Below are 72,089 nucleotides of genomic sequence, written 5' to 3' on the forward strand. Positions count from 1 at the left end.
CCACCCATAAAGTTGACAACATTAATGTTAAATAAAGGAGCAGGTGGATTGGCGATTCCCCATCCAAAAAAGCTATATTTCTTGATCATACATCACGGGACACAGGAGCTTCATTACATAGTGGGTTATATAGGCACCTCTGGTGATTAGACACTGGTTGACCCTAATTAAGGAGAATTCCTCCCCTATATAACCCCTCCCATCCGGGAGGCACCTCAGTTTTTTCGCCAGTGTCTGGTCGATGGTCACGTAAAACTTAGCTCTATGCGGGTCCCGGCGAGGGCCGAAGGGCTACAACAAACCGGATCCATACCTCGGGCCGATATTTGACTCCCAAGATGGTATGGTACCCGGGCCTCGTCTGCCGAAGACACGAGGTTTTGCCTGTAAGTCCTCTCCATTGGAAGACTGGACTCTGGGACAACCAGACTTGGGGTACTGTTTACTCAGGGCGCCCGTAAGTTTCTGGCAGAGTTTTTTACAAGGCCCAGGTAGGAGGATCTTTTCGTAAGAACCCCAGATACGCCTGAAGGTTGGCTAACAATACCCGCCGTGATGGGTGAAGGCTGGAATTGGTCTGAACACAGCAATTCCTGCGGCAGGGAACAGGTATGAGAAGTCATCCTATATATTTATATATGAATGGATTGCTTCAATGTGAGTAGTTGTATGTCTTACCTGGTTTCCACCACTTGAGGGAGTAAGAGCAAGCCTGATGCATACTTACATGCCTTTCAAACAAACACGCTCAGTGAAATACCTGGTTCTCCCAGCACTCACCTCTCCTTACAGTCCCTGCCACAATAAAGGTAAAAGAGGGGTCCCACGCAGATCAGGGGGTCCCATGTCACTCCTTTTGGGTTCTCCTCCCCCCCCCGGATCCCGCGGTCCTCGTGCACGCGCGCGGGCGCGTGCACGCGTGCCGGGCGCGCTCCCGGCCTAATGGGGAAGGGGGGGGTGTGGTTGCCAGCTGTGCACATTCAGGTGCTCAATGCTGTAGTGCAGGCGCTAAAACGGCCGTTTTTAAAAAGCCCAGAGCGTCAGGGGACTGTAAGGTGAGACACAGGAGCTGTGGGCTGTAAGCATCCGTGGGATTGGATCCAGGCGAACCTTAAGACACCTACTCGGCATCATATTGTGCAGTTAAGCTTATATTGATTTATTGTGAGACTTTAAGCACAACAAAGTGATTGCATTTTACACTAGTAACTATGCTTTGTAGCTCAGTACTATGTCTCCTCGTAAGAGGATTTCAGGGGCAGGTAACAAAAGCACTGGCAAATCACCGCCTAGGTCCAGGGGTTCCAAAAGTGCATGCAGATTACCATCCCCCTCTGCAAAAGTGGAGCCTGCATCTCAAAACGAGTCAGTGCCCCTTTCAGGCTTTGCAACCTCTCCTAATGTCGCAGCCCCGGTCTATGTCTCTGAGGACTCCCTTAGGGCTTCATTGGAGAGTTTTGAAGGGAGGATAATGAATGATGAATTTTATTTCTGCTTCCCTAAAAGATAGCAGAAAAAGGGGTAAATCCCCTCCCTCTGCTGAAATCCCTCTCTCAGACAGTTGCTCTGAAAATGAGGAGAGATCCCTATCTTTAGGAAGGGATCATGAGCAGTTGGATCAGTCAGAGGATGAGGAGTTAGCCCCCTCCTCTCAGGCACTCAGAAGGCAGGCCCAGTATTACACTGAATTGGTGCGTACCACGTTCAGAATGCCGCCTGCTGAAGTCGCTACGTCCTCTGTCTTTTCCCTGGGAGTCAGGAAAGCCCCACAGACTGCTTGTCCTTCCCAATTCATCCTTTAATGGCTGACTTGATGTATGAGGACTGGGGACATCCCGATAAACTGTTTACTCCTCCCAAGAGGTTTTCTATGAATTATCCCGTGGAGGAAAGTTTCACCAAGAAATGGGGGGCCCCATCTGTTGATGCGGCTATCTCTTGTGTGAATAAGAACCTAACTTGTCCTTTGGATAATGCGCAGGTATTTAAGGATCCAGCTGACAGAAGGCTGGAAACCTTGTTAAAAGCCCCCTTTTCCATGGCCGGCGCTGTGGTGCAACCTACAGTCGCAGCCGTGGGATTATGCCAGTTCCTTAAGGAACAGGTCAAACAAATGTTTGAACTCCTCCCCAGCGAGGGAGTAGAGAAATATGCAGAAGATGCCTCACATCTTATGTTTCATAGTTGATGCGATTTTGGATTCTATCCAACAAGCGTCACGTTTGTCCCTCATGTGGTACACATGCGTAGGGCTCTATGGCTAAAAAAAAAAAAAAAAAAAAAAAAAAAAAAATTTTTTTGGGCCGCTGAGATGTCATGCAAGAAGCATTTGGCTGGGTTCCCATTTAAAGGGGAACGTTTGTTTGGAGAAGAATTAGATAAATTCGTCCAAAATATTTCAGGAGGTAAATCTACACTCCTTCCAGTCAAGAAGAGTAAACGTCCCTCATTCAGGCGTACTCTTTCTCCCGAAGCGTTAAGCTCTAAACAGTGGCGACGGCCTTCCCAGCCCTCCGCTACTAGAAAGCCTCAGGGCCGAGCCCAGGGACAGAAGAGGACTTGGGGGCGGAAGCCTGCCAAGCAAACCTCCAAGACCTCCCTGTGAAGGGGCGCCCCCGCTCGGCCGAGTGGGGGGAAGGCTCCTGCGGTTTGCAGGCGCCTGGCGGGAGGAGATTCAAGACAAATGGGTGATCTCTTCGGTATCTCTGGGCTACAGGCTAGAATTTCAGAAGATTCCACCCTCTCGTTTTCTAAGGCCAAGGATCCCCAAGGATCCGATAGAGCGGAAACCGCTACTCCTGGCCTTAGATCAGTTACTATCCCAAGGTGTGATAGTAGAGGTGAGCCCGAAAGATCAGGGTTCAGGTCTTTGTTCAAATCTCTTCACCGTTCCAAAACCAAACGGAGGTGTCAGACCTATCTTGGATCTGAGAGACTAAAACGGTTTCTACACATCCAGACCTTCCGGATGCAGTCTATACGCACTGTAGTCTCCTCCCTGCAAGGGGGAGAATTCATGGCATCAATAGATATCAAAAGTATCTCCATGTGCCAATATTTCCCGCACACCAGAAGTTTCTAAGGTTCGCGGTAGAGCAGCGCCATTTTCAATTTGTGGCCCTGCCGTTTGGCCTAGCTACGGCCCCCCGAGTCTTCACGAAGATTCTAGACCTTCTCTTAAGCAACTTTAAGAGTTCAGGGCATAGCCGTCATGGCTTACCTAGACGACTTGCTTCTCGTAGAGAGAACTACAACGTGCCTAAGTCGCAGCGTCACCAAAACGCTAGAACATCTGGGCAGCCTAGGTTGGATTATAAACCTAGAAAAGTCGTCTCTGCAACCGACCACCAGGTTGGATTACCTGAGTCTCATTATCAACACCGCTCAAGGCAGGGTGTTCCTTCCAAGGCCAAAGACCTTGGCCATTGGAGATCTGGTGCGCCTAGTTCTGGGCAGAAGATCTCCCTCTATTCGCCTATGTATGAGACTATTGGGAAAGATGGTCGCCTCATTTGAGGCTGTCCCATTTGCCCAGTTCCACTCAAGGCCCCTGCAAAGATGCATCCTTGCGATTTGGAACAGGAAGCCCCAATCTCTGGATCTTCCTATGCGTTTATCCCCCCGGGCACGCAAGAGTCTGGTTTGGTGTTATAAACCAGAAATTTGCTAAAAGGCAAAACTTTTCTTCCCCTCTCATGGAAGATTGTCACAACGGATGCCAGCCTGACAGGCTGGGGAGCCGTATTAGAGGGAACAGGCTCGCAGAGAAGATGGTCTGCGACCAAAAGTCTGCCGCCCATAAATATCCTAGAGATTCGGGCAGTTTACATGACACTCAGAGAGTGGTCTCACAGACTGCGAGGTTTCCCGGTTCGGATTCAGTCCGACAATGCCACCGCGGTGGCTTATATCAATCACCAGGGCGGTACCAGAAGTCTGGTGGCCCAAAAGGAGGTGAATCGCATACTTGTCTGGGCAGAAGAGCATGTTCCGTGCCTCTCTGCAGTCTTCATCCCAGGAGTGGAGAATTGGCAGGCGGTTTATCTCTGCCGCCAGCAGTTGTGCCCAGGAGAATGGGCTCTGCACCCCAATGTGTTTCAGAACATATGTTACAAATGGGGCACTCCAGACGTGGATCTTTTTGCGTCCAGATTCAACAGGAAACTGGACAACTTTATGTCAAGGACAAGAGATGCACTTGCTCAGGGGTCAGATGCTCTGACGGTTCCCTGGAATCAGTACAATCTGATCTATGCCTTCCCCCGAACCCGCTACTGTCACGGTTCCTGGGAAAGGTCAAGAGGGAGGCGAAGTCGGTCCTTCTAGTGGCCGCGGCTTGGCCCAGGCGACCATGGTTTTCAGTAATCATGAAGCTGGCAGTAGGCAGGCCATGGACCCTCCCTCTCCGGCCAGATCTGCTCTCGCAGGGCCCAATTTACCATCCTGCTTTATGCAGTTTGAATTTGACGGTCTGGCTGCTGAGACTCACATCTTAAAAGGCTGTGGTCTTTCGGGGCCAGTCCTTTCTACTCTGGTCAGTGCCAGAAAGCCGGCCTCCAGGCGTATCTATTATAAGATCTGGAGGGCATATGTTTCCTGGTGTGAATCCAGGAGATGGCATCCCAAAAGGTATGTCATTAGCAGAATCTTGGCCTTTCTCCAATCTGGCCTTGAATTGAATTTGGCCATAAGCACCATCAGGGTGCAGATTTCGGCCCTGTCGGTCTTTTTTGCATCACATTCCCTGGTACGGGCCTTTATCCAGGGGGCTATGCGGATAAGACCGCCAGTCAGACCCCCGGTATGCCCATGGGATCTGAGTTTGGTTCTCTCGGCCTTAGAAGCCCAACCATTTGAACCTTTGCATCCTGCTTCATTAGTCCTCTTGACAAAGAAGCTAGTCTTCCTAGTAGCCATATCCACGGCTAGAAGGCTATCAGAATTGGCAGCTCTTTCCTGTAAAGAGCCCTATTTAATTATCCATAAGGACCGGGTGGTTATGCGTCCCAACAGGTCCTTTCTACCTAAGGTGGTTTCAGGTTTTTTCATCTGAATCAAGATATAATCCTGCCATCCTTTTTTTCCAAATCCTCAGTCCATAAAGGAAGAATCCTTTACACACTTTAGATGTGGTTAGAGCAATCAGTCTTTATCTTCAAGCCACTGCTCAGATAAGAAAGACTGACTGCTTATTTATTCTGCCAGAAAGTCCCAGAAGGGGTCAGGCAGCGTCAAAGTCCACTCTCTCGAGGTGGATTAGACAGGTTATTTCTCAGGCCTATAGCTTAAAGAGGAAGATTCCTCCTTTTCAGGTGAAAACGCACTCTACTAGGGCTGTCAGTGCTTCTTGGGCAGTGCATCACCAGGCCTCCCTGGCTCAGATCTGTAAGGCTGCGACTTGGTCATCAATCCACACATTCACCAGATTCTATCAGGTGGATGTCAGAGGGCAAGAGGATATCGCCTTCGGGCGCAGTGTACTGCAGGCTGCAGTTTAGGTCCTCAGGTCCCTGGCAGTCTATGTTTATGATCTGTGTCTCCCTCCCCTCAACCTGAGCATTGCTATGGGACATCCCACTATGTAATGAAGCTCCTGTGTCCCGTGATGTATGATCAAGAAAATAGGATTTTTATATACAGCTTACCTGTAAAATCCTTTTCTTGAGAGTACATCACGGGACACAGAGCTCCCGCCCCTCTTGGGTTTTACGTGGTTCTTATTGCTTTGCTACAAAACTGAGGTGCCTCCCGGATGGGAGGGGTTATATAGGGGAGGAATTCTCCTTAATTAGGGTCAACCAGTGTCCAATCACCAGAGGTGCCTATATAACCCACTATGTAATGAAGCTCCTGTGTCCCGTGATGTACTCTCAAGAAAAGGATTTTACAGGTAAACTGTATATAAAAATCCTATTTTTAGCTTCGCAAATACAACGCTTTTTTGGATGGACAGTAATGGCCGACTCTGACTCTATGCAGACATAGAAAACAAAATATAATACGGCGCACTCTGATTATGACTAGTAAACAAACTCGTATAGTGCTGAATGCGAATGAACATAGAGTATAAATAGTATTAATGACCACAATGGGCTGTTACAGTCAGTAATGTCCATGAAGTATAAGGAAAAATAATTAAAATAGGTAAAAGAATTAAAAAGAATAAAAAAGAAACAAAAAAATCTGGATCTATGCAGAGCCTTCTATTATCAGTATATCCCGATTACCCATTGATCTCTTTATTGGAGATGAGAAACCAACGGTCTAACAAAGGCTTTATTACGGGAGAATTGTTTGACAAGGTATGGCAGGAAATGGAAAAAAAAAAATGACGGAAATAAAAGGTTATACGGCATATACCCCTATATGGAATAATAGCAGCTATGCGGAAATGATGGAACTGAAAGGGTTTGAGATATGGAGCCTCAAGGGACTCAGATATATGACACAGGTATTCCAGGATGAAGTGATAAAGACCTTTATTGAACTAAGAAATGAATAAAATATCCCAAACAAAAGATTTCTTCCTACAGTTTAAGCACGCATTACAAGCACAGGCGGAATTTAAATGTAATAATTCAGAGGTAATGGCCTTGTTGGAAAAGACAAAAAAAAAGAGGGTCTGATTTCACAAATCTATAATATACTATATGATAAATTTAAAGAATATACCAGCAAGAGCAGCGCGGTCATGTGATATAGGGCCAATGTCACGATTGGCAATCGGCACTGTCGGCAACATCCCTGTCATCTCTATCCCCAACAACAAAATTTAACACAAATATTCATATTACACAGGGCTCATTATACACCAGAGAAATTATTTAAATGGAAAGGTAGAGATACAGGCCAATGCCCCAGATGTAAAGGGAATCAGGTGAACTTAATCCATATGTTATGGAGATGCCCCAAGCTCCACCGCTATTGGCATGAAGTGATATCAATGATTAATAGTGCTTTTGGGACCAGGATGTCTCCTGAACCGGGAAGATGCCTCTTGGGTAGGCTTGTGCAATTCGTTTCGTAACGAATCGAAATTCGGCCGAATTTTGCATCTTTCGGACATTCGGATGCATCCGAATGTCCGAATAAAAAAATAACAAATTACAACGAATACGAAAGAAATATAACGAATGAATTCAAATGAATTCGAATCAATTCGACATGATTCGAAATTATTTCAACCGCATTCGAAATTATTTCAACATGATTTGACATTATTTCAACCACATTCGAAAATATTTTGTGACCCGATTTAGGGCCAAGTATCTCGGGGTCACTTGGAGCTAGAAACTCCAAATTTGGATATGTTGTAGTGCTAGTACTATTGTGTTTGCATACCAAATTTGGGGTTTCTATCTATAAGTGACCCCGAGATATGTGGCCCCAAATTTGGGTCGCAAAATGTTATTAGTTATTAGAGCAGAGAATGACATTTTGCGACCCGATTTTGGGGCCACATATCTCGGGGTCACATATAGTTAGAAACCCCAAATTTGGTATGCAAACACAATAGTACTAGCACTACAACATATCCAAATTTGGAGTTTCTAGCACCAAGTGACCCCGAGATACTTGGCCCTAAATCGGGTCATAAAATATTTTCGAATGCGGTTGAAATAATTTCGAATCATGTTTCTAGCACCAAGTGACCCCGAGATACATGGCCCTAAAGTTGGGTCACAAAATATTTTCGAATGTGGTTGAAATAATGTCGAATTATGTTGAAATCATTTCGAATCCGGTAGAAATATTTTCGAATTTGGTTGAAATATTTTCGAATGTGGCCGATTTTTCGAATTCGGTAGAAAACTAAACGAAATCCGAAAACGAATTTAAGGAAGTTAACGAATATAACTAAACTAAATTAATGAATTAACGAATAAAAACGAAACAAAACTAAACAAATTTTTTCCTTTTGCACATGTCTACTCTTGGGTATCCTAGATGAATGGGGTATCCGGTGGGGGAAGACAGGATATCATTAACTAGGATCTTATTTCAGGTGTGTAAGCTCATAACGCAAAAGTGGACATCATCAAGCCCACCTACAATAGCAGAATGGAAGATACAAATAAGGGAAACATTAGTTAAGGAAAAGTATATATTTTTACACAGAGGCTGCCCAGGGAACTTTGAAAAGATATGGAGAAGAGGGACGGACATTTTGGATATATAATGTGGCGGGAGAGGGGGGAGGGAGCACTTTTATGAGGGTTTTCTTGTTTTGTTTTGTTTTCCACCCCATCTTATTTCATGCCAAGGTTGTATGTTGGGTGTATGTTGTTTGCTATTTGTGATGTTTTTGTATAAGTAATAATAAAGAATGATCTGATTTAAAAAAAAGAGCCTTTTTACACAATACGGAGGATTAATCACTTAAGTTCCACACTGTGTATAACAAGCAATGCTATTCTGCATGTAGAGACTGATTTTACTGTTGTGGGTTTAGTAACACTTTAAGGAATAACAATAAAATTCCAAAATGGAGGAATCGGAGGAAGGACAGGTCACCGCTCAGATCATTCCGGAATAACGTTCAGTAGATATCAGTCAGTAGAATTATCATCTGTATGTGAAGAAAAGGAAAATGATGAATAATCGGTGTAATGATATCATTCCATTCTGGACATTCTCTTCATATCAGGATCCGTGTTTTACCTGCAGAGGAGGAGACGGCTTCTCCAAGACCATGTTCTACTCTTCTTCTGTCTATAGATACCTCCCATCCTACTTCCCTTCAATAAAGAATCAAATGAGAGTGTAAACCACTTTAAGACCGGACCTACTTTTCAAACTTGTTGTTTACAAATTAAAATCATTTTTTTTTGCTAGAAAATTACTTAGAACCCCCCAAACATTATATATTTTTTTTATAATACCCTAGAGAATAAAATGGCGGTCGTCACAATACTTACTGTCACACCGTATTTGCGCAGCGGTCTTACAAGTGCACTTTTTAAAAAAAAAAATACACTTTTTTTAATTAAAAAATAAGACAACAGTAAAGTTAGCCCAATTTTTTTTTATATTGTGAAAGATGATGTTATGCCGAGTAAATTGATACCCAACATGTCACGCTTCAAAATTGCGCCCACTCGTGGAATGGCGACAAACTTTTACCCTTAAAAATCTCCATAGGCGAGGTTTAAAAAATTCTGCAGGTTGCATGTTTTGAGTTACAGAGGAGTTCTAGGGCTAGAATTATTGCTCTCACTCTAACGATCGCGGTGATATCTCGCATGTGTGGTTTGAACACCATTTTCATATGCGGGCGCTACTCACGTATGCGTTCACTTCTGCACGCGAGCACGGCGGGACATGTTAAAACATTTTTTGTTTTGTTTTTTTCTTATTTCTTTTACCTTTTATTTTTACACTGTTCGTTGTCACTTCTATTCCTATTACAAGTAATATTATTCCTATTACAATGTAAACATCCCTTGTAATAGAAAAAAAGCATGGCACGACCTCTTAAATATGAGATCTGGGGGGTCAAAAAGACCTCACCTCTCATATTTACACTAAAATGCAATTAAAAAATTGTTGTTTGAAAAAAATTATTTAAAAAAATGTCTCTTTATAAACTATAGGCTGAAGTGTTGACGTCCCTTCCACCCTGCAGTGATATGGAGCCGGGTGGGGGCCATCTTCCTCCTCGCTCAGCTCCATCCCTAACACGGAAAAGGACCCAATCACCTCCACCGCTGATGGTGTCAGCGGTCTCATATGCTGGGAGTAGATCTGACATACGTTGTATGTACTGTAGATGGTGGGATGTGTGATCTCATCTCTTCATAACGGACCCCAGTATGCAGTGGTGGCTTTTTTTTTGGGGGGGGGGGGGGGGTGCGCAAACAAACTGATAAAAACATCCTGAAAAAAAATCAATTGCAGCCACTGTGCCCATCAAATGCAGTCACTTGTGCCAATCATATGCAGCCACGTGTGCCCATCATATGCAGCCACTTATGTCCCATCAAATGCCGCCATATGTGCCCCATCAAATGCCGCCACTTGTGCCCCATCAAATGCTGCCACTTGTGCCCCATCAAATACTGCCACTTTTGCCCCATCAAGCCTCAGGTGCTTCAAAAATAAAATACCCCCGCTACTGTAATTCAGATGCCTGGCATCCGAAAAGGGTCCAGACGCCTAAATAGGGGGTGGCAGTGGCGGCCATGGATAGATTCATGCAATGCATTAATCTATCCATTATTCATAGAGGGGAGTGGCTGGAGAGAGGGGGCGGCGCCCTGTGCCCTTAATGGACGGGCTCCCCCTACCAGTATGTAGTTACACCAAACAATCCCCTCTGGCCTCACACTTTAGGTATTTGAAAGGTGTCCTCCTTTTATAGCGCCCCCCACCACCTTGCAAATCACCCACCTAATACAAGACCCCTCCTGGCCATCCAACCATTGAGATAGTAGACTGTATGCTGGGTGTGCTGGGCTGTCATGTGTACAGGCTGAGAACACACATCTGATTGGCTCATTTATACTGCCGAATTGGGGTGGGGTGGGGTGGAAGATTGTAGGACCTCACTACGATTTTTAGTGGAAGATCTGATTTTCCTCATCCACCCTTCTGTATTGATAAAACTTGGGATGAGGAATAAATTCTCCATCATCTGGGAAATCTGTGACTGGCACAGGAAATGTAAATCATCTCTCTTGTTATCTGTATAACTACAGAGACCTCCAATGGGCTCTACAGAAATTGTATAGAATGTTTGTCACCCGTCCTTCCATTTTTTTTATATTACAGTGCAGCCCGGGTGTCAGAAGACCTCAAAACAATGTCCCACTTCCATCTTCTCGCCACCAGAATCTAAGACCCCATACACACTATTAGCTTTTCTGCAGATTTTTGTCTTCAGATTTACCAAATCATAGAATATGAGGTCACACTTTAGGAGTTTAAATTTGTATGCAATCAGGCAGGCCCTTGCACTACATGGTAGCCATGTAAAACCATGTAGTTCAAGGGTCCCCGCTGACAGCTGAAAGTAAAAAAAAAGAATTGCCGGCAAAAAAACCACAAAAAAACAACGTGGGGTCCCCCCTAGGTCCATACGGGTCTAGTATGGATTTAACAAGGGGGTCCCCAGATCCCAGCCTCCCCCCCTATGTGAATGAGTATGGGATACATTGTACCCCTACCCATTCACCAAAAAAAGTAGTGTAGTGTGAAAAAATACAGCAGACAGTTTTTGACAAGTCTTTTATTAAAAATATCTTCTTCTTCCTCCGGTTTTCCTGCATCTTCTCTTGCATCTTCCTCCTGCAGGCTTCTCCTTCTCCTGGTTCTTCTTCCGCTCTTTTTCTTTCTCTGGTCTTCTTTATCCGGTGTGCTTCTTACTCTGCCGCCTTTCCCGCCGACGACTCTCCACCAATGTTGCATCCCGCTGATCTGTCCGTGCCGATGTCAAGCATTTCTTAGATAATGATGGGGAAGTGGTCATAGGATGACATCACCCAGAGGCCCATCCCCCTTGTGACATCACCGTCTGGGGCATGAAGGGTCCATGACATCATAAGGGGGTGGGCCTCTGTATGACGTCATCCGATGGCCACGCCACCATTGTTATCCAAGAAATGCTTGACATCGGGGCAGACAGATCAGCGTGACACAGAATCGTAGGAAGGTCGGCGGCGGGAGCGGCGGCAGAGAAAGAAGCACACCAGACAAAGAAGACAGAAGAAGAGCGGAAGAAGCAGTGGGAGAAGGAGACACCCGGAGGAGGAGGATGCAGGAGAAGATGGAGGAAGAAGCGGGGGAAGAAGAAGAAGATAGTTTTAATAAAAGACTTGTCAAAAATTGTGTACTGTATTTTTTCACACTACACTACTTTTTTTTGGTGAATGGGTAGGGGTACCCCATACTCATTCACATAGGGGGAGGCTGGGATCTGGAGGCCCCCTTGTTAAAGGGGGCTTCCATATTCCAATAAGCCCCCCTGCCTGGAGACCCCAACAACCACAGGGCAAGGGAAAAGGTCATTGTCCCCATCAACATGGGAATAAGGTGCACCCACCCCCCCATGTTGAGAGCATGTGGCCTGGTACAGTTCAGAAGTGGGGGGCACTCACTCGTCCCCTCCCTTTCCTGACCTGCTGAGCTGCATGCTCTGATAAGGGTCTGGTATGGATTTTGGGGGGTTCCACACCATTTTTTTTACATTTTGGCATGGGGGGGTTCCCTCCGAAACCATACTAGGCCCAAAGGGCCTGGTATGGACCTGGGAGGAACCCCATAGCAATTTTTTTCACAATTTTTTTTTGCCGGCAATTCTTTTTTTTTCATTTAGCTGTCAGCGGAGAAGCCCACTGACAGCTTATGACTCATCGGTTGTTAAGGACACGGTGGCCGGCTTCCTGGCCCTCTCCTTAACAACCAATTTTATACAGTGTATGTACAGAAAAAAAATACACAAATCGCGGAGAAATCGAGGCAAAAACGTGGTACTTGCGTTTTGGATGTGGGTACATTGAAGTCTATTATATGCAAAATTCAGTATTTTGCAGGGAAAAATTCCCTGACCCTTTCCAAAAACGCAGAGGCACAAAAATGCATTGATGTGAAAATGTTCCATAGGAAACCATGTTAAAAAAAAATGTTCCTGCATTTCTGCAAAATGCATCAAAAAATGTATTATTGTTAATCAAAATTTTGGTTGGAAAAAGCTCTGATGGTTTTCCCGACGGAATTCCAATGGGATTTCCCTCAAGCTGTCACACCAAATTCCAACCGTCAAGAACTCTGTGACGTACAACATGTACGACGGGGCTAGAAAAGGGAAGTTCATTAGCCAGTAGCCAAATAGCTTCCGTCTCGTAGTTGAATCTGAGAAATCGTGAGTTTTTTGCGTGTCGGAATTGCCACAGACAATCACATTTGCAGAGAGGAACTTTTCCCGACCGAAAAATTGAGAACATGCTCTCAATCTTTGCTGGCTGGAATTTCGGCCAGCAAAAGTCCGATGGAGCATACACACAGTCGCATTTTCCGACGAAAAAAACTCTCATCTGTCTTTTGCGGGCCGAAATTCCGATCGTGTGTACGTGGCACTAGACTTAGCATGTGTGTTACCTCCAATGTAACAGGTCTTACCATTTTTTCAGAGTGAAGCCGGCATTCCGGAAGACCTCACAACAACGATCCACTTCTGAGTCCGACATCTTCTCATCATCATCCAATGTAACCTCCAGTTTGGTCAGAGTTCGGTTTGTGTTGATAATGGAGCAAAGATCATCGCAGCACGATAATGTCATTTTACAGCGATAAACTCTGGTGGGAGAAGCAGGAAAGAGAGGTGAAATGTTCTTCCAATGATGGGCAGAAGTAGGCAAGTCCAATGAATAATTAGCGGGTGAGGTCTTGGAAAATGAAATTTTGGGACATTTGGATGGATTTTTTCATGGAATATTGTTTGGACCTCCCCTGTGAAATGTAGATGAGTTGTCACCCAACCGGAAAAGTTTTAGGGCTCAATTCACTAAAGAATATTTCAGGAGATAATTGGATCATGTGACATATTTTTTTTTTCCAATTATCTCATGCTATATTTAAAAAAATGTCAATGTCGCCGTCAGTAAAAAAATGCTTGGTACATATGGCATAAACTGACTCTAAAGTCAATTCACTAAATTCTATAAATAAATAAATGCATTTGTTGAAAAAGTAATGGTCTAGTCTCGTGTTACTCAAGGAATATATTCAATTAGTGCTGGTTGTTAAGGAGTCGGCAGCTGCCAGCATCCTTAACAGCCAGTAAACAACATGGTTGTTCTGCATCGGATGGCCGCCGCGTCCCGCTGACTCTTCTGTCGGCGGGATTTCCGGATCCCCCTATGTGGATGAGTAGGGGTTTAAACAGCACCACTATTCATTCACAAAAAAAAGGCAAAAAGAATATTAAAAACACAGTTTTTTACAAGTCTTTGATTTAAAAAAAAAAAAAAATATCCCCAAAGTTGACCCAGCGTACAGCGCGATAAACGCCAGGCCGTTGACCTGAACAAAAAATAAATAAATACCCGACATGCACTGACGCTTGGCCACCGCTGAATGACAGCTCCACCACCTTCCATTGCTAAATAAACGAAGGGGCAGACCACCCGATGATGTCACATGTGACCTCGCCCACATTACACTAATGAACAGGCGTGCTGGGGCGATGATGTCACAATGTGGCAGGGTTACCCAGTGATGTTATTGGGTGTCCCTTCCCCGTTCATTTATTTAGCAGCGGGAGGTGGTGGAGCTGTCATTTGGAAAGACCCAAGCGTCGGTACTGTTCTGTTTTTTTTTTTTTGTTTTGTTTTTACTTTTGTTTAGGTCAGTGGCCAGCATTCATTGTTTCATAGTTAGTTTCATAGTTAGTAAGGTTGAATAAAGACAACAGTCCATCCAGTTCAACCTGAGTGTCTACAATTGTGCCTATCCCTGTACATTACACATTGTGACGGATGTTGAATCTACTTTGGGATTGTTTTTTGGGTTTTTGGACTTGTCAAAAAGTGGCTTTGTTTTTATTTACTTTAAAACGTATTGTTTTTTGAGTGGTGGTGTATTCCATTGGAAGAAATCGCATCCTGGCACATGTGAATGGTCAAGTTGGTGACAAGATACACAGTGGGTCCAACCAAAAAATCACAGTGATACCTAACTAGTGATAGAAGGTCCATCCATTGAGTATAAATCCATGTGGGGTCACCATGGAAATGGTCTTGTATTCATCTGTTACTAATGGCACCAGCACCTGTTCCCTTACCTTTTGTTTTTTAAGCAACTATTATCTGAATGGGACTCATGCCGCGTACACACGATCGGATTTTCAAATTATTGGAATTGGCAAAGGATTGGCAAACTAGGTCCGACGGGATTAGTCCGTCGCACAATCCGATCCTTGCGTCCGTTTTTTTGGGGAAAAAAAATCTGGTGGACCTAAATATAGAACATGTTTCAAATCTATCAGAGGGACTCAATTCCGACGGACTCAAATCGGGAAAACCGTTCGTCTATGTGCTGTTCCGACGGACCAAATACGACGCAAGGGCAGCTATTGGCTACTGGCTTCCTTTTTTAGTCCTGTTTACGTCACCATGTTCAAAATGAATGGACTTAGTCCGTTTGTGTGTGGCCAAGTCCGTTCTTTCGGAAGGTCCATCTGAACTCCGCCGAAAGTCCGTCGGGAAGACCGTCTGACCTAGTTTGCCGGAAAGTCCAGCCGTGTGTATGCAGAATTACTGATACATTGGACATTAGTTTAATTAGACATAATGTTCTGGTGTTGTTCATTCGTTTATTTATCGTTTGCACATGTGGCAAAATATTTAGCAACTTTGATTCCAATTTTTGGCAGTACAGTCTTTATACACATTTATAGAGCTCACATTATAGAGTTGGAGTTATAGAGTTAGACACATTTTGAAGACTACAGCAGCCACAATCACATGTATCTGTGTTTCCCTATTTCAGGTTTCTTTTGGTTTGTAGCGTAGAGTTTTCATTGTTATTTGTCAAAATAGAGCTTTATGGTCACAAGCATAAGTGCTATGTTTGGGAAGGGGTCAACACGGCCTATAGTGACCAGAATGCCATCCTCACTGTGAAGCATGGTGGTGGCTCACTGATGTTTTGGGAGTGAGTGAGCTCTAAAGGCGGGGGGGGGGGGCGGGTATCTTATGAAAATGGATGGCAAGATGAATGTAGCATGTTTTTAGAAAATACTGGCAGACAAATTGCATTCTGTTGCACGTAAGCTGCGCATGGGATGCTCTTGGACTTTCCAGCATGACAATGACTCTAAGCACAAGACCATGGTTGAGTCTCCAGTGGTTCCAGCAGAAAATGGTGAAGGTCCTGGAGTGGCCATAACAGTCTCCTGACCTTAATATCCTCGAGACAATGTGGGGAGATCTCAAATGTGCGCTTCATGCAAGACGACCAAAGACTTGACCTGGAGGCATTTTGTCAAGATGAATGGACAAGAATTTGGGCTTTATAGACAAGTATTACAGAAGTCTGACTGCCATTATTGATGCTAAAAAGGGGCTATACACGGGATTAAGAACTAAGGGGATGCAGACTTTTGAACAGGGGACATTTCATTGGTTTGATTGTTGCCATGTTTTGTTTTATGATTGTGCCATTCTGTTATCACCTACAGTTACGATATGTGAATCCCATAAGAAATAAAAGAAATGGGTTTGCCAGCTCACTCATGTTTTCTTTAAAAATGGTACATGCTGTATTTTACCAATTCTCCAAGGGAAGGCAAACTTTTGAGCACAACTGTAAGCCCTTGTACACACGGCCGGAGATTCCGACAACCAAATCTGACGGATTTTGTCCGAAACTGTTGTATACACACGGTCGGACAAAGTTGTCCGAAAATCCGACGTGATGACGTTATTTCGTTACGACGGGACTACGTTCAGGCTAGTAGCCAATAGCTTTGGTGTAGGAATTTGATCTGAGCATGCGTGGCACTTTGTCCGATCGGAATTCTCTACACATGATTGGAGTATGTCCGATCGGAGCATTTTGTCGGAAAATTTTACCAACAAGTTGGAAAACTTGGTCCGTCGGATACTCTGACGGAAACAGTCCAATGTAGACCACACACAGTTGGAATATCCGACAAAACGTTCCGATCGGACACATTCCGTCGGAATCTCCGACCGTGTGTACAAGGGCTAAGAATGGAATGGACACCATCAAAGTACAAGGAAGTCATGCCACATTCATACAGACTACAGAGACAAATACAGACATGTGATAGTATATTAGGGAAAATAACCAAAAACTCGAATGCCGCATACACACGAGCAGACTTCTCGTCGGACTGAACTCCGAAGGACTTTTTGACGGAGTTCCGGCGGAGTTCCCGCCAAAACGGATTTGCCTACACATGATCGCACCAAAGTCCGATCGTTTAGAATGCAATGATGTACGACGGGACAAGAAAAGGGGAGTTCAATAGCCAGTAGCCAATAGTGGCCCTTGCGTCATTTTTGGTCCGTCGGAACAGCACACAGACGAGCGGTTTTCTCGAAGGGAACTGATTCCTCCGGCAAGATTTGAAACATGTTCTATTTCTAGGCCCGTCAGAATTTTAGAAAGAAGAAGTCAGATAGAGCCCACACACGATCGGAATGTCCGACAGAATTATTCCGATGGACCTTTTCTGCTGGAAAGTCGCGTGTATAGGGCATTAGGGAATGGTCATCACAAAATTAGTAGAAAAGAGAACTGGATACCATCATCAAGGGGAGAAAAGTCAGTAAAATCCACTTATGATGATCCGTAGAAGGAGTGTAAATATCTCAAGCAGTCCAGTCACTCTGTAGAGAGCGTGTCTCTGGAGTAGAATGTCCCCCATATCATTACTGAGATCCACACAGAGAAATGAGGAGCACATATTGATTAGGAGCAGACAAGGCCCGACATGGGGGGGGAACTCGAGGGAAAACTTGGTTAGGAAATGACCCATAAGTCTTTCGTGAAGTCAGACATCTGCAGATAGAACTAATGGCACAAACTTGAGACACAAAGTCCACCTTCTTGTTGATATCACCCAGAAAAACTGAAATTCAAAAACAGGTAAAACCGCCCAAAAGGAGAATATAAAAGGAAGATCTTCACCAGAAGAGAACTCTACTAATTTTTTGGAAAAAAATACAGTAGTTTGTATTGAGGAAATCAAACAGAAAGCAACAAAGTACAATGAGATGAAGCTGACTGCCCAGCTCTACATACGGTAGTATAATATGTCATTGTGGAGGGACTCCGGAGGAGGGTTTATGTCCGTAGGATACAATCTTCATACCTGAAGAGAACCCCCAACAGGAGCAGAGAGGGGGAGATAAACAATCACTGCCCAGAGCCAGGACAGTGGAAGCCTTGGGACTTTTTTATGGCAGACAAGGACTTCTATAGGGAATGTGAGTTAGGGATGTTCATCATTTCTTTTAATGAAGGGGGATGGGTAACGTTCCAGGATTTATAACTACTATCCTGCAGAAGGGAGACAATGAAAGAGAATATTTCTTGGGTTGTATTTGAAATGGGAAAGAAGTGAGAACTATATTATGTTGTTGCCTTCAGAGGAATGTATCATGTTTTCTGTCTTTAATATAGTCAGGATTTGCGTATAAAAAATTAGCATTTCCATTTCAACCCAGCAGGTGGAGCTGAAATATTTTTTTTTTCACACATGTACCTTCCTGTTTTTCCTGGTTCACTGTACAAATAATGTTATTTACAGAGCTCAGTAGCTCAAGCTGTAATTTCCACTCACAACTTATTGACTCAGAGGAGTGAGAGGAGAGGGGAGGGCAGATGTGTCTGCAGCTACAGGGGTCAGTGATGGTTTGTTTTAAAGCTTATTTACTGCTTGTTAAGATTATGGATGTTCATTACATGTGTACATAACCTGGTCACAGGTCTACTTTAAGGGGGACCCCAAAATCCCATGGAATAGATAACAATGAGGAAGATTCCCTTAGAGAGGGGAGAACACAGGAGAAGAGGACGGGTGATGGAAGATACTACATCGGGGAGGATGGAAGACATCCAGATATGTAAGGAAAAACTGAGAGACGGGAACAATCACAAGACATTACATTTCCCGATCACTGCAGGATCACATATTTCTCTTACTCTAACTCCTGAATTTTACTCTCCGGGTTCATCAGAAAGGAAATATTAACAGATTTCATTTTATCTTCTGAAGAGGAGGACTCTTCTACATCCTCTGCTTTGTCCTCTCCTGGACAATCTTTACTGGAAATAGCACAATGCCAAAACCTAAAACACAATAATGAGATAATAATTACCACCAAGAATGTATGACCTCAGGCACTGAGAATAACAATGTAACCCCCGACATTTCCCTTCCACATGGCTGCCTTCCCGCTGGCTCATACTGGACCTGATGAGGACTTTTCATTGGTGTCTATGAGCAGTCTTTGAAGTCACACGTAATACAAAACTTAGATGAAGCCCCTGACATACGGTATATACAGGATCTCTGGCCTATCTACACAGGGGTCTCCATTTATCAACAGTTTATGGAAAATCTGGAAAAAAAAAAACTATTTGGTTTCCAATATAAAATGCAATGGCATTTTTTCCATTCCATAGATCTCCGAACACCAAGCCATCCCTTCATTGGCTGGACACACCCATTCATGGCTACCAATGAATGACTAGCAGATCACACCTGACCCGACAGTAGGAGGGCAATATGTCAGGTGGCTGAACACTGGACAATCTCTATGAGATGCAGACATACTGGGAAGGTCATAGAATCTATTGATGGGACATAATATCACAATACTGGGGGGGGGGGGCTATGAAGTTAAATGTGAGGGATTGCAGTCATCATTGCATCCTGTTTTTATGGGCACCCAGCTCACACTTCCTCCAATGGCTCCACAGCACTGTAAGGAATTACACCTTCCCCCCTCCCTCCCTGCAATCTTCTGGGACTCACAGGTCCCAGAAAATTGCCCCGGCCACTCACAGCACGCAGCGTGGCATCGGGCATGTGCAGTGCGCGCCCGGCTGTAAAGCCACAGCCGGGTGCCCACAGTTACAATGCCGGCTCCTCAGAGAGGAGGGAGAGAGGATCGGGGCTTTCGTGTGCCCGCATAGCTGGATCATAGGACAGGTGAGTGTCTGATTATTAAAAGTCAGCAGCTACACTTTTTGTAGCTGCTGACTTTTAAATGGGTGTAACTCCGCTTTAAAGAACACTTTCTCTCCAGGTCAAATGTTTTTCCTTTACCTACATCTACATTATGACCACTAGATGGAGCTGATGTCCAAAGGAAATAAGTATTTAGTGTAATGAATCATCTACTGCAGAGAGTGACCTTCTATACATAACTGATACAATGTTGCAGGGAGTGATCTCCTATACAGAATAGATACAATGTTGTAAAGATGAGACTCGGTTGTGTGACACGTTTTGTGGACTGAACCTTTCGCAGATTACCTAAGGTACACAACGGAGTTCTGTCTCTGCAGCATTGTATCCATTCTGTATAGCAGTTCCCTCTACAGTATCTGATCATTACACTGTCAGTGGTGAGCACAGGAATCTCCATATACTGAGCACAGCTCTCCCTCACATTATTTCCTCTTCTGGTTGAATGTTCTTAGGGCTATTTTCTCTTAAGCCGCGTACACACGGGCGGACTGTCTGGCCAACTTAGTCCGTCAGACAGTCTGACAGACAGTCCGTCGTACTTTAGAATGAACGGAACTTGACCACACACGGATAGCCAAACAGTCCGCTGAAAGCTTGCGCGAGGACGTATACAGCACGTACGACGGGACTAGAAATAGGAAGTCCAATACACAGCAATGCTCTGTAAATCCTTTCTGGGCATGCGTCATACTTAGTCCGTCCAACTAGCATACTGACGAGTGGACTGTCCGCTGAAACCAAATTTGGATGGACAATATTGCGGAAATTCCAAAAGACTTAGTCCGCCAGACTGCACGCTGAAAAAGTCCGCTGAAGCCCACACACGAGTGCACTGTCCGCTGAAATGTGTTTTGGCGGACTAAGTTGGACAGACAGTCCGCCCGTCTGTACGCGGCTTTAGGGGAATGTTACAGATAGAAACTGACATGTCACACACATTGCAAACATTGCCGGGACTTTTTGTGACTTCTGTGCAAATTCTAGAATATTCACACAACTTATTTAATAAATAGACCCCTAACTTCTAACAAGTGTGGTAGATGGAGAACATGTCTGAAAATCACCATTATACTGTATGCAGGTTCCTGCCCGTTCTGTATATTCAGTTAGGATATCCTCACACTCACTTACCCGGCCTTCTGACACCTGTGTAGTAATGGAGATATCATTTTCTGGCACTCTGGACCCACCGTGAGCCACCCAAAATATAAATACTGAAAAATTTCTCTCTTCAAAGTCTTCAAGCAATAGCTCAGCTGCTTGGAATAATTACTGTCCATCCACAAGTGACCAGTGTCTGAGCTGTAGAGCTTCAACCCTGAACAAGCAGACATGACGTCTCTAATGAAGTCCTCATCCTGAGTCTCATACAGACAGAAGATTGTCTGAGTATAGAAACTCTGATCGATGTCCTCCATGGCCCATTCTTTCATTGCAGGTCTGGCTCCAAGAGAAATGTTGATTCCTGTGCTCTCTGAGAATGTCTTTGTCAGCTTTTTATTTAGGAGACCAAACAGGAATTGTACAGCTAATGCTAAATGTGGGGAATCCTTAGTGGAGGCACGGAGTGATTTCCCTGAACAGATCTCCGGGAGGAAAGTACCTTCCATAGACCCAGACCCATCATCCATCCCATAATAGAGAGCAGCAAGGAACTCCTGTACACTCAGGTGGATGAAGCTGTAGCAGGTCTGGTGACGGACGTCCCAATGAAAGATGTTCTCATTCAGAAATACAGACTCCACCTCATCCAGGGAAAGTCCATGTCTTTCTAGATCTTTCTTCTCAAATAAGATTTGTTGGTTCAGAACTCCCTGATTGGCCAGAGCACACAGCTTCTTCAGACAGGTTTGTTTCCGGTGTACAGACTGCTCCTTCTTGCTGTGATGGGTTAGTAAAACCTCCAGGTAGAGAAGGTAAATTGAAGTTGTCGTATTACACCAAATCGGACCCAAACCCTTTTGTATTTCTTGATTCATTACAGTGCAGACAATCCAGCATGTGATGGGGACGGCACACATGGTGTACACAACTTCATTGGCTTTTATTATACTCACAACCTTGTCTGCATCTTCTTTATTTCCAAAGAATTTATGGACATATTCCTCTCGATCGTCCCTTGTAAATCCCAGGATTTCCACATTGCGAGAATCATCGATGAATGTGTTAAGTTTCTCCATGGCCAGTGACCTTGTGGTGATGATCAGAGAAGATTTGGGGAGAACATGTCCCCTGAGCAAGCTTTGGAGAATTATTTCTTTGTGGGTTTCCATAGAAATGTCAAGACAACCCTCAGATTTCTCCTCCAGAGTCCACCTCAGTTCATCAAACCCATCGACTAGAAAGAGAAGTCCTCTATGACTTCCAGGATCCTTCAGAATAGACACCAGGTCATCTGAACTCAGTCTGCAGGTTCTGGATAAAAGTCCCACAAGACTTATGTTTTCAGGGAAGGTGTTGATTTCTCTACAGCTCAGATAAAACACAAAGTCAAACTTGTCTCGGTAGAGATCCCCAGAGGCCCAGTCCAGCATGATCTTCTTGGAGGTCATTGTTTTCCCAATCCCAGCAGGTCCTTCTAACACCACAACCTTAGGGATGAACCCATTTTCATCAGGGTCAAAGAGGGCCTGGATTGTGGTTGGGGGTCTTTTCTCCATGATCTGTAGATGTCTTTTGTCTGAACTGCTTATTTCTTGTTCTTTGTCCACTTTATTCCGGGGTCCCTTTATCATCAATAACTTGATGAATCTTTTCTGTAGATAAACAGCCTCCCCCATACGGGAATTATATACTTTAATCCTCAGGAATGTCTCTTTCGTGGACTCTTTGTGTTCCTTTCTAAAGTCTTTATGAGAAAAAAGGAGAATATTTTATTCCTCATACATACATGAAATTGTATTTATAAGACAAAGTTGGAAATATTGTATTCTAACCATAAAACCCAAAAATGTAACACTAAAAGAAGATATCCCATGAAATACAAGAGGATTGTGGAAGTATCCAAACTATGGACACATCATCCAGACCAGAGGAGTGACTAGAACCTTCAGGGCCCCAGTGCAAAAAAACATGAAGGGCCCCCTGAATGCTAGAGTGCTTTCTATTGGTCCTTGGGCCCTTTCCTCTGGTCTTAGACCCCATTCACACCTGAGCGTTTTGTAGCTTGAAGCCTGAAGCTACAAAATGCTAGAGGGGAAAAAATCTATTATTCTTAAAGGAGATGGTTCACATCTCCACTCCATGTCGCCTGAAGCCGAACGCCTGAAGCTCAAACAAGTTCCGGACCCTTTTTTGTCACTCAAATCGAGCAGATTTGGGCGTTTTTCTTCTTTTAACATTGGTGACCCTTTGCCCTGCACAAAATCGCAGCAAATCGCGGTAAAAACGCCCCAAAAAATCGCGGCAAATCCACGTGATTTTCTGCTTGAAAACGCTACGCTCAGGTGTGAATGCAGCCTTAGGGTTTCCCTCCAGTCCATGGCCCTTGCTTCTTATTGCTGTTGTGGGGCCCTTTATAAGCCCAGGTTCAAACTGCTGCAACTTATCATGGGACTCACAACACATTAAATTACATGACAATGTAATGTCAATACACATCCATTTCAATGAGTGCCATTCAAATCACTGCAACTCAAGTTGCAGCAACAAATAAAAACTTTTCCGTCCTACTTTTCTGTTACTTTTGTGCGATTTTGAGTGTCATAGATGGCAATGTTGAATAACAAAAGTTGCAAGCAAGTTGCATGACTTTGGGGTTGCAGCAGTGTGAACAGAACCCATGATCTGCACCAGGCCCTCCTCCTGCCATCTCAGGCTCCCCCACAGTGGGGAAATGCCAGGACCCAGTTGCAAATGCAACCTTTGCAACCCTGGTAGGTCCATCACTGATTCAGAGTACAACAGATCAAAATGTTCATCTAGAAGATATTTCAAACGTGGATGTCCTACTAACCAGATAATCTGTTGTCATGTGTCGTCTTCTTCAGTTTGGCTGGAAATAAGAATAGGGAAGTGATTAGTCCTGATGAACCTCTGAAATGTATAAAATAATAACTAAGAGAGTTATTAGTGTAGCAGATCCTCCCAGACACCATCATCCCACCAACCCTATGTAGATTGGAGTCTCTCTCATCCTATTTCTCCATGTAGGTGATGGGGAGTATCTTTGCTTGGTAACATCTCAGCACATTGCAGTGACATGTGACCATGGTGGGGGAACCAGAAAAGCCCCCAATTCTCTATGCAGGGTTTACAGGCACACACCTAGAATCTGGAGCCTTGACTCCTCTTTCTGAAGGAGGTTCTGATTGATGAATGGGACATAAGGCTAATGCTGCATACACACGATTGGACTTTCCAGCGGACTTGGTCCGGCGGACCAGAGTTCGTTGGACAATTTGATCGTGTGTGGGCTCCAGCGGTGTTTTTCTTCCCAAAAGTCCAGCGGACCAAGAAATAAGACTGGCTTCAAATTTATCCACCGGACTCGGCTTTTAGCGGACAATCCGGTCATCTGTGTGCTAGTCTGACGGACTAAAACCGACGCTAGGGCAGCTATTGGCTACTGGCTATGAACTTCCTTATTCTACGTCATCACGTTCAAATCCATCTAACTTTTAGAGTGATCGTGTGTGGCCAAGTCCCTTCATTTGAAAGTCCGGCAGACCTCAGCTGCAAAGTCCGTCGGATTGTTCGCTGAGGAGTCCGATCGTGTGTACGCGGCATTAGAGTCAGAACACAGAGCAACAGTCATGAGGGTCTCCCAGGAATACAGATATAAATATGGAGGTTCTGTAAAATAGGCAAGTGGTGCTCGGCGTTCTGAGTGATGTCATTGTGTTATGGTGACTGAATGTCGGCATCCTGGAGAAGTGTTCCTCTGCTTCCCTTTTAGATTGTTCCTGAACTCTGTAGCCTTTTCTTTCCTCCACAATTTTGAAACCCAATTTTATTTTATTCTGTAAAAAAAATACATATTTTTTTTAAATGTAGCTGTATATATCCTGCTGTTACCATAACTTACCGCCAAAGAACAACCTAAAAAAAAAATAATAATTTTCCTGCTCATGACGTTCGCAGTGACACCACTTTTGTGGATGTAATGCCGCGTACACACGACCGGACTTTTTGACAGCAAAGGTCCGACGGAACGAGTCCGTCGGACAATTCAAACGTGTGTGGGCTCCATCGGACCTTTGCTTTCCAAAAATCCGGCAGACTTTAGAAATAGAACATGTTTTAAATTTTTCCACCGGTACTCCGCCGGACCGAGAAATCCGTTCATGTGTATGCTAGTCCGACGGACAAAAACTGACGCTAGGGCAGCTATTGGCTACTGGTTATGAACTTCCTTATTCTAGTCCGTATGCCATCACGTTCAAATCTGTCAGACTTTGGTGTGATTGTGTGTGGCCAAGTCCATTCATTCGGAAAGTCCATCGGAAAGACCGTCGGACCAAGTCTCTCAAAAAGTCCGGTCGTGTGTACGTGACATTAGTTGTTGTTTGTACCCGCAGTATGGCCTGGAAACAATAGTGTGCATGTTACATTTTTTTCTGCCTAAAACACACTGACACTGATAACAATTTAAAAATGCTTTTGATTAAAAAAAATCCTACTTAAAATTGACTGATCTCTACCTTTGACCCTGACCTTTGATCCTGACCTCTGACCCTGACCTTGACCCCAACACTAAACCTGGCACTGGCCTGGATCCAACCTAAATTAGATATTATTTTTCTTTCTTTTTTTCCACACTTTTGTTTGATTACATCTTTCCCCCAGCAAGGAGAGAAAAATGCAATGTATTATACAAGATATCCTGTATGTACAGTGCCTTGAAAAAGTATTCATACCCCTTGACATTTGGTGGCACTAGACATGTGCATTTGGTTTTGTTCTGAATCGAAATTTGGATGAATTTTCATTATTTGGACATTCGGATGCATCCGAATTACTGAATTACAATGCTAACGAATTCAACCGAAGAAATTCAAATCAAATTAGAAAAAAAAGACATTTTGCGACCCAAATTTGGGGCCACGTATCTCGGGGCCACTTATAGCTAGAAACCCCAAATTTGGTATGCAAACACAGTAGAACTAGCACTACAACATCTCCAAATGCGGTTTCTAGCTACAAGTGACCCTGAGTTATGGGGCCCCAAATTCGGGTCGCAAAATGTAATTCTCTGATGCAGAAAAGTGCAATCTTTTCTATTTGAATTAGAAATTTTGGAAGGTTGTTAGTTACTTACTTATATACATCTGTCACATTAACTTCTCATACTTGCAGTGTACAGTGCAAAAAAAACACACGCATCTTATTTCATTTATATTTATAACATCAATGAAGTTGTCAGCGTGCCTGATTGAAGAAGTCACGGATGGCGATCGCAAGGCAAGTACATATGCTGTATGTCATTGTCCACTTGCCACGTCACCTGCCACAAGTTGTGTATTGTCCACTTGCCACGTCACCTGCCACATGTTGTGTATTGTCCACTTGCCACATCACCTGCTACAAGTTGTGTATTGTCCACTTGCCATGATACCTGCCACGAGTGCCACATGACCTTCCACGAGTGCTACATGACCAAGTTGTGGATTGTCCACTTGCCACGTCACCTGCCACAAGTTGTGGGGTTCCTAGCACCAAGTGACCCCGAGATATGGACAATATGTCAAGTATTTTTCTGCAGAAGAGAATGACATGTATGTATGTCATTGTCCACTTGCCACAAGTTGTGTATTGTATTTGTTCACTTGCCACGTCACCTGCCACAAGTTGTGTACTGTCCACTTGCCACGACACCTGGCACTAGTGACACGTGACCTGCCATGAGTGCCACGTGACCGGTCACAAGTGCCACTTGAACTGACATGAGTGCCACATGACCGGCCATGAGTGCCACGTAACCAAGTTGTGGATTGTCCACTTGCCACGTCACCTGCCACCAAGTGACCCCAGATATGGGCAATATGCAAAGTACTTTTCTGCAGCAGAGAATGACATTTTGCGACCCAAATTTGGGGCCACGTATCTCAAGGCCACTTATAGCTAGAAACCCCAAATTAGGTATGCAAACACAGTAGACCTAGCATTACAACATCTCTAAATTTGGGGTTTATAGCATCAAGTGACCCCAAGATGCCCCAAAGTCGGGTCACAAAATGTAAAGCACTTTTCTGCAGCAGAGAATTACATTTTGCGACCCGATTTTGGGGCCAAATATCTCTGGGTCACTTACAGCTAGAAACACCAAATTTGGTATGCAAACACAATAGAACTAGCACTACAACATCTCCAAATTTAGGGTTTCTAGCACCAAGTGACCACAAGATACATGGCCCTAAATTCAGGACGCAAAATATTTTCGAATCTGTTTGAAATAGGTTTGACTGCGGTTGAAATAATTTCGAATCATGTTGAAATCATTTAGAATCCGGTAGAAATATTTTCGAACTTGGTTGAAATGTGACATCAACCCATGTGACACCGCCCCTTGTCCCTATATAAGTCGCAGCGCAGCGCGTCCCTGGCATTGCGGCCGGAGAGAACGTCGAGTCAACATCTCCAGTAGAAGAAGAAGAGAACAACAGAAGAACGGAAGGCGGCGGTGGCGACAGAAGACCGGGCCACCGCCTGTAAAAGAGCTATAAGAAGGCGCGGTGGCCCGGCAGAAGAACCGAAGAGGGGGACAAGACCCCCGAAGTTGGAAGAAGAGGCCGCGGCGACGAAGAAGAATGCTGGGCTCCTCCGCTAGTAAAAGAGCTACAAGAAGATAGCGGAGGAGTCCGGCGAGAAGACCCCCGAAGACGGAAGACCCCCGGAGCTGTGCAATAAATTATTTCATCTTGTGTGTTGTGTTTTTTTTTGTACTTTATTTTACAGGTGAATGGGTAGGGGTACATTGTACCCCATACTCATTCACATAGGGTGGGGGACCGGAATCCGGGGGCCCCCTTATTAAATTCTGATTCCGATAAGCCCCCCGCCTGCAGACCCCGACAACCAACGGCCAGGGTTGTCGGGAAGAGGCCCTTGTCCTCATCAACATGGGGACAAGGTGCTTTGGGGTGGGGGGGCCGCGCGGCCCTCCCTTCCCCAAGGCACCCCCCATGTTAAGGGCATGCGGCCTGGTACGGCTCAGGAGGGGGGGCGCTCGCTCGCCCCTCCTTTCCTGGCCGGCCAGGTAGCGTGCTCGGACAAGGGTCTGTTGTGGACTTTGGAGGGACCCCCACGCCAATTTTTTTGGCGTTGGGGTTCCCCTTTAAGTCCATATCAGGCGGCGGGGCCAGCGACGTCTCCTTCGCGGGCCCCGCCTACCTGGAGACCCGCTCGAAATGAGCGGACTTTTCTCCGGGCGGGAAAAGTCCGTTCATTTCAAAAGTACGACGGACTGGCATACACACGGCCGGATTGTCCGCCGAAATGCGAGTCCTGCGGGAAGATTGGAGTGTAAAACTACATTCTAAGTCCGCCGTACTTTCGGGTCAAAAAAGTATGCCGGAGGCTACACACGGGGGGATTGTTTGGCGGACTTGAGTTTGCCGGACTTTTCCACCCGCTTGTTTGATCGTGTGTACGCGGCATCAGTGGTACATAGAGAACAAGTGAAGTGGAAGGAAAATGATAAATGACACAAATAAACCTGTGAAAAGTGTGGGGGCGTTTGTATTCAGCCCCCCCCACCCCGAGTCAATACTTTGTAGAGCCCCCTTTCTCTACAATTACAGCTGCAAGTCTTTCTGAGGATGTCTCTACCAGCTTTGCACATCTAGAGAGGAACATTTCTGCCCATTCTTCTTTGCAAAATATCTCAAGCTCTGTCAGTTTGGATGGAGAGAGTTTGTGAACAGCAATTTCAAGTCTTGCCACAGATTCTCAATGGGATTTAGGTCTGGACTGTGACTTGGCCATTCTAACACATGAATATGCTCTGATCTAAACCATTCCATTGTAGCTCTGGCTGTATGTTTCGGGTCGTTGTCCTGCTGGAAGGTGAACCTCCCCCTGGTCTCAAGTCTTTTGCAGACTATAATGCCCCGTACACACGGTCAGACATTCCGACAACAAAATCCGACGGGTTTTGTCCGAAACTGGTGTTGCATACACACGGTCGGACAAAGTTGTCGGAAAATCCGATCATTCAGAATGCGGTGACATTCGTGGCATACGACGGAACTACGAAGAGGCTAGTAGCCAATAGCTTTGGTCTCGTAATTTGATCTGAGCATGCGTGGCACTTTGTCCTTCGGAATTCTCTTCAAACGATTGGAAAAAGTCAGATCGGATTTTTTTGATGGAAAATTTTAGATCCTGCTCTCAAATTTTTTCCATTGGAATTTCTGATGGAAAAAGTCCGATAGAGCCCACACACGATCGGATTTTCCGTCAACATAGTCCGATCTGACCTTTTTCGTCAGAATGTTCAACCATGTGTACAGGGCATAACAGATTTTCTTCTAAGGTTGACCTGTATTTGGCTTCATCCATCTTCCCATCAACTCTGACCAGCTTCCCTGTCCCTGCTGAAGAAAAGCATCCCCACCACATGATGCTGCTACCACCATTTTTCATGGTGGGGATCTTGAGTTCAGGGTCATGTGCAGTGTTAGTTTTCTGCCACACATAGCATTTTGCTTTTACCATTTTTTATTTTTTTTGGTGCGGGGTTTCCCTTAATATCCATATCAGATCTGAATGCTGGTATGCTCTTGGAGGGGAACCCATGCCGTTTTTTTTTTTTTTTTTGTTTTCAAAAGAGGTTTTATTAAAATTATTAACAGAAATACAAAGTCAGCCAAAAGAAACATATTACAACATTGGCATTAAATGTTGGAAGACCAGGTTACCAAAATGTAATAAACACATAACAGAGCCTTGCAGGACCAACCATAGAAAAATGATACACTGTATGGGTCTTATATTCCAACCATCAATCATAATAGTGACGAGAGTGATAAGTTAAACGAGCTGACCATCATAACCCAATAATGAAAGAAAGATCATGACAGGGAGAAGGGGGAGGGAGAGCAGAGAGAGACAAAGGAAAAAGAGGAGAAAAAGCAAACAGAAAAGAGAAGCAAAAGGAAAAACCTAAGGTGCGATCACTTCTGTAAACGAAACAGAAACCATGGGCTCCATTTAAGGTCATAGATGTGTTCAGTGTCATGTAGAGTGTGAAAGATCTTTTCAGACAGCATTACCTGATCAATTCGGGTGAGAACCTGTGCTAAAGGTATGGACGGGGACTTCCAGTGAAGAGCAATAGTCCACAGTACAGCAACACAGATAGAGTGCACCAGTCTTATAAAATGTTTAGGAGTGTCGGGGGGGGTCTGGAATAGAAGACAGTGGTGAGAAGAGAGGGACAGTGTTCGGCCCGCGAACCCATCCACCAGCCTCAAGACCTCTTGCCAGACAGGGCGAATTAAGTCACAATCCCAAAAAATGTGTACAAAGGTGCCGGGATGATTGCACCCCCTAAAACAGTTGGGGGATGTGAGGGGATAAATCTGGTGCAAACGTACCGGGGTGTAGTACCACCTAGTGAGAACCTTGATGGCCGTCTCCCTAACAGTTAGGGATCTGGTGCATTTGCGCATGTTGTTCCAACCTTCCTCCCAATCCACCACTCCCGTCTCCAGAGCCAACTCCTCCTCCCAGCGAGCTCTATACCGAAGGGACTGGCACTCCGAATGTCCCTCAAGGGCCATATATATCAGAGAGATCAATCCCCTTTGGCGTGGGAAATTGAAACACACGTCCTCAAAGATAGAGAGCTGTGCCCGAGGTCGGAGCCCGTACCGGGAGAGGAAGAAGTGGCGGATCTGCAAGTATCTATAGCATTCAGAGTCTGGGAGTTGGTGCTGGGCCTGCAGAGTCGAAAATTGAACAAAGCCAGAGCCCGTCACAAAGTCTTTCAATTGAGTAAGCCCACAACGGACCCAAATATAAAAAGATTCAGGATGGAGATAAGCCGGGGGGAACCTAGGGTCACCCAGGAAGGAGGCCCCTAAAGAGCGCCCCAGAGTGATGTCGTATCTCTGCTTGAAGCGGTGCCACAGTTGGAGGCAATCCGCCACTATAGTATTGCGCGTGGTTAGAGTCAGGAAGGGATGAATAGTTGACCACATGAGGCCGGGAAGATAGAATGGAGTGATCGAGTCACCCTCAAACCTCACCCAGGGGACTTTAGAATTAGGGATCGACCACTGTGCCTGCTGAGTAAATCTACAGGCAAGGTAGTACAACCAAATCTGAGGAACCCCCAGACCACCATTTTTCATAGATCTATAGAGTACCCCTCTCGCAAACCTGGGAGGTCTACTGTTCCATATAAACCTATTGAAATGAGACTGAAGGTCAAGGAGAAAACTCTTGGGGAGCTTAACCGGTAGAGAGCGAAATAGATATAGCAACCTGGGTAGGATGACCATTTTGAGGGCAGTGATTCGACCTATAAAGGGGATACGTAAAGAGAGCCAACTTCTCAGGGTGTTTTTAAGTTTGCTAATCAGTGGGGGATAATTGACACCAAAGAGGTCCCCGAAATTCCCGGGAAGACCAACCCCCAGATAAGAAATGTGGTTGGAGGCCCAAGTAAATGAGTAGTTTTGTTTAATAAGGGCCAAATCATTGGGTGTAAAGCCTATAGGGAGGGCTACAGATTTAGACACATTAATGGACAGGCCAGAGATTTTCGCAAAATGAGACAGAGTCAAGAAAAGATTGGGGAGAGAGACATGAGGGTTCGTAATAAACATTAAAACATCATCTGCATACATGCAAAATTTATACATTTCGGACCCCTTAGTGTAACCAGTAATATCAGGATGTCCAAGGAGAGCAATTGCGAGGGGCTCCAGGGCTAGGGCAAAGATTAAAGGGGAAAGGGGACACCCCTGTCTAGTACCTTTACCTATGGGGAAGAATTCTGAGTTACAGCCGGGCAACTTAATGCGAGTCATAGGATTATTATAGAGGGCTTGGAATCCTGCTAGAAAGCTACCCTGAAAGCCCATGAGAGGCAAAAGTGTGTCTAAGTAATTCCATGTAACACTGTCAAATGCTTTCTGTATGTCTAAACTCAACAGGAGGAGCTTACGGGAGAATAGGTTGGCATCTTGGATAACATTGGAGGCAAGGCGTATATTGTCAGTGATAAAACGATGTGGAATAAACCCAGACTGGAAGGGGGAAATTAGAGAAGGGATAAATTTTGCTAGTCTGTCAGCTAAGATTCTGCTAAATACTTTGATATCATTATTTATTACCGAAATTGGCCTAAAGTTTTGAGGTAAATTATGATTCTTATTGGGTTTAGGGATCAGTGACATGTTGGCTAACAGCATTTCCTCTGGGAAGCTACCACCTAGTAAAATCGAGTTGAAAAGTTGCATCATTCTGGGGGCTAAAATCATGGAGAATTTTTTGTAATAGAGGGCTGAAAAGCCGTCCGGACCCGGGGCCGAACCCAACTTCAGTGACTTGAGAACCCCTAAGATTTCCGGAACAGTAAAGGGGGCATTCAACGCCTCGACTTGTGAGGAGGAGAGCGTTGGGAGAGGGATGTCCTGCAACCAGGACAGGTCATCAAGAGAAGGAAGGGTGCGGGGGGCCTCTAGGAGTTTAGAGTAGAATTGCTCAAAGATCTTAAGAACCTCCTTGGGATGTGACAATACAAAACCCTCACTATTAGATAGCCGGTAGACGTGAGGCGGTCGAAGTGTGCTAGACAACTTCCTAGCAAACGAGGTCGAGGCAGAGTTGTTGAATAGCAAACTGCGAGCCTTGGCCCAGCGTAGCGTCTTCTCAACCTTGGAGGACAACAAGGAGTCGAGCTCCAGGCGCTTCTGATCTATGGTGCGCCTGGACGAGTCCAAGTGCAACGAGGATGCATCTTTGTATAGGTGATCTAATTCTCTGGTTAGTTCCACTATCCTAAGTCTATTAGCTCTATTCCGGGCTGCGGAAAGGCTAATAAGTCGTCCCCTGATGACGGCTTTATGCGCCATCCAGAGGGTCGAGGGTTGCATGTCCGGGCGAGCATTCAAGGAGAAATACTCCTCCAGAGATTGAGCTACCTGGGCTTCCACCCCTGAGTCCGAGAGAAGGGATTCATTCAATCTCCAGGAGTGAGGCGTGGGAGCGAGCCTAATGAACCCTGTAGTAAAGGAAATTGCCTGATGATCGGACCAAACACAGGGGTGGATGGAGGCCTCCACCGAGTTAGCAAGAATAATTGGAGTGGAGTAAATGTAGTCTAATCTCGCATAACTGTTATGTGGGTGGGAGAAGAAAGAGTACTCCCTGCAGCCTATGTTGTGAGCTCTCCAGGTGTCAGTGAGTTGCAGTTCACGCAGGCCCCTGGAGAGCGATTTCGGGAAAGCTCTAGAAGTGATTGGTGTTGATGAACGGTCGAGAGTGGCGTTGGCAACTGAATTAAAATCACCACCTACGATTAAGTGAGGGGAGTGGTATTGAGCAATTTTCTCAAAAAATGACCCAAAGAACGTGGCCGATCCTTCATTGGGTGCGTAAATACTAGCAATAGTAAGTTCTCTGTTGTGAACCACACCCTGAATAATAACATAGCGGCTCTCGGGGTCTCTAAATATATGCTTGACCTCCATCGGGAGGGAGGAGTGAAGGAGAATGGCGGCACCCCTGGTCTTGGACGAGTGGAGCGAGTAAAAGGCTTGAGGGAAGTCCTTATGGAAAAATTTAGGGTGAGAGGAGCGGGAGAAATGTGTTTCTTGGAGTAAAAGGATTTTAGCTCCAAGGCTTTTATAAAAGGAGAAGGCTTTACGCCTTTTGGATGGTGAATTAAATCCCTTGACATTATGGGAAACACAAGTTATTGCCATGGCAAATAAAAAAGGACAACTATAGTGGAGAGGTCAGATACGGTGGCAGGGGGAGAAGGGAAAACTCTCGGGGAATACTCGTCCAACAGGCGCCAGAGACGCAGGGGGACCCTCATATCACCTGTGGGACAAAAGAAAAATAAGACACAGTACAATAAAAACAAGTGTATAGGGAAAATACCAATCTTGAGTATAAAAGACGACTGAGTGATTGTAAGAGCATAGAACAAGGAATATGATGGACCTAGGAGGGAGAAAATCAGAAGACATAAAAGAAGAGAATATGCAGCAAAAGTAAAAGGCCCAAAGCCCAAGAAGGGCCTGGGGCCCAACATTAAAGCTAAGTATAATAGCGTGTGGGGAAACATAGCCACACCAAAATAACGATCAAACACCGAGACAACGAGGTCTCGTGCCCAGTAGGGTTGCGCAATGGTAGGGGGTGCCCACCAAAGAAGCAACCGACCACGGGAAAGGGGAGCCATACAACAGCTCCTAGGGACTTGTAAATGGCTGGTGAATTGGGTAGGAAAAACCTAGAACACATAAGGCCCCTCACTCCGACAAGCTCCACCGTCGCCCGATAGGACTGAGGCGTGGAGCAAGCGGGAGCTAAGAGGGGGAAACAGTATAAAACCAGAAACTTAAACACGCACTACCCTGCACCATATAAACAAGAGCAGCATATAAACAGCCATTGAGAAATTATAGCAAACAACAGTCTGAGCCTTCAGATAAAGGAGAGCAAAACAACTTCATCGAGGACTATCTTCCACCCGATCATCTGCACCGTATCTGATTCTACGTCTGTCTCTTCTGGTCGGAGGGGTTTGCCAAATAGGTGTAGCTCTGGGAGTGGAGGGCAGTCTGCGAACCGCCGAGGCGTCCAAAAGTCCCAGCTTCACCAGGATCTCCTGACCCTCCAGGACCGAGGTGGCAGAGTATGTCGAGCCGTTATGTGGAATCACAAGTCGAAACGGGAACCCCCAGCGGTACCTGATGCGGGCTGACTGCAGGACAGTGGTTATCTCCTTCAGGTTCCTTCTACGCTCCAAGGTCGCCGGTGCGATATCTGGGAAAATTTGGATAACTTTGTCATCGAGAGTGATCCTCTGTTTGGTACGAGCTGCTCTTAAAATCTCCTCCTTGACCAGAAAGTCCTTCATGCAGAGAATGATGTCCCTGGGAGGTTTGTCCTCCGGGGGTTTGGGGCGCAGAGCTCTATGTATCCGATCACATTTGAACATAGCGGCTTCATGTTCAGGGAGCAAGGACTTAAACAACCTGCTAACTACCGGAATAAGCTCAGATTCGGACTCTGGGATACCACGGATACGCAGATTGTTACGTCTATTTCTGTTGTCAAGGTCTTCTATTTGAGACTGTAGAAGTTGGACCGTGGAGGAAAGGGCTTCGTGTTCCCGGCTGAGGTCATTATGAGCTATTGCCAACTCGTCATGTTTAGTCTCTAGCCTTTCAGTCCTTGCTCCAAGGGCTGAGATTTCCTGTGAAAGTGCATGAGAAGTTTTCTGAAGTTCTGATTGAAACTTGGATGCCAATCTATTGTACATGGAGTCCAGACTGTCCTCCAGGTCCGCTTTTGAGAGGGCACCGGGAGTTCTTTTAACCGACAAAGGAGCAGGAGAGGTAGGGCCCAATAAGCGAGGCGGGGAGGACGGGTCCGGGGAGAGGCGCCCATCAACCGACCCCTCACGCTCCATGCTAGAATGTTCTTGAGATCGGAGAAGGTATTGTGTGAGAGTCTTTTGGGCGGTGCTCCGTGCCTTCTTTTTTTTAGACGGCATACACTAAGGCTCAGCGGGTTAGAAGATGAGGTAAGGAGGAAAGGAAAAATTGTGGATGAGGTGAAACGTGGTGCAGGAATACCTCTGAGATAGATTGAAGTCCCGAACGGAGCTAACCTGGGGTCTTAGAAAATCATTTGAAAACTAGGTGCGTGCGCTGCTACTGTGTAGGGTTGCGGTGCAGCGAAGCAGCAGCAATTAGTACAATGTCATTAGGCAGTCCTTGGGAAAGCTGAGGGCTGCTGTGACCCTGATTAATAGAACCGCCCGGCAGCAGCCGGTTCCAAAGTGGCAGGTAGAGGGGGGCACCCCCCAGAAAGAATAACCGACGGGGGTTAGGGTGCCAGGAAACAGTCTACAGCCGGGGGGGGGATGTGCAACACTCACCGCGAGTCCAGGGGTCACTGGTGCAATAATTGTAGCAAGGAACCTTGCGAATCGCATATGTTGTAGATGAAGAAGTGAAGCAAAGCGGTGGCAGGAAAGACACAGTAGGCTCAGGTAGCTCCAAAAACGCTCCGTCTGATGGTTAATACTTGCTGAGGGGGCTGGGGAGGCCCTTTCTGGTTCCAATGTTGTCCCAAGAAGCTTATGAGAGCAGAATTCAGAGGGGGAGAACAACTGTAAGTAACTCTCAGCCTCAGAAGTGCGGGCGGAGGGCTGCGGCCTGCTCCGGGTGTACCAAGATGGCCGCCGTTTGCTGTAGTGGATCGCTAGGCCCCAGACCTCCAGGCGCCTGTAGTGTGCTTCGTTCGGGCACCGGACCTGGACCGGGATGCACCGCTAGGTGGATGCCAAGGGAGAGGGACCCCCCTGGAGCCGAGGGTCGTCCAGTCGCTCCGGAAGCCAGGTAGGCCGCAAGATGGCGGCGGAGCGCCTCACGTGTGGGCGGTAGGCCCGGGACGGACCGGAGCTCGTGGATCGCCCGGAGAAGCGCCGAACGTCCACCGGATGACAGCGGGGAATGCCAGCAGGGCCTACAGCCCGAAGAAAGTCCGATCTGCGGTGTTAGGGGTCCGGATTGCGGCGGATGCAAGTAGGCCTCAGCGGAGCTCTGGCTGAACACGACCGTCCTCACCGACTTCCGGCCACGCCCCCGTTTTTTTTTTTTTAAATTAAAGTCGCCTGGCCTGGGGCAACTTAACCACTTAAGCCCCGGACCAATTTGCAGCCAAAGGACCAAGTCCCTTTTTGCAATTCGGCACTGCGTTGCTTTAACTGACAATTGCGCGGTAGTGCGACGTGGCTCCCAAACAAAATTGGCGTCCCTTTTTTCCCACAAATAGAGCTTTCTTTTGGTGGTATTTGATCACCTCTGCGATTTTTATTTTTTTGCGCTATAAACAAAAATAGAGCAACAATTTTGAAAAAAAATGCAATATTTTTTACTTTTTGCTATAATAAATATCCCCCAAAAAATATATAAAAAAAACATATTTTTTTCCCCAGTTTAGGCCGATATGTATTCTTCTACATATTTTTGGTAAAAAAAAAAAAATCGCAATGAGTGATTATTGATTGGTTGCGCAAAAGTTATAGCGTTCACAAAATAGGGGATAGTTTTAAAGCATTTTTATTAATATTTTTTTTTTTACTAGCAATGGCGGCGATCAGCGATTTTTATTGTGACTGCAACATTATGGCGGACACATTGGACATTTTTGACACATTTTTGGAACCATTGTCATTTATGCAACAATCTGTGCTATTTAAATGCACTGATTCCTTTGTAAATGACACTGGCAGTGAAGGAGTTAACCATTAGGGGGCAGTGTAAGTGTTATGTATGACGTTATGTGCTTTTTTCATTGTAGGGGGCGTGGCCTGGCATGTGACGTCACTGATCGTCCTTCCCTATATAAGGGAACAGGCGATCGGTAACAGCCACACAGGGAAGCATGGGGAGAGGTTTGTTTACGCAGACCTCTCCTCGTTCTTCTGTTCTGTGACCCGATCACGGGACACCAGCGGCGATCGGGTCTGCTGGTCCCGTGGCCACGCCATATCATTAACAGTCCATTGGTCACTGGCTTTCCCTGGATGACATTCCTAGTTCTTCCTCACACAGATATTGATCAGGAATTGGTAGGAAATGGTCATTATAGACCGGAACTCACCATTCTGTTCTCTCCTCTCCTGGAGGTCATTTGCAGGTCCCATCAGACCAATCACTGTAAAGACTTTATTTGTGACATCCAGAGCCCCTTCTTCTCCATATGTGTCTATCAGGATGTCCTTGGTGGTGATCCAGTCTGCATTTTCTAGTTTTCCTCGGGGGATGGGACGTTTATCTCCATAGGAGAAATCAGACAATTTGTTCCTAAATCTCTTGAAGTCACTTCCTTTCAGATCCTCCAGAGAATATATGATAAGATCCCCGGGGGTTTGTGGGACCTTTCCCAGGACACCAGGAGCCGACCCTGCAGAGAGGACAATCAGCAACTATAAACATTCATTCTGATTGGATGATTCCTGACACATGACAGCAGATAACGTTGTACTGGTAGCCAGAAATGTTATAAAGAACAAATAAGGAAAGGAAATTATCCCCCAATATGTCTGTATGTACATTATCCTATAGAGAGATTGGTTTTCCTGTGATAATCTCACATGACTGTCTACATGATGGTGAGTTACCTCTCAGATGGATGAATGTCGGGTGTAAACACAGGGATATGCAATTAGCGGACCTCCAGCTGTTGCAAAACTACAAATCCCATCATGCCTCTGCCTCTGGGTGTCATGCTTGTGGCTGTCAGAGTCTTGCTATGCCTCATGGGACTTGTAGTTCTGCAACAGCTGGAGGTCCACTAATTGTATATCCCTGACCTAGGGGGCATATTGATTGTGAACATTGCCCATAATATGTCTAATATGTTTATTTACTATAATCATCAGCTCCATCTAGTGGTCATAATGCCATATCTTACTGGTTGAGGTATTTCAAGAAAATATGGTAGTATGGCCACTAGATGGAGCTGATGATCATAGCAAGTAAATCTATTAGACATATCATGAGGATTATCATTTATGGCAGTGGAACTGACCCAAGCTCCAAGCTATGTATGGATGACAACTTTAAACTTTATGTTTATTGATTGTTTCATAGTAAACTAAAAGAAACCATAAATCCTTTAGGAACCCCCCACCCCCCCACCCCCCATTACCCCAAAGTTTCCCAGCAGTGTCATGTTATACTGGCCCATGTTCTGCTTAGGATTATAGGCAAAGGATTCCCCCGAACACTACACAAATAATCATAAAATGTGGGGCCATCCAATCATTATGGGACACTTGGACATCTCAGAAGATCATTTCCATCAATAATTAAAAAAATAATAATAATTTGATGACACGGGAATGTGATTGTGGAATTGAGGAACGTTCCTAAACTCTACGAATAAATGAAATGACCAGATGTCTACAGCAAATGTCCAGACTATGGAGACATAGGACATCCTATCATCTAATTCCAATCCATAGAGATGTGAGATGGAAAACATTGGAAAGGATTGTCAGAAACAACAGTCATACCTCGTGAGGAGGAGGATGAGGAGGAAGAGGCCGCCATGACATCAGGAGGTGACCCGAGATGACATCACCTGGAAGGAGCACAAACAATAATAAACGAATTTGTAGTGCGCGGAACGGAACCAATAAGGATGATTTTGTTCCCTTATGTGAATAGCGATTAGCTGTCTAGTTGTCCAATCAGAGAAGATCAGAATTGGATGCACTTCTGTCATTTACTATCCATAACTATGAAGATCTATCAGAACCTTCATCCTGGCATTCATCTGGTTGGTATATCGGGGGGTCACCAAAGCAAAAATGTGAGAGTGAGATGCACAAACGATCAATCAAACAAATGTGCGATATTTATATCAAACCGACAGATTGTAATCAATTATTACATTTTTCTAGTTTTCACCCCCCAGGTGTATTTAAATCCTTTCCAAGAAGTCAGTTAAAAAGATTTGCAAGGATCACTGATAAATCTATCCATAAGGAGGACAGACTGAGTGAGATGGAGGTTAGGCTGCGACAGCGGGGTTATCCTAGTGATATAGTACATCTTGAACGCATTCATATAGATAAAGAAAAAACACTACTCCCAGGTAGTGATGGCCAAACGGTTCGCCCGGCGGTCGTTTCGCGGCGAATTTCGGCTGTTCGCGGTCCGCTCGTTCGGCGGACTATTGGTGCCGTTCACCCGGCGGACTTTCGTGTTTAATGTGTAAAAGAACTTTGACCTATGATGACACATCCATCATGGGGTATAGGACAGCCAATTGAAACATGACAGCACATGGACACTTGGACATTCCCCCTAACCTATAAATACACCCGATCCGGCGGCCATTTTTCATTCTTTCTTCTGTCACTATAGGGAAAGGTTGCTGTGTGGAGCAGGGAGAGATTCCAGTGACCCAAATCGCTAGCTATTTGGTACACAAAAGTTATTTTCAGGACTGGTATAGGTGTTAGGTGTATATAGGTTTGCTGTGCTACTGATTGTTGCAGCAGCCTGAGTGTCTTTTGTCAGTTTAGAGAAAGGGACAGGCCGGTGTGTGCTGCAGGGAAAGCCAGTTTAGCCTTTAGCTGTTAATATCAGGTCCACAAAAGTGCTATTCCAGTAACCAGTTATTGTTCCAGCAGCCTCTGTTTTGTCAGTTTATATAGGGACAGGCCGGAAGCAGTGTGTGAGGCAGTGAGGGTCAGTTTAATCAGTAGCTGTTACTATTAGTTCCACAAAGGTTCTTTTCAGGACTGATATCAGTGGTATGATAATAGGCTTGTACACGTATAATATTCTGTCTTCCAAATATAGAAAGAATATTATACTTGACTGCTGCCCTTCTGCTGCAGTCTGCTAATCATTCACAACCCACTTGTTCCACAAAGCTCTTTATCAGGACTGGTAACTTGGTCTGTCTAGGGTGCTACAGTACATAGGGTTGAGTGAGGTACAGTCTGCTATTCTATAAGGACTGTTATCGGTCCACAATACATAGGGTTGAGGTGCACTACTGCTGACTGCTGCCCTATACTGCAGCAGTCCTTCATTGGTATAGGGACTGACGTACAGTCTGCTAATCACTCACACACAACCTACTTGGTCCACAAAAGTCCTTATAAGGACTGGTAACTTGGTCTAGGGTGCTACAGTACATAGGGTTGAGTGAGGTACAGTCTGCTATTCTATAAGGACTGGTATCGGTCCACAATACATAGGGTTGAGGTGCACTACTGCGGACCGCTGCCCTATACTGCAGCAGTCCTTCATTGGTATAGGGACTGACGTACAGTCTGCTAATCACTCACACACAACCTACTTGGTCCACAAAAGTCCTCATAAGGACTGGTAACTTGGTCTAGGGTGCTACAGTACATAGGGTTGAGTGAGGTACAGTCTGCTATTCTATAAGGACTGGTATCGGCCCACAATACATAGGGTTGAGGTGCACTACTGCTGACCGCTGCCCTATACTGCAGCAGTCCTTCATTGGTATAGGGACTGAGAGCTTTGTCATAGGGTCATTTAAAAAATGACAGGCAGAGGAAGAGGCAGGCCCTTCCGCAGGGGTGGTAGGGGTAGGGCAGGAGCAACAGGCTTGAGCCAAAGTGGGAAGTTGCAGAAGGTGCGTTCAATTACTTTAAAGGAAGCACCAGACTTGGTTGAATGGGTCGCTCAGCCTTACTCTTCTGCACCCTCCTCATCCTCTCAATCTGCACCCTCTTCTTCACTCTCTGCTATGTGCACCCCCAAAGACACTACCACCAGCAACACCACCACCACCACTACCACATACCTTTCGCTTGAGTCACAGGAATTATTTTCCGATCCATATCAAGAGGACATTTCTGATGTGCAGCCACTCTTGGCATTGGATCAGGAAGAGGAGGTAGCAACAACCGCTACTCAGCAGTCTGACAACAGTACCTAGATCAGCCCAAGGAGGAGGTTGGTCCCCGGTGTTGCTGCCTACTCCGAGATCTCTACTTATAGCGGTGGGGAAGGTGACGTTGATGATGACCTGTCTAGTGATGTCACGTGGGTGCCCACAAGAGAGGAAGAGGAGGGGAGTTCAGAGGGAGATATGGACCAGCAGATAGGGAGGAGAAGCAGCAATAACTTACATTGCACAGGAGGGACAAAGCAGACTGCAAATGTATCAGGAGCGAGTCATCGACCATGTACGGTCACATCTGCCGCTCCCAGGACACCGGCACATGGCTCTGCAGTGTGGGCTTTTTTTAACGTCTCCGCTGCTGACAATAGCGTGGCCATCTGCAATCTTTGCAGTTAACGCATTAGTCGTGGTAAGCCCAACACTCACCTAGGGACGACAGCCTTAAGAAGGCACATGAGCAGCCATCACCGAGCCGAGTGGGAGCAACGGAACACACAAAGCCACGCTGCAGGCTCTCACCATCCAGCCTCGTCTTCTACTTCTCCTTCTCCTCTCTCCTCACAATTGTCCTCCACTCCACCTTCCATCACGCCAAGCTCACGTTTTTCTGCAAAAAGGCAGGCTTCCGTGGGCCTAATGTTCGAGCGTAAAAAAATGATGACGCCGGATAACCCTCTTGCCCAACGGTTGACTGCTGGCTTGTCAGAACTGATAGCCTGCCAACTACTGCCATATAAACTGGTGGACTCGGAGGCCTTTCGCAAATTTGTGGCCATTGGAACACCACAATGGAAGGTCCCAGGAAGGAAGTATTTCTCAGAGAAGGGCATCCCAGAGCTATATGGCCATGTTCAGCAAGTGAATGTATCTCTGGCACACAGTGTCGGTGTCAAGATACATCTGACCACAGACACGTGGTCTAGCAAACACGGGCAGGGAAGGTATATCACTTTTACTGCCCACTGGGTGAACCTTCTGACGGCCGTCGAGCATGTAACCCGTGGCACCCGTGTAGATTTGGTTTTACCGCCACGGATTGCATGCAGGGCTGACTCTTCTTCTCCTCCTCCTCCTACTCCATCCTCCTCCCTCTCCTCCTCAGCTGACTCCTCCTTTTCCGCTGCTAGCGTGTCTTCCGCTGCGCCGCCCAAGCTCCCCAGAACCTATTCGACATGCCAGGTGAGACGTTGCCATGCTGTGCTGCGTCTGTTGTGCCTGGAAGCCAAGAGCCACACTGGCCCGGCACTCCTTTCAGCTTTGCATTCACAGGCAGATCAGTGGCTGACAACGCTCAATTTGACAGTTGGTAAAGTGGTGTGTGACAACGGTGCCAATTTGCTTAGCGCATTGAAACAGGGCAAAATCACGCACGTGCCATGCATGGCACACGTCTTAAACTTTGTCGTGCAGCGATTCGTTGTCAAATACCCTGGGGTCCAGGACATCTTGCGGCAGGCAAGGAAAATCTCGGCCCATTTCAGAAGATCTTACACGGCCATGGCTCGCCTTGCTGACATTCAGCGGCGACGCAATCTGCCGGTCAGACGTCTTATTTGCGATTGCTTGACGCGACGCGATGGAATTCAACCTTCTATATATAAGACGCCTGACTGGCAGATTGTGTCACCGCTGAATGTCAGCAAGGCGAGCCATGGCCGTGTAAGATCTTCATGATAGGCTGCTCCAGCAGAAACGTGCAGTTAACGTCTACCTGTATGAACTCTGCGGCAGAACCGGTTCTGGGGAGCTGGGTTTTTTTTCACCGCGCCAGTGGCTGCTCATGCGCGATGCATGCAGATTTCTGCGACCATTTGAGGAGATCACCAAACTGGTCAGTCGCAGCCATGGCGCCATCAGTGACATGGTACCTTATGCCTTCTTTATGGAGCGTGCATTGCGTCGTGTCATTGATCAAGCTGTGGAGGAGCAGGAGCGGGAAGATGAGGAAGTCGCAATGCTGGATGAATTCCCAGGGGGGGCTACTCTATCTGAGACAAGTCAACAACAGGAGTCTGAAGAGGAGTCAGAGGAGGATGGTGCCGGGGCGGATGAGGAGGAGCAAGAAGAGCATGCTTTAAACCTTTCTGGGATCCCTGTTGTGCGTGGGTGGGGAGAGGAGAATGAAGAGGACGACATTATCCTGGATGATGAGCAGGAGCCAGGCCACCACACCGCTTCCACTTTAGTGCAAATGGGGGCCTTCATGCTCCAGTGTTTTAATAGGGACCCCCGTATAAAAAGCAAAAGGGTCAAGGACCAGTACTAGGTGGCAACGTACTTAGACCCCCGGTACAAACACAAAATGGCGGAAATGTTACCGCCGTCGCAGAGAACTGTCAGAATGCAGCACTTCCAGGCCTTGCTTCGAGAAATGCTGCATTCTGCTTTTGCGTGCGCTGGCAGAGGAGCAATTCCCACTCCCAGAGAAGGAGTTGCGGGTACCAATCCAACAGCGCCTGCAAGAATGGGGCCGGTTTGAAGATGTGTTGGTGACTTCGGATATGAGGTCATTCTTTCAGCCGACCCATCGACAGGTGTCATCCGGATCCAGCATCAGGGAACGCCTAGACCGTCAGGTGTCCGACTACATCGGGTTAACGGCCGATGTGGACGCTCTGAGGAGTGATGAACCCCTGGACTACTGGGTGGGCAGGCTTGACCTCTGGCCAGAGCTTGCCCAATTAGCAATCGAACTGTTGGCTTGCCCCTCATCCAGTGTCCTGTCCGAAAGGACGTTCAGCGCAGCAGGGAGGATCGTGACCGAAAAGTGTACTCGCCTAGCTCATGACAGTGTTAACTACCTCACATTTTTAAAAATGAATGAGGCATGGATCTTGGAGGAATTCAACTCATGTGACCAGTAGACCATGTATATGTCTATAAACAATTTTTTTAATCAAGCACACAGACCTTCTTTCTTCATTTTGCTCACTTCCTTGTCCAAAAAAAGCACACCGTACTAAATGCCCATACCCTCCTCTTTGAAGAGGTTGAGCGGTGTCATATTTCTACTGGGGCTGCTTATTATGAGGGGCTCCCACCATCCCTGTGCTGTGCTGACATCCTCCTGGGGCTGTACCTCTGCTGTGCATATTATGAGGGGCTCCCACCATGCCTGTGCTGTGCTGATTTCCTCCTGGGGCTGTACCTCTGCTGTGCATATTTTGAGGTGCTCCCACCATCCCTGTGCTATGCTCATTATGAGGGGCTCCCACCATCCCTGTGCTGTGCTGACTTCCTCCTGGGGCTGTACCTCTGCTGTGCATATTTTAAGGTGCTCCCACCATCCCTGTGCTATGCTCATTATGAGGGGCTCCCACCATCCCTGTGCTATGCTCAGTATGAGGGGCTCCCACCATCCCTGTGCTATGCTCATTATGAGGGGCTCCCACCATCCCTGTGCTATGCTCATTATGAGGGGCTCCCACCATCCCTGTGCTGTGCTGACTTTCTCCTGGGGCTGTACCTCTGCTGTGCATATTTTGAGGTGCTCCCACCATCCCTGTGCTATGCTCATTATGAGGGGCTCCCACCATCCCTGTGCTGTGCTGACTTCCTCCTGGGGCTGTACCTCTGCTGTGCATATTTTAAGGTGCTCCCACCATCCCTGTGCTATGCTCATTATGAGGGGCTCCCACCATACCTGTGCTATGCTCATTATGAGGGGCTCCCACCATCCCTGTGCTATGCTCATTATGAGGGGCTCCCACCATCCCTGTGCTGTGCTGACTTCCTCCTGGGGCTGTACCTCTGCTGTGCATATTTTAGGGTGCTCCCACCATCCCTGTGCTATGCTCATTATGAGGGGCTCCCACCATCCCTGTGCTGTGCTGACTTCCTCCTGGGGCTGTACCTCTGTTGTGCATATTTTAAGGTGCTCCCACCATCCCTGTGCTATGCTCATTATGAGGGGCTCCCACCATCCCTGTGCTATGCTCATTATGAGGGGCTCCCACCATCCCTGTGCTATGCTCATTATGAGGGGCTCCCACCATCCCTGTGCTGTGCTGACTTCCTCCTGGGGCTGTACCTCTGCTGTGCATATTTTGAGGTGCTCCCACCATCCCTGTGCTATGCTCATTATGAGGGGCTCCCACCATCCCTGTGCTGTGCTGACTTACTCCTGGGGCTGCTTATTATGAGGGGCTCCCACCATCCCTGTGCTATGCTCATTATGAGGGGCTCCCACCATGCCTGTGCTATGCTCATTATGAGGGGCTCCCACCATCCCTGTGCTATGCTGACTTCCTCCTGGGGCTGCTTACGGTGCAGGTGTCAGTGCTCTCTATCACGGTGCTGTTGTTAGTGCTGTATATCACGGTGCTGGTGTCATTGCTGTATGTCACGCTGCTGATGTCAGTGCTCTCTATCACGGTGCTGATGTCAGTGCTGTATATCACGGTGCTGGTGTGAGTGCTTTATGTCACGCTGCTGATGTCAGTGCTCTCTATCACGGTGCTGTTGTCAGATGACTCTATCATGGTGCAGGTGTCATTGCTGTATGTCACGCTGCTGATGTCAGTGCTCTCTATCACAGTGCTGTTGTCAGATGACTCTATCACGGTGCAGGTGTCATTGCTGTATGTCACGCTGCTGATGTCAGTGCTCTCTATCACGGTGCTGTTGTCAGATGACTCTATCACGGTGCAGGTGTCATTGCTGTATGTCACGCTGCTGGTGATCATCTCCTGCACCCTCTTCTTTGCCTACCCTGGTCCCTGACCTTCCCTCTCCTCCATTGCCTTCATGCGCTCCACAGTCCTGAATTGTCACAACAATTTTCCATATAAAAAAAGAATGCTTGTAGTTGTTGATCCCAAATTCACCTCATACATGTGTTATGTCATTGGCCATGTGGTGGGACTATGTTTGCCCAGCTAATAATTATTTTGTGGCTGCAAATTTGACCTATAGGTTTGCGAAGTTCGCCTCCCATTGAAGTCAATGGGGCCCACCGCGAACGTTCCGGTTCGCGAACTATCGGCCGCGTTCGCGGTCCGCATTCGTGAAACGTCCAATCGGAAGTTCGTCCATCACTAGTGATAATCCTACATCGTTGATCTTTTCAAAGTGTGCAATCATATAAAAGAAGGAAGAGGACAATCTAGTGCTCTCTGTAAACACTCATTTATTCTTGAATCAAAAATGTACTCACAAAGATTGCACTCAGAAACGAGTGCTGATTATAAACACATGTCAGGTTGTTTCTAACCCAAGATAGCCGCTGGTGACGTCAGAACGTGACACCTTCCCCCCCCCCCCCCCCGTATGCGTTACGTCCTAGTAGGCAAAGAGTAAGGGAGGGTTATAGCCCCTGTCAGTTTATTTTTTACCATCCATGTCCCATTGCAGAGATTTTCCTTCACTTCCTGCCCCATAGCCAAACAGGAAGTGAAAGGAAATCTATGCAAATTAAGGGAATCCATTGCCTCCCCCAGGCCTTCAGAAATAGTGTCCCCACTCGAAAATATCAGGGTGAGTCTTAAACAGAAAGGGGTGTAGCCTTGAAAGGAAGGGGTGTGTCATATTTAAATTAGGGGTGCACGAGTTTAGTCAGGCCTAGGGCAGCACAAAACCTAAATACACTACTGCTATCAGTGGCCTTCAGTGCCGCCTATCAGTGCTCATCTGTACCGCATATCTGTGCCACCTACCAGTGCCTATCAGTGGGCATATTAGTGCCCATCAGTGCAGCCTATCAGTGCCCATCAGTGGAGCCTATCAGGAGCCATCAGTGCCACCTATCAGTGCCCATCAGTGAAGCATATTAGTGCCTCCACATCAATGCCAGCTAATCAGTGCCCATCAGTGCCATCTCATCAGTGCAGCCTATCAGTGCAACCTATCAGTGCCCTTCAGTGCTCATCTGTACCGCATATCCTTGTCACCTATCAGTGTACATCAGTGCTGCATATTAATGCCTCCACGTCAGTGCCACCTAATCAGTACCCATCAGTGCAGCCTATCAGTGCCCATCAGTGCCACCTATCAGTGCCCTTCAGTGCCGCCTATCAGAGCTGATCTGCACTGTATATCCGTGCCACCTATCAGTGCCCATCAGTGCAGCATATTAGTGCCTCCACATCAGTGCCCTCCATTGCCACCTAATCAGTGCCCTCCAGTGCTGCCTCATCAGTGCCCATCAGTGCAGCCTATCAGTGGCCATCAGTGGCACCTATCAGTGCTGCCTATCAGTGCCCATCAGTGCAGCCTATCAGTGCCACCTATCAGTGCCCTTCAGTGCTGACTATCAGTGCTCATCTTACCACATATCCATACCACCTATCAGTGCCCATTAGTGTGGCATATTAGTGCTTCCACATCTATGCCACCTAATCAGTGCCCATCAGGGCAGCCTATCGGTGCAGCCCATCAGTGCAGCCTATCAGTGCCCATCATCAGTGCCGCCTATTATTGTTCATCTGTACCGCATATCTGTGCCACCTATCAGTGCCCAGTAGTTTGGAATATTAGTGCCTCCACATCAGTGCTACCTAATCAGTGCCCATCAGTGCAGCCTATCATTTCCGCCTATCATTGCTCATCTGTACTGCATATCCGTGCCACCTATCAGTGCCCATCAGTGCAGAAGATTAGTGCCTCCACATCAGTGCCCATCTCTGAAGGAGAAAAAAATACTTATTTACATCATTTTCTGACAGAAACTAAGAAAAAATATTTTTTTCATTTTTTTATGGTGATTACATACCACCAAAAGAAAACTCTATTTGTGTGAAGCAAAAGATAGAAATGTCATATGGGTACAGTGTTGTATGACCGCATAATTATCATTCAAAGTGCGACAGTGCTAAAAGCTGAAAATTGGCCTGGGCAGGAAGGGGGTAAAAGTGCCCGGTATTGAAGCAGTTAAATAATTAGTATTACCAACTTAAATGTTGTATAAACTTCCTGAGAGATAGATAGGATAGATCCATACATACAGTACATACAGTACATACATACATAAACAGTAGATATATAGATAGATCCCTATTTCTTCTTCTCCTGACTCCTCTAGGTCAAGTGATAATTCAGGTTTGGGGTCACCTAGGGGAAGGGTGGTGAAGGGTTGAGGATCAGTTAGGATTAGGAGGTGAAATATAAAGATTTATTTTCTACTCCATCAACTTTATCTCCAACATTTTGTAATACTCAGCATCAGGGGCATTTCTAGGTCTACAAAATATCTGGGGTTAGAGCCCATAGCAGCGTAGTAAATAAAGTCATACGCTTGGGAGGGCATATATATATATATATCCCCAGAGAGCCCCGCTTAAATCAGGGTCTCCAGAGAGCCCCCCCCCCTTAAATAAGGGTCCCAAGAGAGCCTCCCCCTTACATCAGGGTCCCCAGAGAGCCTCCCCCCTAAATAAGGGTCCCCAGAGAGCCTCCCCCCTAAATAAGGGTCCCCAGAGAGCCTCAGCTTTAAATCAGGGTCTCCAGAGAGCCTCCCCCTTAAATAAGGGTTCCCAGAGAGCCTCAGCTTTAAATCAGGGTCTCCAGAGAGCCTCTCCCTTAAATAAGGGTCCCAAGAGAGCCTCCCCTTAAATCAGGGTCCACAGAGAGCATCCCCCTTACATTTTGGTCACCGGAGAACCTCCCCCTTAAATCAGGGTCTCCAGAGAGCCTCCCCCTTAAATAAGGGTCCCCCAGAGACCCTCACCCTTAAATCAGTGTCCCCAGAGAGCCCCCCCCCTTAAATTAGGGTCCCAAGAGAGCCACGCCCTTAAATCAGGGTCCTCAGAGAGCCCCCCTTAAATCAGGGTCCCAAGAGAGCCTCCCCCTTACATCAGGGTCCCCAGAGAGCCTCCCCTTAAATCAGGGTCCCCAGAGAGCATATCCCTTACATTTTGGTCACCAGAGAACCTCCCCCTTAAATCAGGGTCCCCAGAGAGCATCCCCCTTAAATTAGGGTCCCCAGAGATCCCACCCCCCACTTACATCAGGGTCCCCAGAGAGCCTCCCCTTCCCATGGGGACCCCTGCAGAGACTCTGGGCTATGGGCCCCAGATTCAGGGATATACTATAGCCCCAAAAGCCACCCCCTACCGACGCCACTGCTCAGCATTGTACAGAGTCCACATTTCAGCATCCATCCCTTCCAGTCTTTATCATATCCCTCCAGTCATCCTGGTAGAATTCATGGTAGAACTCAGGGAGTGTCGATGAGGGTATGCTGACACCTGCAGTTCACCACAGCTAGATCATTCTCATAGATGGATGCTGGAAATTTTAGTTCCCCGTGACGTCAGTGGAAGGATACTGCGACTTGTAGTTCTCCCCTAATCTCAATGGAGGGATGCTGGGACTTGTAGTCCCCATGATATCAGTGGAGAGATGCTGGGACTTGTAGTCCCCCATGATATCAGTGGAGTGATGCTGGCACATGTAGTCCCCCCTATGATATTAGTATGGGGGTGCTGGGACTTGAAGTTCTACATGATATCAGTGGCGGGATGCAGTGACTTGTAGTCCCCCATGATAGCAATAGGGGGATGTTGTGTACGGGGATACATAGAATTATACAGACTCTCCTCCTCTCGATACAGTATAGACCATCCATTTGTATACTATCTATTTGAAGCCCACATCATATACAGATTTCTGGTCTATTTGGTATTAAAGAGGAAGTAAAGGCAGTTAAAAAAAATGCAACCTGCAAGGCAAAGGCATAATGAGCTAGTATGCATAGCATACTAGCTCATTATGAATAACTTACCTGAGAACAAAGCCCCCGAAGCGGTCCACCAACTTCCTGTTCGCCGCTGCCATGTATCCCGGAGTGACTTCCGGGTCTCGCTGCTCCGGCGCTGTAATTTGCCGGAGCCGCGATGACGTCACTCCCGCGCATGCGCACTGGAGCCGACACGAGCGGCATATCGCCGCGATCTGCGGGCTGCCCAGTGCGCCTGCGCTCCGCTGTCTATGGTGGCTGTCTTTTTGTAAATATCTCCGTATAGGTTTGGGAGATATTTCTTGGAACTACAGGTAAGCCTTAATCTAGGCTTACCTGTAGGTCAAAGTGGTTTGTAAGGGTTTACAACCACTTTAAAGCGACATTAAAACGTATTTTTTTATTAAAATAACAAACTTGTTATACTTACCTGCTCTGCATAACAGTTTTTCACCATCCTCTTCATCTGGGCTCCCCCTCATCGGAAAGTGCCCCCCATGGAAAGTCCTATTCTATGGGGGCACCTGTGCGGGCTTGCTCCCGAGCCCCGTCTGTGTTACCATTGACACAGAGGGGGTGGCTCAGCCACGCCCCCCCGCTTGCTTTAAGTGCTGTTCAGTGGGTGGAGTTCCCGTTTCCTACCGGCCCTCAGAATATTGAACTCCGCTTTGTTTAGACCAAACAGGAGAGATGCTGAACAGAGGTATCTATAGAAAGATTCAGGCCGCGTACACACGCGCGGACTGTTCGCCCAACCTTGTTCGGCAAACAGTTTCGGCAAACAGTCCGCTCAAAATTTGCATGAGCGGACTTGCCCACACACGAGCGGACTGTTTCAGCGAACTGTTTGCCAAACAGTTCGCTCAACTTTTGAAATGAACGGACTCGCCCACGTAAGGAGGAGGCAAATCCGCCCATTTCGAGCGCGTGTACAGGTAGGCGGGGCCCGCGAAGGAAACGTCGCGGGCTCCGCCGCCTGGAATGGGCTTAAAGGGGAACCCCAACGCCGAAAAAAATCGGCGTGGGGGTTCCCCCAAAGTCCACACCAGACCCTTGTCCGAGCACGCTACCCGGCCGGCCAGGAAAGGGGGGCGAGCGAGCGCGCCCCCCCTCCTGAGCCGTACCAGGCCGCGTGCCCTCAACATGGGGGGGTGCCTTGGGGAAGGGGGGCCGCGCGGCCCCCCCACCCCAAAGCACCTTGTCCCCATGTTGATGAGGACAAGGGCCTCTTCCCGACAACCCTGGCCGTTGGTTGTCGGGGTCTGCGGGCGGGGGGCTTATCGGAATCCGGGAGCCCCCTTTAAGAAGGGGGCCCCCGGATACCGGCCCCCCACCCTATGTGAATGAGTATGGGGTACAATGTACCCCTACCCATTCACCTGTGAAATAAAGTACAAAAAAAAACACAACACAGGGGAAAAAATATTTTATTGCACAGCTCCGGGGGTCTTCCGTCTTCGGGGGTCTTCTCGCCGGACTCCTCCGCTATCTGTGTGTAGCTCTTTTGCTAGCGGAGGAGTCCGGCTTTCTTCCTCCCCACCGCCGGCCTCTTCTCCCGACTTCGGGGGTCTTGTCCCCCTCTTCGGTTCTTCTGCCGGGCCACCGCGCCTTCTTGTAGCTCTTTTGCAGGCGGTGGCCCGGTCTTCTGTCGCCGCTGCCTTCCGTTCTTCTGTCGCCGCCTTCGGTTCTTCTGCCGGGCCACCGCGCCTTCTTGTAGCTCTTTTACAGGCGGTGGCCCGGTCTTCTGTCGCCGCTGTCGCCGCCGACTTCCGTTCGTGTTCTTCTTCTTGCTCTTCTCCAGGAGATGTTGACACGTCGCTCCCTCCGGCCGGAATGCCAGAGCCACGCTGTGCGGTCACTTATATAGTGACAATGGGGCGGGGTCACATGGTATATGTCACATGGGTTGGTCACATGGGTTGATGTCACATGGGGACTATGACATCGTAAGGGGGCGGGGTCACCATGTGACCAACCCATGTGACATATACCATGTGACCCCTCCCCATTGTCACTATATAAGTGACCGCACAGCGCGGCTCTGGCATTCCGGCCGGAGGGAGCGACGTGTCAACATCTCCTGGAGAAGAGCAAGAAGAACAAGAAGAAGAACACGAACGGAAGTCGGCGGCGACAGCGGCGACAGAAGACCGGGCCACCGCCTGCAAAAGAGCTACAAGAAGGCGAGGTGGCCCGGCAGAAGAACCGAAGGCGGCGACAGAAGAACGGAAGGCAGCGGCGACAGAAGACCGGGCCACCGCCTGCAAAAGAGCTACAAGAAGGCGCGGTGGCCCGGCAGAAGAACCGAAGAGGGGGACAAGACCCCCGAAGTCGGGAGAAGAGGCCGGCGGCGGGGAGGAAGAAAGCCGGACTCCTCCGCTAGCAAAAGAGCTACACACAGATAGCGGAGGAGTCCGGCGAGAAGACCCCCGAAGACGGAAGACCCCCGGAGCTGTGCAATAAAATATTTTTTCCCCTGTGTTGTGTTTTTTTTTGTACTTTATTTCACAGGTGAATGGGTAGGGGTACATTGTACCCCATACTCATTCACATAGGGTGGGGGGCCGGTATCCGGGGGCCCCCTTCTTAAAGGGGGCTCCCGGATTCCGATAAGCCCCCCGCCCGCAGACCCCGACAACCAACGGCCAGGGTTGTCGGGAAGAGGCCCTTGTCCTCATCAACATGGGGACAAGGTGCTTTGGGGTGGGGGGGCCGCGCGGCCCCCCCTTCCCCAAGGCACCCCCCATGTTGAGGGCACGCGGCCTGGTACGGCTCAGGAGGGGGGGCGCGCTCGCTCGCCCCCCTTTCCTGGCCGGGCGGGTAGCGTGCTCGGACAAGGGTCTGGTGTGGACTTTGGGGGAACCCCCACGCCGATTTTTTTCGGCGTTGGGGTTCCCCTTTAAGCCCATTCCAGGCGGCGGAGCCCGCGACGTCTCCTTCGCGGGCCCCGCCTACCTGTACACGCGCTCGAAATGGGCGGACTTTCCGAGCGGGAACAGTCCGCTCATTTCAAAAGTACAGCGGACAGGCCCACACACGGGCGGACTGTTCGCTCAAACACAGTTTCAGCGGACAGTTTTTCGGAATTTCCGAAAGACTTTGTCCGTCCAACTGTCCGCTGAAACTGTCCGCTGAAAGCCCACACACGAGCGGACTGTCCGCCCAAACACTGTTCAGCGGACAAGGTTGGGCGAACAGTCCGCCCGTGTGTACGCGGCCACAGACTCTCCTCCTCTCTGTACAGTATACATAGTCCATGTATAGTATACACTAAAACCTTGGATTGTGAGCACAATTCGTTCCGGAAACATGCTTGTAATCCAAAGCACTTGTATATCAAAGTGAATTTCCCCATAAGAAGTAATGGAAACTCGGATGATTCGTTCCACAACCATTTATTCATAGGGCCTTCAGTTTATAGTCCATATAAAAAGATTGTAGCAATGTGACCAGGTTGTGTAACCATAAAATATCCATCCACAAATGGAAGACTCCACAGGGGGATTAGAAGGAAAATCCATCAAGAGCTACAGAGTATAAAAGAGAAGAGAAGAGCCTCTAAGTGTAGCGATATGTTACTAAATGTTGTACCTTCATTAAATGTAACTCTTTTATACTCAGCTGTGACATGACTCTACTTGTATATCAAGACATCGCTTGTATATCAGGTCAACATTTATTAAACATTTTTTTGCTTGTCTTGCAAAACGCTCTCAAACCAAGGTTGTACTGTACACGATCTATACGGAGCCTACACAATATACAGACTTCAGGTCTGTTTGGAATTAGAGTTAGTTCCCATTTCATGCCGGCTCTTCCAATATGGAACTCGGCTCCATTAGAATGAATGATTTAACCTCCCTGGCGGTACGATTATTTTGGATTTTAGGCGCTGAAAGCGGTACAATTATTTCCCATGAAAATTTTACTTTTTAGATTGTAGTCCTGTAATTCTTAGGAATAACTCTCTTAAATCTGTCCAAACCAGAGTCTAGTAGACATCCCGGATATGATAAAGTTTGAAAAATGAAATCATAAATTATAATATAATAAATAACCATAAATAATTGTACCAAATAATAATATAACAATAATAAAAATTATTCAATAATGTAATCAAATCAAAAACACAGAAATTTGCTGAGTTGCAGAATTGTCGCCGTCATTACTTTTCAGTATTTGATGACGGATCTCCCCACAAATCGCTATCGCTCAATACTGCGAGTGATTCCAATTTATTGTCACTGTTTTCTAGCTGGACTAAAATAATTTTTGATGTAAAGGGACAGTTTTGGTTGCTATGGACAATCTCCAGTTTCCAGGCATAAAGAACAGTTTTTATAATATAAAACTACATGCAGGACACTGGAGAGACCACTAGGGACAAAGGGGGTGTGAAATTATTACATACAGCAATGTGATCTGTAAGATTACATTATACTGTATGTAATGTGTGTGTTTCACTTTTTGAATTTGGCGCCGATCTCCGTCCCCGTGCGTCGCAACGCTCGCAGGGAACGGAGATCGGCTCTGTGATGAATCGAGCGGAGGATGAGCCACTCGTACAGGGGGGGACATCGCTGGATCCAGGGGAGAAAGTAAGTAAACCTCCTCCTGGATTCAGCGATGCGGTCCGGAGTCTGGCTCGGGGGTTACCGCTTTTGGTATAAAACTTCCACCCCGAGCCAGACTCGGGAACACCGCCAGGGGGGTTAAGAATGGTTGGTGGAGTCTCACCTTGTTATATCTACCCATACATCCTCCAATCAAATTATTTGTACTTCCCGACAATGAAGAGGCTTGAAAATATCTTCTAGAAAGGTGAAGAGTCCGATCACAGAAGATTCTGGAAGAGAAAACCTGGAATCACGGCACTGGCAGAATCCAACTTCTTCTTATCCTATGAAGACCAGAAGTGAGTGAAGACGTGTTTCTGCCTCGTCTCATATAACGTCCTTCCAGAATCCAGGAGGAGGGTGAGAAGGGATTTCTAGTAACATAACACACCTCCACCTGTATCGACTGTTCGGACGTCATTCATCTCCAACGCGACACGGCGCTGGGTGTGTCCACATTCCTCGTCCTGTATAACAAGGTGAATACGTTTCACCCTGAGGGGTCTAGTTATAAAAAGATCTGCAGAGATACTCAACCAGCAAACTGAATGTCTATCTGTCATAGACGAGGGACTGAGGGTGGAGGGATGAGGGAGCCTTAATCATTTTCCACGGCATTTATTTTGTATAAATAGAGCAATAACAGCTTTATTTATACAAAACAATGTTAAAACATAGAACACCACAACATACTGTATATATAACCCGGATATAAGAACATATTGATAATAGACATACTAATAATCCCCCTTACAAGTCACCGACAGATTGAGAGATGTTAGCAAAACTTATAACCACCCTACCAGTTACCATCATCCCCATTATAGTGTACATAAAACCAGTGGCAGCAGGTGGTAATTTTTTTTTGGGGGGGGGGGGCAAATAGTATGCCCCGGTCAGTTGGTAGCACTTACCCCATCTGTTCACCGGCAGCTTCCCCTGTTCAGCGGTGGCGGCGACCTTCCATTCCATTGTTCTCCACGGGTCATCACGGTGGTGGGCGGCTTCTGTTTCCTCCCTCCTCCTCGGTGGCCAATCAGGAGTCTTCTCTTTTCGTCCAATCGGAAAACAGGGTCTCACACCCACTTCTGATTGGTTGGATTGAGGATCAGTGTTTCAACAGCGAATATTCATTCACTATTGTAACACCTGAGTGGGCTCCGAGTGCATCCTCTGCATCGCCTAGAGGCGCCTAGAGGCGATTCAGTTCGCATTGTGCGCTATACAAGTATTTCATTCATTCATTCATTCATTCATTCATCCCAAGCCACCTGATTTTGAAACCTATTAGAGCAGAGCTGTCCTGGGGCCTTTCTGTGCATTTCCGAACAGTGCTGATCGGCGCTGTTTGGCTCGGCTCGAGTGCCCCCACCTCAGGCCAAACACGGTACTGCACACCACTTTGGCTTGAATCGTGCTTGTTTTGCGAGACAACACTTGCAAACCAAGTTATGATTTTTTTTTTAAATACAGTGCTCATATTGCGAAACACTCATTAACGGCATTACTCGCAATCCGAGGTTCCACTGTATATATATATATATATATATATTTTTTTTAGAGGGGAACTGGTTAACTATTTTCCCACTTGCTCATTTCTAAGCTCTTGTACACACGGTCGGACATTCCGACAACAAAATCCGTCGGATTTTGTCCGACGGATTTTGTCCGAAACTTGTGATGCATACACACGGCCGGACAAAGTTGTCGGAAAATCCGATCGTTCGTAACGTGACGACGTTATTTCTTTACGACAGGACTACATTCAGGCTAGTAGCTAGACATGTGCATTCGTTTTCATCCGAATGCATTTTCGTCCAAATTTCAGCTATTTTCGTTTTGACAAACGATAACGAAAGCACAGAATCCGAAAAACGAAAGATCCGACATAAATAAATGCTTTATTTTCGTTTTCATTGTTACAACAGTTCGATATAGAATAGGAGATTCGACATGACTCTGACAATAACAATCTGTCTATAGAACCTGTGGTCGAATGTGCCTAACCTTACCTCTATTAGTCCAAGATTATATAGAGAAAATATTTGACAGAGAAAAAAGATTTGACAGAGAGAAAAGATTCTGCAAGTAACTGTCCTAAAAAGTGTTTGGGGACCCGGGTCCTGCCCCAGGGGACATGTATCAATGCAAAAAAAAGTTTTAAAAACGGCCGTTTTTTCAGGAGCAGTGATTTTAGTAATGATTAAAATGAAACAATAAAAGTGTAATATTCCTTTAAATTTCGTAGGGGGGGTATCTATAGTATTCCTGTGAAGGGGCTCATTCATGATTCTGGTGCTTAGAACTGTCCCTACACAAAGTGTCATTTATGCAGGAAAAAAAGTCCTTTAAAATCACTCACAGCTATTATGAATTGTCGGCTCCGTAATACAGAGAACACTCATTGAAAGTCATTGATAAAATGAATATATAAATAAATTTAAAAAAAAAAAGTGTGGGAGTCCCCCAAATTCAATTACCAGGCCCTTCAGGTCTGGTATGGATATTAAGGGGAACCCCGCGTCAAATTTTTAAAAAAATTGATGTGGGGGTCCCCCTAAAAATCCATACCAGACCCTTTATCCGAGCACGCAACCTGGCAGGCCGCAGGAAAAGAGGGGGGGACGAGAGAGTGGCCCCCCTCACTCCTGAACCGTACCAGGCCACATGCCCTCAACATTGGGAGGATGCTTTGGGGGTCTGTGACCCCTCAAAGCACCTTGTCCCCATGTTGATGGGGACAAGGGCCGGTGGTTGTGGGGGTCTGCGGGCGGGGGGCTTATCAGAATCTGGAAGCCCCCTTTAACAAGGGGACCCCCAGATCCCGCCCCCCCTGTTTGAAATAGTAAGGGGGTACAAAAGTACCCCTACCATTTCACAAAGAAAGTGTAAAAAATAGTTAAATAAGACAAACACACTTTTGAAAAATTCCTTTATTAAAAATAAAAAAAAATAAAAAAAAGATTCCAGCGGTGGTAATCCACTCTTGCTATCCAGCGACGGACGATCATCTCTCCGTGGGTCCAGCGATGGCTCATCTGAATCAGCGCAGCGAAACCTGAAGGGTCTGGTATGGATATTTAGGGGGACCCCCATGTCAATTTTTTTTTTTTAATTTGACGCAGGGTTCCCCTTAATATCCATACCAGACCTGAAGAGCCTGGTAATTGAATTTGGGGGACCCCCACACTTTATTTATTTATTTTTTATCAATGACTTTCAATGAGTGTTCTCTGTATTACGGAGCCGACAATTCATAATAGCTGCGAGTGATTTTAAAAGACTTTTTTTCCTGCAGAAATGACACTTTGTGCAGGGACAGTTCTAAGCACAGGAAACATGAGCCCCTTCACAGGCATACTATAGACACCCCCCTACGAAATTTAAAGGAATATTACATTTTTATTGTTTCACTTTAATCATGGGGACATGGTGCTTTTAGGGGTCACAGACCCCCAAAGCATCCTCCTAATGTTGAGGGCATGTGGCCTGGTACGGTTCAGGAGGGAGGGGGGGCCGCTCTCTCATCCCCCTCTTTTCCTGCGGCCTGCCAGGTTGTGTGCTCGGATAAAGGGTCTGGTATGGATTTTTAGGGGGAACCCCACGTCAATTTTTTTTTAAATTTGACGCAGGGTTTTTTTTTTATTATATTTTTTATCAATGACTGTTCTCTGTATTACGGGAGCCGACAATTCATTATAGCCGCGAGTGATTTTAAAGGAATTTTTTTGCTGCAGAAATTACAATTTGTGCAGGGAGAGATCTAAGCATGGGAAACATGCGCCCCTTCACAGGCATACTATAGACACCCCCCAGCTACGAAGTTTAAAGGAATATTACACTTTTATTGTTTCACTTCATTAATCATCATCATCAATCATTATTAAAATCACTGCTCCCGAAAAACGGCCGTTTTTAAAACTTTTTTTTGCATTGATCCATGTCCCCTGGGGCAGGACCCGGGTCCCCAAACACTTTTTAGGACAGTAACTTGCATATTAGCCTTTAAAATTAGTACTTTAGATTTTGAACGTTCGAGTCCCATAGACTTTAATAGGGTTCTAAAGTTCACATGAAGTATGCTATATACTAGCTCCGTCGAATCTTCTTTATATATTCGACAGACACCATAAGCCTTCAAAGACAGATTCGACCGTAATTCATGTGGATTTTCAAACGAATGCAATTTTTGAACGAAAAACGAAATAAATAAAAACAAATTCTGGGAGTAACTAAAGAAATTAAGTTTTCGGACGAAAAAGAAATTCCAAAACGAAATATTTTACTCACATGTCTACTAGTAGCCAATAGCTTTGGTCTAGGAATTTGATCTGAGCATGCGTGGCACTTTGTCCGATCGGAATTCTCTACACACAATCGGACAAAGTCTGATCGGATCACGTTGTCGGAAAGTTTTATAGTCCAGCTCTAAAACTTTGTCCGTCGGATATTCCGACGGAAACAGTCCGATGGAGCCCACACATGGTCGGATTATCTGACAACACGGTCCGATCGGACATTTTCCGTCGGAATGTCCAACCGTGTGAACAAGGGCTTAGAATGAACTCTCCTTTAGCTTTTTGATCTGCTGTGACTGCTACTTCTGCCTTTCAATTTAGATTTTGCAGCCAAAACTACCAAAAAAGCCCCTTTTCAGGTTGAAATCAATCAGCTTGGGGTGGTCTTGCTGTATTTAAGCTGTGATCAATGTAAATGTTAATAAATCAATTTACACATCCAAAATATGTAATGCCATGGCTAATGCCGCGTACACGCGACCGGACTTTCCGGCAGACTAGGTCCGACGGTCTTCACGACGGACTTTTGGCAGAGTTCCCACGGACTTTCCGAACTAACGGACTTGGCCACACATGAATGGACATGAATGGACTAAGTCCATTCTAAAGTCCATTTGTAAATGGGACTAAAAAATTAAGTTCAATAGCCAGTAACCAATAGCTTCTCTTGCGTCCTATTTAGTCCGTCGGAACCAGCACACAGACGAATGGTTTTCCCGATTTGAGTCCGTCGGAATTGAGTCCGTCAGATAGATTTGAAGCATGTTCTATTTCTAGGTCCGTCAGATTTTTTTTCCAAAAAACGATCGGATTAGCCCACACGCAATCGTATTATCCGAAGAAATAATCCCTTCAGACCTAGTCTGCCGGAAAGTCCGTGTACGCGGCCTAACACTGTCTAATCACACTGTTCTCTAAGGCCTCATACAGATTAAAGGAATTTCCTAAGCATGTAATTACAAGGCCCATGTCACCTTTGAAGCGCCAATAAAAGGAACCTCTCCCCACATTTGTAAACGTTCCCCATGACATTCCCCCCCTTCCACTTTTTTGACAAAAGCTTGCCCCTATTAGCCTTTCAAATGGCCATTATTATATAACACGATTTCCCCCATAGACTTCAACACCCCATGATGAACCCCCATTATGAACTGAACCCGGGCAGATTCTCTTGTCCCTAGGTGGCGCTCTGCACTACACCCATTACATTTCCATACCGGGGTCAGCAGGTTGTGCCTTTGTGGATTTGACTCTATTGTTATCTCACAAAACACCAGAAGAATTGTGTTCACTGAATTCCCAGCTGAATACAGAGGTAATATGTAAAGGGGATGCTGGGACTTGTAGTTCCCCATGACTGTACACACAAGTGGAATTACTAGTGGGATGCTGGGACTTGTAGTTCCCAGATGGTCATACAAACAGGAGAGAGCTAAAAGTATATATCCCAAATACAGTCAAAGAGCATACCGATGGTAAGTATCAGCCCCAATTTTTTACAAAATACAGTCCACAAGGGAAATGGGCAGTAGAGAGTAAAAAGTAGAACCGGGGCTTTGTGATACCAAAGCAACAAATATAACACACGAACTGTCATAAAAATAAATATTTATTTAAGAATATTAAAATAGCTCCTGTAAATGCTGATAGGAAATTACTAAACTAGACACACTGCATGAACAGTGCAGACAAAAAAGAAAATAATACACTCTGAAAAGGTATATCTGATTGTGCAATTGGCAGTGGCCCTGAATCGTTTCGACCAGGGTGGTCTTCCTCAGGGGCCCAGAGCAAATGCTCTCTGATATTTTCGCAAAAAGGTAATATTATATCTCGACCGCGGCTGATTTTGCTTGTGCTTGGGACACATGTGGTTGCATCCCTCACCATCCTGTTCCCCCCTCCTCCAGTCTTTCCCCCCTTGGTGATCTTCAGCAAGGGCAATCCCCTGAGGAAGACCACCCTGGTCGAAACATGTCAGGGCCACTTGGAATTGCACGATCAGATATACCTTTTCAGGGTGTATTATTTTCTTTTTCGTCTGCACTGTTTATGCAATGCATCTTTTAATTGTTTAATAATTTACCCAACTATCAGCATTTACAGTAGATATTTTAACCACTTCAGCAGAAGATTTGGCTGCTCAATGACCAGGCCATTTATTGCGATACGGCACTGCGTCGCTTTAACTGACAATTGCGCGGTCGTGCAACGTCGTACCCAAAAAAAAAAATGTACGTCCTTTTTTTTCCCACAAATAGAGCTTTCTTTTGGTGGTATTTGATCATCTCTGCAGTTTTTATTTTTTGTGCTATAAACAAAACAATACCGACAATTTTGAAAAAAAACACAATATTTTGTACTTTTTGCTATAATAAATATCCCCAATTTAAAAATAAAAAAAATAAAAAATAGTTTTTTTCCCCCATTTTAGGCCAATATGTATTTGTCTATATATTTTTGGTAATAGAAATCACAATAAGCGTATATTGATTGGTGTGCGCAAAAGTTATAGCGTCTACAAAATAGGGGAAAGATTTATGGCATTGTTATTATTATTATTATTTTTTAATAGTAATGGCGGTAATCAGCGATTTTTATCAGGACTACAGCATTATGGCGGACAGATCGGACACTTTTGACACATTTTTGGGACCATTGGCATTTATACAGTGATCAGTGCTATAAATATGCACTGATTATTGTGTAAATGTCACTGGCAGGGAAAGGGGGGGTGATCAAGGGGTTAACCGTGTTACCTAGGGAGTGATTCTAACTATGGGGGGATGGAACTGCCTGTGTGAGGAGAACAATCGTTGTTCATATTTAGTATGAACAATAGATCGCTCTCCTCACCCCTGACAGCACAGAGATCTGTCTGTTTGCATTGACAGATCTCTGTGTCTGTCTCTCTGTGTGGAGCGATCGCGGGTGCCCGATGCTCATCGCGACCGCCGGGCATACGCATCGGATCTGGAATCCAGCCACTGGCGCATGCGTGCGCATCCGGTGGTGCGCACGCGCCCCCAATGGTCAAATGGTGGACTGATGTACAGCTACGTTGGTTCGCCCAGGGGAGCCAACTTTGATGGCTGGTCCGGAACTGGTTAATAATCTTAAATAAATATATTGTTTTTATGCCAGTTCATGTGTTATATTTGTTGCGTTGGTATCACAAAGCCCCGATTCTCTCTATTCCCCATTTCCCTTGTAGACTGTATTTTGGACTTCTGGTCTATAACAACAAAGAGATACTGGGACTTGTAGTCATCCCATAATATCCGTAGAGGGATGTTGTAATCAGGGATATATTGAATGATACAGACTCTCCTCTTTACTATACAGTAGACATCTTAGCTCTTGTACACACGGTCGGACATTCCGACAACAAAATCCGTCGGATTTTGTCCGAAACTTGTGTTGCATACACACGGTCGCTCAAAGTTGTCGGAAAATCCGATTGTACGTAACGTTACGACGTTATTTCGTTCCCATATGTGGAACAAAAAAAAATGTCAGCCTTGTGTCCAATAATCTTCTTCCAGATTCCCGGAGGAGGAGGGGAGGGATATTTGATTAACACAGCGGGTCTCCACTTGCAGAGACTGTTCAGTTGTCAGCCTTCTTTACTGTATTTCAAGACACCGCCGGGCGTGTCCAGATTCCTGTTCCTGTAGAAGAAGCTGAACAGGTTTAGTCATCACCCTAAGGCTCTGAGTGGGAAGAAATATTTGCTAATGTAATAATATCCCGCCAAGAGGAAGGAGAATTTCCTTCACAATGATCCTTCTAGAATTACACCTAATGCAAGACTGTAGCTTCTATTGACTCCGGAGAGAGAGGTATAATCTGCCCCCTTTTATAGCAGGAAAACACTCATTGACAGGTCCCCACCACACATTGTTCCCTCAGATGGCACAAACTAGAGGTAGGTCATGTCTTTATCTCCTTGGACAAAGTGGCTAAGCAATGCAGCTACTGAATGTACAGGAGGTATAGTAGTTGACTGACACAAAACCGCCATCATCTACCTCCTCCCAGGCACAGAGCAGCCAGTTATCCATGTCTTCCTTCTTCTCTTCCATTTCTCCTTATATACCTGTGAGGGTAAGTCATAGCAAGTGCACCAGCAACGTTTTGTAAGATATAAAGGTCAAACCGCATGGAGCTCCACCACAGTTTTCTCTACATTCCCCTGAAATATTCAGCTCTATAACATCTACATAAAAATAAAATAAGATAGAGAAAAGGTCTAAGAGGGGGCCCAGAAACCTTTCCTTTTCTATGTCTAGCAGGTAATTGGTTATTGGGTCCAGACCTTGCAGCCTTTGCCTACACCAGCTCCACCATCTCCTGTAGCAAACTTCCCATGCCGGGTTTTGCTTTCCCCATTACTGGAGCATAAAAAAGCTGTAAACTGTCCCCAATCCACACTGGGCTTGGCACAGCAGCTGGCACTCCACAACAGCTGATGGAAACAACCCCCTTCTGCCAGTTTATGGCCTCAGCTGCCCCATAGTGCAGATATCCAGCCGCCATATTTTTTGAACAAGCAACCTATGGCCTCCACATTGAAATAAAACACATCTCTGACTCTTCTTAGGTGCTGACACCTTGTCTAGTAAATATGGGCAGGGACAGTATATATCATTCACTGTGGACTGGGTGAACCTATTTCCAGCTTAATATGTCATAAGTGGCATAACATGTTATGCTACCTTGTTTAGTGGAAGATGCTGGGATGTCTGTCACCCCTATCCCAGAACTGCCTATTAGCATACATCCTTTAGACTTCCATGTGATTTACTGCAAAGGTTTGGATTCTCTGAACTCTGGGGAATTTCTAGTTTGCAGTGTCAGGTGACAAGGATTCTAGCTGTCAATGGCGGTTGACAAGAATTCTGGCTGTCAATGGCGGTTGACAAAGATTCTAGCTGTCAATGGCGGTTGACAAGAATTCTAGCTGTCAATGGCGGTTAACAAGGATTCTAGCTGTCAATGACGGCTGACAAGGATTCTAGCTGTCAATGGTGGTAGACAAGGATTCTAGCTGTCAATGGCGGTTGACAAGGATTCTAGCTGTCGATGGCAGTTGACAAGGATTCTAGCTGTCAATGGCGGTTGACAAGAATTCTAGCTGTCAATGGCAGCTGGCAAGGATTCTAGCTGTCTATGGCTGTTGACAAGAATTATAGCTGTCAATGGCGGTTGACAAGGATTCTAGCTGTCAATGGCGGTTGACAAGAATTCTAGCTGTCAATGGCGGTTGACAAGGATTCTAGCTGTCAATGGCGGTTGACAAGAATTCTAGCTGTCAATGGCGGTTGACAAGGATTCTAGCTGTCAATGGCAGTTGACAAGAATTCTAGCTGTCAATGGCGGCTGACAAGGATTCTCAGCTGTCTATGGCCGTTAACAAGAATTCTAGCTGTCAGTGGCGGTTGACAAGGATTCTAGCTGTCAATGGCGGTTGACAAGAATTCTAGCTGTCAATGGCAGTTGACAAGGATTCTAGCTGTCAATGGCGGTTGACAAGAATTCTAGCTGTCAATGGCGGTTGACAAGGATTCTAGCTGTCAATGGCGGTTGACAAGAATTCTAGCTGTCAATGGCGATTGACAAGGATTCTAGCTGTCAATGGCGGTTGACAAGGATTCCAGCTGGCAGTGGCGGGTGACAAAGATTATAGATTGCAAGGCCCCAAGGCTATTCACACGAGGAATGACTTTCATTGGTGTTATTACAGCATCTACAGTACTCCCTTGGAAAGCTTTCAACAGATAGTGGAAAATTCTTATGCTGCGTACACACGACTGGACTTTCCGACCGAACTGGTTCGACGGAACAAATCTGCCGGACAATTTGACCGTGTGTGGGCTTCATCAGACCTTCAGCTGACCTTTTCTGTTGAAAATCAGACGGACTTTAGATTTAGAACTTGTCTCAAATCTTACCGACGGACTCGAGTCCGATCGAAAAATCAGTTAGACTGTATGCTAGTCCCAAAACCGATGCTAGGCAGCTATTGGCTCCTGGCTATGAACTTCCTTATTCTAGTCCAGTCATACGTCATCCTGGTCAAATCTGTCAGACTTTGGTGTGATTGTGTGTAGACAAGTCCGATTTCGACAGAAGTCTGTCGAAACTCCGTCGAAAAGTCTGACAGAATTCAGTCCGTCGAAAAGTCTGGTCGTGTGTACATGGCATTAGTGCAGTTTTCTTCCATTCATCCTCTACACGCACGGGTAGGCAACCTCGGCCCTATGGCCACCAACATATACTTACCTATTACACTATATAAGGACACCATTTCTATCTGTTGTTATACCCTGATGAAGTCACATGATGCGTGATGATATGCGTCAGGATTGGGCAACAGATAGACTGGAAGTGATGTGAGAGTACAAACTCGTTTCTCATGGATTATATGTCTTGCCAATAGATTATAATGTGAGTAAAACCACGCTGTTTTTATAATAAAATTTGTTTGAGAAACTATATCACACTATTGGAGCCCCTTTTGTTTATATACCAATATCATGGAGGAGACTAGGTGGAACCCTAGGATTAGTGATGGACGAACTTCCAACAGGACGTTTTGCGAACGTGAACTGCAAACGCGGCCAAAAGTTCACAAACCGCAAGGTTCGCGGGGGGCCCCATTGACTTTAATGGCAGGCGAACCTTAAAAACCTCCAGGTCATATTTTCAGCCACAAAATACTTACTAGCTGTGCACACATAGTACCAGAACATGGACACTGACATGACAAAAGTATTAAGTGAATCTGGGATCGACAACGATAAGCATTCTTTTTTTATCTGTCTCTATCCCGATGCTGGTGTCAGCGCTCTCTATCTCGGTGCTGGTGTCAGTGCTCTCTATCACGGTGCTGGTTTCAGACAGTGAGGGAGATAGCAGCGCAGAAGCCAATCAGCAGGCAGCGCCAGCACCATGGCTGAGGATCAGCACTGGACTGGCACCTCCGGACCACCGCAGTGGAGCCCTGCATAGGTGGGGGTAAGGGCCGGGCAGAGGGAGGGGTCAGGGGCTCAAGCACAGGTTGGCACACTGGGACACTGGCACAGGACTGCGCTGCCCTGACTGTGGCACTGATCATCTCCTGCACCCCCTTCATAGCCTGGCCTAACCTTGCCTCTCCTCCATGGCCTTCATGCGCTCTTGAATTGTCAAAATTTCACAGATAAAAAAAGAATGCTTATTGTTGTCAATCTCAGATTCACTTAATACTTTTGTTATGTCAGTGTCCATGTTCTGGGACTATGTTTGCACAGCTAGTAATTATTTTGTGGCTGCAAATTTGACCTGTAGGTTTGCAAAGTTCACCTCCCATTGAAGTCAATGGGGCCCGCCACAAACGTTACGGTTCGCGAACTATCGGCCGCGTTCGCGGTCCGCATTCGCGAAACGTCCCGTCGGAAGTTCGTCCATCACTAATAGAGAGCACTGACACCAGCACCGTGATATAGAGCACTGACACCACACCAGCACCGAGATAGAGAGCACTGACACCAGAACCGTGATAGAGAGAACTGACACCAGCAGTGTGATAGAGAGCACTGACACCAGCTCCATTATAGAGAGCACTGAGACCACATCAGCACCGAGATAGAGAGCACTGACACCACATCAGCACAGAGATAGAGAGAGAGCACTGACACCAGCACTGAGATACAGAGAGAGAACTGACACCAGCTCCGTGAGAGCACTGACACCAGCACTGTGATAGAGAGGACTGAGACCACACCAGCACCAAGATAGAGAGCACTGAAACCAGCACCGAGATAGAGAGCACTGAAACCAGCACTGATACCAGCAACTCGCTGCGGGACCCAAAAATATGACACCGCTCAACCTCTTCAAACAGGAGGGTATGGGCATATAGTACGGTGTGCTTTTTTTATACAAGGAAGTGAGCCAAAGGTAAAAAAACGGTCCGTGTGCTAGATTAAATAAATCGTTTAAAGAGTTATGCATATACATGGTCTACTGGTCACATGTGTTGAATTCCTCCGAGATCCATGCCTCATTCATTTTTATAAATGTGTGGTAGTCAACACTGTCGTGAGCTAGGCGAGTGTGCTTATGGGCCTTGACCCCTCCTGCTGCGCTGAACGTCCTTTCGGACAGGACACTGGAAGAGGTGCAAGCCAACAGTTCCATTGCAAATTGGGCAAGCTCTTAAATTGGGCAAGCTCTGGCCAGAGGTCAAGCCTGCCCACCCAGTAGTCCAGGGGTTCATCACTTCCCAGAGCGTCCACATCGGCCGTTAACCCGATGTAGTCGGACACCTGTCGCTCTAGGCGTTCCCTGATACTGGATCCGGATGAGACCTGTCGATGGGTCGGCTGAAAGAATGACCTCATATCAGAAGTCACCAACACATCTTCAAACCGCACTCTTCTTGCAGGCGCTGTTGGATTGGTACCCGCAACTCTTTCTCTGGGAGTGGGAATTCCTCCTCTGCCAGCGCACACAAAAGCAGAATGCAGCATGTCTCGAATCAAGGCCTGGAAGTGCTCCATTCTGACAGCCCTCTGTGATGGTGGTAACATATCCACCATTTTGTGTTTGTACAGGGGGTCTAAGTACGTTGCCACCTAGTACTGGTCCTTGACCTTTATGCTTTTTATACAGGGGTCCCTGTTAAAACACTGGAGCATGAAGGCCCCCATTTGCATTAAACTGGAAGCGGTGTGGTGGCCTGGCTCCTGCTCATCATCCAGGATAATGTCATCCTCCTCGTTCTCCTCTCCCCATCCACGCACAACAACAGGGATCCCAGAAAGGTTTAAAGCATGCTCTTCTTGCTCCTCCTCATCCGCCCCAGCACCATCCTCCTCTGACTCCTCTTTAGACTCCTGTTGTTGTCCCAGATAGAGTAGCCCCCCCTGGGAATTCATCCAGCATTGTGACTTCCTCATCTTCCTGCTCCTGCTCCTCCGCGTCTTGATCAATGACACAATGCAATGCACGCTCCATAAAGAAGGCATAAGGTACATGTCACTGATGGCGCCATGGCAGCAAATGACCAGTTTGGTGATCTCATCAAATGGCCGCAGAAGTCTGCATGCATCGTGCACGAGCAGCCACTGGCGCGGTGAAAAAACCAAGCTCCCCAGAACCAGTTCTGCCACAGAGTTCGTACAGGTAGTCGTTAACTGCACGTTTCTGCTGGAGCAGCCTATCAAGCATATAGAAGGTTGAGTTCCATCGCGTCGGGCAATCGCAAATAAGACGTCTGACCGGCAGATTGTGTCGGCGCTGAATGTCAGCAAGGCGAGCCATGGCCGTGTAAGATCTTCTGAAATGGGCCGAGATTTTCCTTGCCTGCCGCAAGATGTCCTGGACCCAAGGTTATTTGACAACGAATCGCTGCACAACCAAGTTTAAGATGTGTGCCATGCATGGCACGTGTGTAATGCGCTAAGCAGATTGGCACCATTGTCACACACCACTTTACCAACTGTCAAATTTAGCAGTGTTAGCCACTGATCTGCCTGTGAACGCAAAGCTGAAAGGAGTGCAGGGCAAGTGTGGCTCTTGGATTCCAGGCACAAAAGATGCAGCACAGCATGGCAACGTCTCACCTGGCATGTCAAACAGGTTCTGGGGATCTTGGGCAGCGCAGCGGAAGAGGCACTAGCAGCAGAAAAAGAGGAGTCAGCCAAGGAGGAGAGGGAGAAGGATGGAGTAGGAGGAGGAGAAGAAGAGCCAGGCCTGCATGTAATCCATGGCGGTAAAACCAAATCTACATGGGTGCCAAAGGTTGCATCCTTGACGGCCGTCAGAAGTTTCACCCAGTGGGCAGTAAAAGTGATCTACCTTCTCTGCCCGTGTTTGCTAGACCACGTGTCTGTGGTCAGATGTATCTTGGGACAACAATGTCTGCCAGAGATACATTCACTTGCCGCTGAACATGGCCATATAGCTCTGGGATGCCCTTCTGTGAGAAATACTTCCTTCCTGGGACCTTGCATTGTGGTGTTCCAATGACCACAAATTTTCGAAAGGCCTCCGAGTCTACCAGTTTATATGGCAGTAGTTGGCGGGCTATCAATTCTGACAAGCCAGCCGTCAACTGTTGGGCAAGAGGGTTATCCGGCATCATCATTTTTTTACGCTTGAACATTTGGCCCACGGAAGCCTGCCTTTTTCCAGAAAAACGTGAGGATGGCATGATGGAAGGTGGAGTGGAGGACAATTGTGAGGAGAGAGGAGAAGGAGAAGTAGAAGACGAGGCTGGACGGTTAGAGCCTGGAGTGTGGCTTTGTGGGTTCCGTTGGTCCCACTGGGCTCAGGGATGGCAGCTCATGTGCCTTCTTAAGGCGGTTGTCCCTAGGTGAGTGTTGGGCTTACAGCAACTTATGCATTGACTGCAAAGATTGCAGATGGCAACACTATTGTCAGCAGTGGACACGTTAAAAAAGCCCACACTACGGAGCGAAGTGCCAGCGTCCTGGGAGCGCCAGATGTGACTGTACATGGTTGATGCCTCACTCCTGATACATTAGTAGTCTGCTTTGTCCCTCCTGTGCAATCTAAATTCCACCTGCTTCTTCTCCCTATCTTCTGGCCTATATCTCCCTCTGAACTCCCCTCCTCTTCCTTTCTTGTGGGCACCCACGTGACATCACTAGACACATCATCATCAATGTCACTTTCCCCACCGCTATAATTAGAGTAGGAAGCAACAGTGGGGACCAACTTCCTCCTTTGGCTGATCTGGGTACTGTCGTCAGACTGCTGAGTGGCGGTTGTTGCTACCTCCTCTTCCTGATCCAATGCCAAGAGTGGCTGCGCATCGGCAATGTCTTGTGATGGATTGGAAAATAATTCCTGTGACTCAAGCGGAGGGCATATGGTGGAGCTGGTGTTGGTGGTAGTGTCTTTGGGGGTGCACACAGCAGAGAGTGAAGAAGAGGGTGCAGATCGAGAGGATGAGGAGGGTGCAGAAGATTAAGGCTGAGTGAGCCACTCAACCAAGTCTTGTGCGTCCTTTGATGTTATTGAACGCACCTTCTGAAATTTCCCACTTTGGCTCAAGCCTGTTGCTCCTGTCCTACCCCTACTACCCCTGCGGAAGGGCCTGCCTCTTCCTCTGCCTGTCATTTTTTAAATGACCCTGTGACAAAAGTTTCTAGAGAAGTGCAGTATGTATGTGGAAGAAGGTATATAACACCCCGCTTCAATCAGTCATTTTGGGGGGCAACCGGTCTATCACACCAGTTAAAATACTTTTTTTTAATTGCGTTTGTCACTCTTTGTACTATTGCTGCAGAACCGCTCAGCAGTCACAATGCTGCACAGTGGACATGCACTATACTTTGCTTTCTATATTTGCAAGTATTTTATACGTGTATTACACCCCTATATACTGCACACCAAATAGTACACCTAAACCAGTCCTTAAAAGGACCTTTGTGGACCTAATAGTAGCTAGCTAGTAGCTAGTGAATTGCAGACTGTCCCTGCTCCAAACACCAAACTGTCCCTCCCTACACTGAGAAACGACAGCTGCAGAATCGGTCAGCAGCACAGCAGTGCAGTGCACTATAATATACTTTCTATATTTGAAAATAAGTATATGATACGTGTACAACCCTATATAATGTACACCTATACCAGTCCTTAAAAGGACCTTTGTGGACCTAATAGTAATAGCTAGTGATTAAACTGATTGTCCCTGCCCCACACAGCGTCCTTTCCCTACAGTGACAAAAGACAGCTGCAGAATTGGTCAGCAGCACAGCAGTCAGCAGTGCACCAGAATATACATTGTTTATTTGAAAGAAAGTATATTCTAAGTGTATTACAACCCTATATACTGTACACCTATACCAGTCATTAAAAGGACCTTTGTGGACCTTGTAGCTAGTGATTTGCAGACTGTCCCTGCTCCAAACACCAAACTGTCCCTCAGTCCTTACACTGATAAAAGACAGCTGCAGAATCAGTCAGCACTCAGCAGCACAGCAGTCAGCAGTGCACCATAATATATTTTGTATATTTGAAAGAAAGTATATTACACGTGTACAACCCTATATACTGTACACCTATACCAGTCCTTAAAAGGACCTTTGTGGACCTAATAGTAATAGCTAGTGATTAAACTGATTGTCCCTGCTCCACACAGCGTCCTGTCCCCACACTGACAAAAGACAGAATGTAAAATGGACTCCAGATCATGTCTATTTATAAGGTAGGGGGAATGTCCAATTGTCCATGTGCTAAAATGTCTCAATTGGCTGTCCTGTACCCCATGATGGATGTGTCATCATGGGTCAAAGTTCTTCACAATGTAAACGCACATGTCCGCCGCGCGAACAGTGCCAGAAGTCCACCGGTTTGGCGAATCGCGAACGAGCAAAATTTGTCGCGAACCGACCACCGGGCGAACCGCAAGGCCATCTCTACCTAGGATTACTTGTAAGGAGGTATTACCATCTATTCAGTCCCAAGGGTAGCTTCAATTACAGAGAGATCTCCAGAGGCAAAAGGATCCCACATGAGAGTTATCTACACCCAATGCTGTTACCTTACAGCAGTAAGGTGAGAGGCTTGTGAGCACTGAGGTGTCATATACACTATAAGAAAAGACACCAATCACTTCTATTCACTGTTTGGAATGTGAAAGAATTTGAGCACTTTATTGTAGCTGCTCTGTTGGATTTATAATGTTATCAGGGGGACTTTAGTTATTATAATTGGTCACTTTATTGGCACTTGAGTTGATGGTTATTATAGAAACAATGAATATGTATTTGTCTTTTTTATTAATTATCTAATTTTATGAAGTATCTTGTGCACATCATGTTATTTATTGAGTAGTAATACCTGATTATATTGACAGCACAACGTCACCACCATTTCATATGGAAGTGCCCTGGGGCCATCATAAAAAAAATACAGAATTATGATTTTGATTTTTTTTTTTACAGAATTCTGAATTTGAAAGTCAGAATTCTGAGATTAAATGTCAGATTTCTGACTTTGAAAGTCAAAATTCTGAGATTCAAAGTCAGAATTGTTATTTAAATAAAAAATTCTACAGAATTCTGAGATTAAAAGTCAGAATTCTGAGATTCAAAGTCAGAATTCTAAGATTTAAAGTCAGAATTCTGAGATTTATAGTCAGAATTCTGAGTCTCAAAGTC

General features: G+C 46.3%; 1 protein-coding gene across 1 annotated transcript; it reads right to left on the bottom strand.

The window, feature by feature from the left end:
• Window positions 1-7,584: 7,584 nt before the first annotated feature.
• LOC143961784 (NACHT, LRR and PYD domains-containing protein 3-like) lies at window positions 7,585-54,973 on the bottom strand. The gene is made up of 9 exons (XM_077471120.1): window positions 54,735-54,973; window positions 38,943-39,010; window positions 37,526-37,828; window positions 23,682-23,720; window positions 20,858-22,574; window positions 18,673-18,819; window positions 13,117-13,293; window positions 8,662-8,738; window positions 7,585-8,569 (listed from the first exon to the last, which is right to left on the bottom strand). The coding sequence occupies exons 2-9, from the start codon at window positions 38,977-38,979 to the stop codon at window positions 8,550-8,552; spliced, it is 2,517 nt and encodes an 838-aa protein (XP_077327246.1). The 5' UTR covers window positions 38,980-39,010; window positions 54,735-54,973; the 3' UTR covers window positions 7,585-8,549.
• Window positions 54,974-72,089: the final 17,116 nt, after the last annotated feature.

Source organism: Lithobates pipiens, unplaced genomic scaffold (genome assembly GCF_037356315.1).
Source record: "Lithobates pipiens isolate NorthernLeopardFrog02 unplaced genomic scaffold, aLitPip1_a1.2 Scaffold_8, whole genome shotgun sequence".
Classification (NCBI taxonomy): domain Eukaryota; kingdom Metazoa; phylum Chordata; class Amphibia; order Anura; family Ranidae; genus Lithobates; species Lithobates pipiens.

What these genes read in the sequence shown, in the direction of transcription:
- LOC143961784 (XM_077471120.1), bottom strand. Translation starts at nt 38,979, where the DNA reads ATGGCGGCCTCTTCCTCCTCATCCTCCTCCTCACGAG. An exon ending in CTCATCCTCCTCCTCACGAG is followed by an intron (nt 37,829 to 38,942) that starts GTATGACTGTTG and finishes TCCTCTCTGCAG; the next exon opens with GGTCGGCTCCTGGTGTCCTG. An exon ending in AGTAAAATTCAGGAGTTAGA is followed by an intron (nt 13,294 to 18,672) that starts GTAAGAGAAATA and finishes TTCTCCCACCAG; the next exon opens with AGTTTATCGCTGTAAAATGA.